The 72,089-nt window shown below is 46.6% G+C and overlaps 1 protein-coding gene across 1 annotated transcript; it reads right to left on the bottom strand.

Annotated features, from left to right (window-relative positions):
• Positions 1-33,808: 33,808 nt before the first annotated feature.
• Positions 33,809-60,841, bottom strand: LOC138674739 (uncharacterized). Its single transcript, XM_069762554.1, has 8 exons — positions 60,725-60,841; positions 55,148-55,269; positions 54,961-54,988; positions 39,577-39,734; positions 39,142-39,291; positions 38,789-38,929; positions 34,307-34,505; positions 33,809-33,849 (listed from the first exon to the last, which is right to left on the bottom strand). The coding sequence occupies exons 1-8, from the start codon at positions 60,741-60,743 to the stop codon at positions 33,809-33,811; spliced, it is 858 nt and encodes a 285-aa protein (XP_069618655.1). The 5' UTR covers positions 60,744-60,841.
• Positions 60,842-72,089: the final 11,248 nt, after the last annotated feature.

The raw sequence follows: 72,089 nt of genomic DNA, 5'->3' as shown, positions 1-72,089 counted from the left end.
GAGAAATGGAAGAAGAGGCAGTGTGCAGTGATGCCCAACAGCTTTGTCTCTCTGACTCTGAAGAGGCGGGTGGGCCAGTGCCTCCGGTGACCACAGCACAGTACGCATCTGATGATGAAACTCAGGTGCCGCTTTCTGGTACGTACTGTGCTACCGAGACTACCCAGGAGGAGCAGTTGGTGGCAGAGGGTAGTGGAGATGATGAGGTCTTTGACCCATTGTGGCGTGAGGAACAGGAATGTGGTGGGAGCAGCTCTGAGGAAGAGATTCCCCTAACGGGCCAAAGAGGGAGAGGGAGGGGGAAGACTGCGGAGCCTGTAGCCTCCACTTTGGCACCCGTTAGGAGCCTGTCTCTTCCAAAAGCCAAAAAGGGCGCTCCCAAGACTTGCAGTGCCTGGTCCTTTTTTGACACAGTTGCAGATGACATTTGTTTTGTCAAATGCAAGCTGTGTCATCAGAAAGTCAAAAGAGGTAAAAGTGTCAGCAACCTCAATACCACAAATATGTGGAAACATGTGCGGACCAGGCACGCGGTGGAGTTACAAAAACACACTGAAGACCTAGGCCAACCAACAGCGGCAGCTACCACCTCATCAGCTCGTGTTGCCTCTTCCTCCAGCTCTCACACAGCTGGTTCGGCTTCCTCCCAGGACCGCCATGGAAGAACCTCTGGCACTGTTGTCCAGAGACCTAGTGTAATTTCACCCACAGCACCACGTTCCCAGTCATCCTCACACTCCCAGCCTAGTCTACAGCCATCGGTAGTACAGGCATGGTAGAAAAGGCGGGCATTCTCGGCCAACCACCCCCGAGCACAGGCTCTGAATGTAGGCATTGCCAAACTTCTGTCACTGGAAATGCTCTCATTCAGGCTGGTGGAGACTGACAGCTTCCATGACTTGATGGTATTGGCAGTCCCACAGTACAAGGTGCCCAGCCGCTTTTACTTCAGCGGGCAAGCTGACCCTGCCCTGCACAAGCATGTGGAGGGACACATAAAACACGCGCTACTGAACGCCGTCAGTAGCAAGGTCCACCTCACCACCGATGCGTGGACCAGTCAACATGGACAGGGGCGATACCTTTCCCTCACTGCCCATTGGGTTAATGTTGTTGAGCCGGGTACAGATCGTGCGAGTGGCACAGGACGTGTCCTGCCCACTCCAAGGATTGCAGGAATCCAGTCTGTACGCATTGACTCCTCCTCATACACAAGTTCCTCAGAATCATCGCTGCAGGAGCCGTCACAGTCCACCTCCACATGGACCCGTGAACGTTTACCTGTTACGACCGACATGAGCACAGCCGTGGCCAAACGTCAACAGGCTGTCTTAAAACTAGTTTCTTTGGGGAATCGAAGCGACACAGCACAGGAGCTCTGGAATGCCATCAAGCAGGAGAGCGATGTGTGGTTTGTGCCAGCGAATCTCCAGCCAGGCATGGTAGTGTGTGACAATGGCCGAAATCTGGTGGCAGCTTTGGCCATTGGCAACCTCACTCACATCCCATGTCTGGCACATGTGCTCAATTTGGTTGTGCAGAGTTTTCTGAGGGACTATCCGGATCTTGATGCACTGCTGCACAAGGTCCGCCTAGAGTGTGCTCACTTGCGGCGTTCCAGCTTGGCAAAATCCCGCATTGCAGCTCTGCAGCGCCGATTCTGCCTTCCGGAACATCGCATCATATGTGACCTACCTACCAGGTGGAATTCCACATTACATATGTTGGAGCGGTTGTGTGAGCAGCAGCAAGCAGTAATGGAGTACCAGCTGCATCAGACGCAAAGAAGTCGCAGTCAGCGCCGATCAGACTTCACAACCACAGAGTGGGCCACTATGAAGGACGTCTGCCAGGTTTTGCGTCCTTTCGATTATTCCACGCGGATGGCATGTGCAGATGATGCACTAGTCAGCATGACTGTCCCCCTTATCTGCCTGCTTCAACAAACACTGCAAGCGTTAAGGGTTGATGTTGTGGAAGAGGTGGAGGATGAGGAGTCACCTTTTCCATCAGCTTCTGGAGAGTCAGCGCCACGTGGTTCCTCACAAAGGGGTAGGCAGGGGCCAGTTCTGAGGAGGATGAGGAGGAGTCAATGGAGGAGGAAGAGCTCCGTCCAGAGGAGGGAGTTACACAATTGTCCAGTGGTCAGTGTGTACAGCGAGGGTGGGGTGATGACGAGCGGGCAGAGATCATGTCTCAAGCAGGGGACAGCGTTTCTGGGCCAGTTGGCAGTCTGCAGCACATGGTTGATTTCATGCTGCAGTGCCTGAGAAACGACCGCCGCATCGACCACATTCTCAACATGCCTGATTATTGGGTGTTCACCCTCCTCGATCCTCACTACCGGAACAACGTCCAAAACCTCATCCCAGCGTTGACCCGGGAGCGTAAAATGCGGGAGTACCACGACACACTGGTGAATTCCATCATCTTCTCCAGTCCAACTGAGAGGAGTGCTGCTAGTGCTTTACAAAGCAGCTCAGTGCATCGAGGCAGTGGAGGAGGCTCTGCACAAAGAGGGAGCAGAAGCAGTGCCTCTGCCCAAGGCAAGACCAGTATGGCACAACTGTGGCAAACTTTTGTGTGCCCGCCCCAAATGTCTACACCATCACCGGCGGCTCCAGTCAGCAGGAGGCAACGGTTCCATCAGATGGTGACAGACTACATGTCTTGCCCTCTTACTGTACTCCCAGACGGCTCTTCCCCTTTCAAGTTTTGGGTCTCTAAGCTGGATACATGGCCAGAGCTAAGCCAGTATGCATTGGAGGTGCTGGCTTGCCCTGCGGCTAGTGTCTTATCGGAACGTGTCTTTAGTGCCGCAGGTGGTGTACTAACAGACCGTCGCATGCGACTGTCCTCCGATAACATTGACCGGCTTAATTTTCTGAAAATGAACCAGGCCTGGTTCTCACAGGAATTTGCCACTCCTCTGCCTGATTAAGTAATTGGGTGTCATCCAGGTCTTCTGATGTGTTCATCTTTCTACCACCTGAACTGCTATTCCTGGGCTCCAACACCGCGAGTTGCGGCTCAGAAGTGCAGGCTGCACAGTCAAAACATACGACCCAGTGTTATTGGGGTTCAGTAACGTCAGCTGATCCCCAGCTGTGTAGCCGGCAATGTGTCCTGCGACCGCCACGCTGGCACAACAACCTAAATGTAAGGGAACCTGTCCCCCCGGCGTTTGTTACTGAAAGAGCCACCTTGTGCAGCAGTAATGCTGCACAAGGAAAAGGTAGCTCTTTTAGTTTAGCTCCTTGCACACGCAGAACTTAACACTTATAAAATGTGTTCACTGATACCGTTATACCGTCCCGGAGCTGGTACTTTCCTTCGTAATGTGACGCAGCACAGCCGTCATTCCTACCCCCTTGGTGCCGTGCGCTGCCTCCTCAGCGTTGTTTTAAGCTGTCACGGACCCTGCGCTGTTCTGTTATCCCTTGGCCATGCCCAATTTGCGCTGCCTGTCTTCTGACATAATTTGGTGTCAGGCTGGCTGCGCCTGTGCGGCCGCGCTGCCCGAGATCCCGCCTCGCAGTGTCTTCTGATTGAATCACACTGCGGGCCTGGGATCCATGGGCATGCGCAGTGCATATCTTCCCCTCAGGCTCTCGCTCATCTCCCTCCGCCTTCTTCAGACTGTGCGCCATCAGCTGATCCCTAATAGCATGCCACGGCCGTGACGCCGCACAGTCTGAAGAAGAGGGAAGGAGGGGAGTGAGAGTCGAGGATATGCACTGTGCATGCCCATGGATCCAAGGCCCTCAGTGGGTTACATTAGACGACACTGCGAGGTGGGATCTCGGGCAGCGTGGACGCACAGGCACTGACAGCCTGACACCTAAATGATGTCAGAAGACGGGCACCGCTAAGTGTGCATGGCCAAGGGATAACATAATAGTGCAGGCTCAGTGACAGCTTAAAACAACGCTGATGAGGCAGCGCACGGCACCAAGGGGCTAGGAATGACAGCTGTGCTGCGTCCCATTACGAAGGAAATTCCCACCTCCGGGATGGTTTTACGGTATCAGGGGACACATTTTAAGTGTTTACTTCTGTATTTGCAAGGAGCATAATTAAAAGAGCAACCTTTTCCTTTTGCATCCTTAGTGCTGCACAAGATGGCTCTTTCAGGTACAAACGTCTTGGGGGGGGGGGTTAAAGGTTCCCTTTCAACTTGCTCCAATCAGGCTTCGGCCTACACTCTGTTCCTCTGCTACTCGTGCTGTCCCTGGGCTCTAACACCGCCAGTTGGTGCCTGGAAGTGCTGTCCACACAGTCAACAGTCGCTCCTCTGTTATAGGGGTTCAGTAACGTCAGCTGATCCCCAGCTGTGTGTGCGGCAATACCTCCAATCTGCTCCTCCTGCTGTCCCTGGGCTCTAACACCACCAGTTGGTGCCTGGAAGTGCTGTCTGTACAGTCAACAGTCGCTCCTCTGTTATTGGGGTTCAGTAACGTCAGCTGATCCCCAGCTGTGTGTGCGGCAATACCTCCAATCTGCTCCTCCTGCTGTCCCTGGGCTCTAACACCGCCAGTTGGTGCCTGGAAGTGCTGTCTGCACAGTCAACAGTCGCTCCTCTGTTATTGGGGTTCAGTAACGTCAGCTGATCCCCAGCTGTGTATCCGGCAACGTGTCATGCGACCGCCACGCTGGCACAACTAAAATGTAAGGGAACCTGTCGTCCCCCCCCCTAGGCGTCTGTTACTGAAAGAGCCACCTTGTGCAGCACTAATACTGCACAAGGAAAAGGTCGCTCTTTAAATTATGCTCCTTGGAAACGCTGAACTACACACTCATGTAATGTGTCCCCTCACACCGTCAAACCGTCCCGGAGGTGGGACTTTCCTTTGTAATGTGACGCAGCACAGCCATCATTCCTACCCTCTTGGCTCCGTGCGCTGCCTCCTTAGCGTTGTTTGATTCTGTCACGGACCCTGCGCTGTTATGTTATCCCTTGGCCATGCACAGTTTGCACTGCCCGTCCTCTGACATCATTTGTTGTCGGCCTGGCTGCGCCTGTGCGTCCACGCTGCCCGAAATCCCACCTCGCAGTGTCGTCTAATGTGATCCCACAGTGGGCCTGGTATCCATGGCCATGCGCAGTGCATATACTAGCCTCTCACTCCCCTTCTTCACGCTTCTTCAGACTAGGCGGCGTCAGCTGATCCCTAATAGCATGCCACGGCCGTGACGCCGCACAGTCTGAAGAAGCAGGAAGGAGGGGAGTGAGAGGCGATGATATGCACTGCGCATGCCCATGGATCCCAGGCCCGCAGTGGGATTACATTAGATGACACTGCGAGGTTGGATCTCGGGCAGCTTGGACACACAGGCACTGTCAGCCTGACACCTAAATTATGTCAGAAGACGAGCACCACTAAGTGTGCATGGCCAAGGGATAACAATACAGCGCGGGCTCCGTGACAGAATCAAACAACGTTGAGGAGGTGGCGCACGGCACCAAGGGGGTTGGAATGACGGCTGTGCTGTGTCACATTACAAAGGAAAGTCCCACCTCCGGGACGGTTTAACCGTGTGAGGGGACACATTATATGAGTGTGTACTTCAGCGTTTGCAAGGAGCATAATTTAAAGAGCCACCATTTTCCATGTGCAGTATTACTGCTGTACAAGATGGCTCTTTCAGCAACAAATGCTGAAAGGTTCCCTTTCAACTTGCTCCACTGCAGGCTTCGGCTTACACTCTGCTCCTACTGCAGACCCTGGGCTCTAACACCGCCAGTTGTTGCCCGGAAGTGCTAGCTGCACAGAGAAAAACACCCGCCAATGTGTCAGTGGGGTTCAGCAACGCCAGCTGTTCCTCTGCTGTGTAGCCGGCAACGTGTCCAGCACAAGTCACGCTGGCACAACAGACTTTTTCCTGCCTCCAGTGCAGGCTTCGGCCTACACTTTGCTCCTCTTTGATTCCCTGGGTTTCAACACTGTCAGTTGTCACCTGGAAGTGTTGTCTACACAGAAAAAACACTCGCTGATGTGTCAGTGGGGTTCCGCAACGCCAGCTGTTCCCCTGCTGTGTAGCCGGCAACGTGTCCTGCAAACGCCACGCAGACACAACAGACCTAAAGCTGCCACCAGTGCAGGTTTCGGCCTACACTCTGCTCCTCTCCTCCTCTTGCTGACCCTGGGCTCTAACACCGCCAGTTTTTGCCCGGAAGTGCTAGCTCTACACAGAAAAACACCCGCCAATGTGTCAGTGGGGTTCAGCAACGCCAGCTGTTCCCCTGCTGTGTAGCCGGCAACGTGTCCTGCAAACGCCATGCAGGCACCTGAACTGAAATTAAAGGGAACCTGCCCCCCCCCAGGTGTTTCTATGTATAACAGCCACCTTGCAAAATGTGTCTCATTACAGACCATTACATTGTCCCTGAGGTGTGACTTTCCTTTTTAATGACACGCAGCACCCCCCTTTGTAGCGCTGCCCGTCTTCTGACATCATTGGTTGGCTGGCTGTACCTGTGCGTCCGCCCTGCCCGACACAACGTCCCTCGTTGTCTGATATATTTTGACTGCGAGGGTGTGATTGATGGGCATGTGCAGTGCATATGTTCGCCTGACTTCACTCATCTCCTTCCGCCTTCTTCAGACTGTGCGGCCTCATGGCCGTGGCATGCGATAAGGGATCAGCGGAGGCCGCCCAGTCTGAAGCAGGTGTAAGGACATGAGTGAGCGGCAAACATATTTACTGCGCAAGGCCATGAATCCTAGCTCTGCAGTGTGACTTTATGAAAAGACACTGCGGGTCTGGGATTCATGGCCATCGCTAACCGCACTGGCCGACATGAAATGAGGTCATAAGACAGGCAGCGCTAACAGGGCATGGCCAAGGGATAACAAGATCGCAGACTCCTGTACAGTAGGGTTGAGCGAAACGGGTCGAACATTTTCAAAAGTCGCCGACTTTTGGCTAAGTCGGGGTTTCATGAAACCCGATCCGACCCCTGTGCGGGGTCGGCCATGCGGTACGCGACTTTCGCGCCAAAGTCGCGTTTCAATGACGCGAAAAGTGCCATTTCTCAGCCAATGAAGGTAAACGCAGAGTGTGGGCAGCGTGATGACATAGGTCCTGGTCCCCACCATCTTAGAGAAGGGCATTGCAGTGATTGGCTTGCTGTCTGCGACGTCACAGGGGCTATAAAGAGGCGTTCCCGCCGACCGCCATCTTACTGCTGCTGATCTGAGCTTAGGGAGAGGTTGCTGCCGCTTTGTCAGAAGCAGGGATAGCGTTAGGCAGGGTCCATTAACCACAAAACCGCTTGTGCTGCAGCGATTTGCACTGTCCAACACCACCCTCGGTGTGCAGGGACAGTGGAAGTTTTTTTTTTTTTTTTTTCCCCTCAGCGCTGTAGCTCATTGGGCTGCCCTAGAAGGCTCCCTGATAGCTGCATTGCTGTGTGTACGCCGCTGTGCAAACCAACTGCTTTTTTCAAAGCACAAATCCTCTTGTTCCTTCCTTTCTGCACAGCTATCTTTTTTGTTTGTCCACACTTTTTATTTCATTTGTGCATCAGTCCACTCCTTATTGCTGCCTGCCATACCTGGCTGAGATTACTGCAGGCAGGGAGATAGTAGCTGCCTGCCATACCTGGCTGAGATTACTGCAGGCAGGGAGATAGTAATTGTAGGACATTCCCTGTTTTTTTTTTTTTTTTTTTTTTGGTGGGAGATTAAGATTGGCAATTTGGCATTTCTGCTAGAGTGCCATCCCTGTGTGTGCCATCTCTCTCACATAGTGGGCCATAGAAAGCCTTTTCATTTTTCTGTATTTTTTTTTGTGGGGTGTATAAATTCTCCCTGATAAAAATACAGTGGGAGATTAATATTGGCCTTTGGGCTTGTGTGCCAGTCCTGAGTGTGCCATCTCTCTCACAAATAGTGGGCCATAGAAAGCCTATTTTATTTTTTTTTGGGTTTTATAAATTCTCCCTGAAAAAAAGGGAGATTAATATTGGCCTCTGGGCTTGTGTGCCAGTCCTGAGCGTGCCATCTGTGCCAGCCCTGAGCGTGCCATCTCTCTCACAAATAGTGGGCCATAGAAAGCCTATTTAATTTTTTTTTGGGTTTTATAAATTCTCCCTGAAAAAAAGGGAGATTAATATTGGCCTCTGGGCTTGTGTGCCAGTTGTGAGCGTGCCATCTGTGCCAGTCCTGAGCGTGCCATCTCTCTCACAAATAGTGGGCCATAGAAAGCCTATTTAATTTTTTTTTTTGGTTTTATAAATTTTCCCTGAAAAAAGGGAGATTAATATTGGCCTCTGGGCTTGTGTGCCAGTTGTGAGCGTGCCATCTGTGCCAGTCCTGAGCGTGCCATCTCTCTCACAAATAGTGGGCCATAGAAAGCCTATTTAATTTTTTTTTTGGTTTTATAAATTTTCCCTGAAAAAAGGGAGATTAATATTGGCCTCTGGGCTTGTGTGCCAGTTGTGAGCGTGCCATCTGTGCCAGTCCTGAGCGTGCCATCTCTCTCACAAATAGTGGGCCATAGAAAGCCTATTTAAATATTTTTTTGGTTTTATAAATTCTCCCAGAAAAAAAGGGAGATTAATATTGGCCTCTGGGCTTCTGTGCCAGTCCTGAGCGTGCCATCTGTGCCAGTCCTGAGCGTCCCATCTCTCTCACAAATAGTGGGCCATAGAAAGCCTATTTTTTTTTGGGGGGGGGTTTTAGAAATTCTCCCTGGAAAAAAAAAGGGAGATTAATATTGCCCTTTGGGCTTGTGTGCCAGTACTAAGCGTTCCATCTCTCTCTCTCTCTCAGTCAGTGGGCCATAGAACGCCTATTTTTGGTTTTATTTGTTTTCTAAATTCTCCCTGAAAAAATCATTTTATTTTATTTGGTTTCTAAATTCTTCCTGATAAAATCATATTTTTTTTATTATTTTTTTTTCTAAAGTCTCCCTGAAAAAAAAAAAAAAAAACAGTGGGAGATTAATATTGGCCTTTCTGCTTGTGTGCCAGTCTTGACTCCTGGGTGCGTCATCTCTCAGTCAGTGGGCCATAGAACGCCTATTTTTGGTTTTATTTGTTTTATAAATTCTCCCTGAAAAAATCATTTTATTTTATTTGGTTTCTAAATTCTTCCTGATAAAATCATATTTTTTTTATTATTTTTTTTTCTAAAGTCTCCCTGAAAAAAAAAAAAAAAAAAAAAAAAAACAGTGGGAGATTAATATTGGCCTTTCTGCTTGTGTGCCAGTCTTGACTCCTGGGTGCGTCATCTCTCAGTCAGTGGGCCATAGAACGCCTATTTTTGGTTTTATTTGTTTTATAAATTCTCCCTGAAAAAATCATTTTATTTTATTTGGTTTCTAAATTCTTCCTGATAAAATCATATTTTTTTTATTATTTTTTTTTCTAAAGTCTCCCTGAAAAAAAAAAAAAAAAAAACAGTGGGAGATTAATATTGGCCTTTCTGCTTGTGTGCCAGTCTTGACTCCTGGGTGTGCCATCTCTCTCTCTCTCTCTCTCTCTCTCTCTCTCTCCAATTGTGGTCCATAGAAAGCCTATATTTTTTTTCCTTGATTTGGGTTCCAAAATCTACCAGAGAAAATAACTCCATCAATCATTGGTAGAAAAATATTGGCCTCTGGGCTTGTGTGCCACTCCTGATTCCTGTGTGCGTCATCTCTCAGTCAGTGGGCCATAGAACGCCTATTTTTGTTTTTATTTGTTTTATAAATTCTCCCTGAAAAAATCATTTTATTTTATTTGGTTTCTAAATTCTTCCTGATAAAATCATATTTTTTTTATTATTTTTTTTTCTAAAGTCTCCCTGAAAAAAAAAAAAAAACAGTGGGAGATTAATATTGGCCTTTCTGCTTGTGTGCCAGTCTTGACTCCTGGGTGTGCCATCTCTCTCTCTCTCTCTCTCTCTCTCTCCAATTGTGGTCCATAGAAAGCCTATATTTTTTTTCCTTGATTTGGGTTCCAAAATCTACCAGAGAAAATAACTCCATCAATCATTGGTAGAAAAATATTGGCCTCTGGGCCTGTGTGCCACTCCTGATTCCTGTGTGCGTCATCTCTCACTCAGTGGCCCATAGAAAGCATATAGTTTGTTACATTTGTTTTCTAAATTCTCCCTGCAAAAATCAATTTTTTTTTTGGGGGGGGGTTTCTAAAGTGTTCCTGAAAAAAATAAAAATAAAAAAATAATAATAGTGTGACATTAATATTAACATTTGTGCTTCAGTGACAGTCCTGCGTGTGGGGCATCTCTCTAATTTGCAGCCACCAAAAAAAGAGTGTGTAACATTGGGCCTGATTTTCGCTGTGGTCTCACCAACCTGTAAAGGGGTAGCTAAATCATACTGAAGTTATAGCTCACCGTGTAAGTTGTGTGACTGCAACAAATAACGTTAGTTTGGTTACGTTTTTAAAACAATGAGGAAGTCTAGTGGAAGAGGTCGTGGCCGGGGGCGTTCATTGTCAGCTGGTAATGAGGGTAGTGGTAGTGGTGGAGCATCAGGTGGTCGTGGGGAAAAAAATATTGCACCTAAGTCTGGAGCTGTGGAGCCAGGTTCGTCGTCCGGCTACACAAGGCCTCGAACGCTCCCTTTTCTGGGATTAGGAAAACCGCTTTTAAAGCCGGAGCAGCAAGAGCAAGTTTTGGCTTATCTTGCTGACTCAGCCTCTAGCTCTTTTGCCTCCTCTCGTGAAACTGGTAAAAGTAAAAGCAGCGCGTCGTTAGTGGATGTTCACGGTCAGGGACAAGTCACTTTCTTGTCCTCTTCAGCAAAAACAACAACAGAGAAGAATGCAGCAGGCGACACAACGGGTTACTCCATGGAGCTCTTTACACATACCGTCCCTGGCTTAGAAAGTGAAGCAGTTAACAGTCCATGCCCATTACAAATTGAATCTGACATGGAGTGCACTGACGCACAGCCACAGCCAGACTACTATGCTGGTCCTTTGACTCAGACCACAACATTGCCCTCGCAGGGTGCTGATCAAGAATCAGACCCTGATGAGACTATGTTGCCCCATCACGAACGCTATACCACCGAACGACACGGTGACACAGACGAAGTTGCGCAGGAGGTACAAGAAGAGTTATTAGATGACCCAGTTCTTGACCCCGATTGGCAGCCATTGGGGGAACAGGGTGCAGGCGGCAGCAGTTCTGAAGCAGAGGAGGAGGAGGGGCCGCAGCAGGCATCAACATCGCCACAGGTTCCATCTGCCGGGCCCGTATCTTGCCCAAAACGCGTGGCAAAGCCAAAACCTGGTGGAGGACAGCGTGGCCATCCGGTTAAAGCTCAGTCTGCAATGCCTGAAAAGGTATCCGATGCTAGAAAGAGTGCAGTCTGGCATTTTTTTAAACAACATCCAATTGATCAGCGCAAAGTCATCTGTCAAAAATGTTCTACTTCCTTAAGCAGAGGTCAGAATCTGAAAAGTCTCAATACTAGTTGCATGCATAGACATTTAACCACCATGCATTTGAAAGCTTGGACTAACTACCAAACGTCCCTTAAGGTTGTTGCACCCTCGGCCAATGAAGCTAGTCATCAACGCAACATCCCTTCCGGCAGTGTAGGACCACCATTTAGCGCACCACCTGCTGTATCTGTGCAGGTATCTTTGCCAGGCCAAAGCAGTCAGGGTCAGGGAATCACCAGTTTCGTAGTAGGAAACACTGCATCTAGGGCACCGGCGGCAACAATACCATCTCCCACCGTCTCTCAGTCTGCCATGTCCACCGGCACCCCCGCTAGTTCCACGATCTCCATCTCTCCAGTCCAGCTCACCCTACATGAGACTATGGTTAGAAAAAGGAAATACTTAGCCTCGCATCCGCGTACACAGGGTTTGAACGCCCACATAGCTAGACTAATCTCGTTAGAGATGATGCCCTACCGGTTAGTTGAAAGCGAAGCTTTCAAAGACCTGATGGACTACGCTGTACCACGCTACGAGCTACCCAGTCGACACTTTTTTTCCAGAAAAGCCATCCCAGCCCTCCACCAGCATGTTAAAGAGCGCATCGTCCATGCACTCAGGCAATCTGTGAGCACAAAGGTGCACCTGACAACAGATGCATGGACCAGTAGGCATGGCCAGGGACGTTACGTGTCCATCACGGCACACTGGGTAAATGTGGTGGATTCAGGGTCCACAGGGGACAGCAAGTTTGGGACAGTTCTGCCTAGCCCACGGTCTAGTAAACAGTTGTCTGTAGCCGTTCGCACCCCCTCCTCCTCCTCCTCCTCGTCCTCCTGCAGAAGCAAGAGCTCGTCCACAGACCGCAGTCGCACAAACACTCCATCCGCACCTGCCACTGTTGCACACCAGGTCTCCCATTATGGGGCAGCTACTGGCATACGTCAGCAGGCTGTATTGGCTATGAAGTGTTTGGGCGACAATAGACACACCGCGGAAGTTCTGTCCGAGTTCTTGCAGCAAGAAACGCAGTCGTGGCTGGGCACTGTAGATCTTGAGGCAGGCAAGGTAGTGAGTGATAACGGAAGGAATTTCATGGCTGCCATCTCCCTTTCCCAACTGAAACACATTCCTTGCCTGGCTCACACCTTAAACCTGGTGGTGCAGTGCTTCCTGAAAAGTTATCCGGGGTTATCCGACCTGCTCCTCAAAGTGCGTGGACTTTGCGCACATATCCGCCGTTCGCCTGTACACTCCAGCCGTATGCAGACCTATCAGCGTTCTTTGAACCTTCCCCAGCATCGCCTAATCATAGACGTTGCAACAAGGTGGAACTCAACACTGCACATGCTTCAGAGACTGTGCGAACAGAGGCGGGCTGTTATGTTTTTGTGGGAGGATACACATACACGGGCAGGCAGTAGGATGGCAGACATGGAGTTGTCAGGTGTGCAGTGGTCGAAGATTCAAGACATGTGTCAAGTCCTTCAGTGTTTTGAGGAATGCACACGGCTGGTTAGTGCAGACAACGCCATAATAAGCATGAGCATCCCCCTAATGCGTCTGCTGATGCAAAGTTTGACGCACATAAAGGATCAGGCGTCTGCACCAGAGGAAGAGGAAAGCCTTGATGACAGTCAGCGATTGTCTGGTCAGGGCAGTGTACATGACGAGGTACCGGGCGAAGAGGAGGTGGAGGATGAGGAGGATGATGGGGATGAGTATATTTTTAATGAGGAAGCTTTCCCGGGGGCACGGGAAATTGGTGGCGTGGCAAGGCCGGGTTCTGGTTTTTTGAGGGACACAAGTGACGTAGATTTGCCTGCAACTGCCCCTCAACCAAGCACAACCGCAGATTTGACAACGGGAACTTTGGCCCACATGGCGGATTATGCCTTGCGTATCCTCAAAAGGGACACACGCATTACAAAAATGATGAACGATGACGATTACTGGTTGGCCTGCCTCCTTGATCCTCGCTATAAAGGCAAATTGCAAAATATTATGCCACATGAGAACTTGGAACTAATATTAGCAACAAAACAATCAACTCTTGTTGACCGTTTGCTTCTGGCATTCCCTGCACACAGCGCCCGTGATCGTTCTCACACGAGCTCCAGGGGCCAGCAGACCAGAGGTGTTAGAGGGGCAGAAATCAGAAGTGGCGTTGGCCAGAGGGGTTTTCTGACCAGGTTGTGGAGTGATTTTTCTATGACCGCAGACAGGACAGGTACTGCAGCATCAATTCAAAGTGACAGGAGACAACATTTGTCCAGTATGGTTACAAACTATTTTTCATCCCTTATCGACGTTCTCCCTCAACCGTCATTCCCATTTGATTACTGGGCATCCAAATTAGACACCTGGCCAGAATTGGCAGAATATGCATTGCAGGAGCTTGCTTGCCCGGCAGCTAGTGTCCTATCAGAAAGAGTATTCAGTGCTGCAGGTTCAATACTAACAGAAAAAAGGACTCGTCTGGCTACCCAAAATGTAGATGATCTAACCTTCATTAAAATGAACAACAACTGGATTTCAAAATCTTTTGCCCCACCCTGCCCGGCTGACACCTAGCTTTCCTATGAAAAGGTCTTGCCTGTGGACTATTCTGAATGACTTTTCCAATCTCGTAATTTTCTTCACCTGATTGTCCAGCATACGACATGTTTCCACCTCACGAAATGGCCAAACTCCCCACACGGGGCCGTGCTATCGCCACTTTGCGCTTGGACCCTTGAGAGTGCTGTTTGTCTGAAGAGGTGGGTGTGGCCGCTTTTGGTCGACGGCACTGCCACTGGGTCCCTCATAGTACAATAAAGTGTCTCTGGCGGTGGTGGTGCGCACCCAACGTCAGACACACCGTTGTAATATGAGGGGCCCTGTGCCTGTACCGCCGGCCACAAGACAGTTCCCCCCCCAGCTCAAACAGTGCTCTACCACTAGCAAAATTATCTCTCACAGCTTCACCAATGTGTAGTCTAGGCGCTGACATCCTTCAATGCCTGGCACTGACAATACCATTGTTTTGACATTTTTGTTATGTTAGGCCTTCGAAGCCTGTCTGCGGTCCCTTCTTTCTACAACTACTACACTGACCAGGCCACTGCTGGCCGTGTTACCCTGGAACCAATTTAAAAGTGCCTACAGTCAGCCCAATTTTGTTATGTTAGGCCTTCGAAGACTGTCTGCCGTCACTCCTTCCACTAGACTTCCACTGACCATACACTGCTGCCCATGTACCCCTGGAACCAATTTAAAGTGCCTACAGCCAGCCCAATTTTGTTATGTTAGGCCTTGGAAGCCTGTCTGCGGTCACTCCTTCCACTAGACTTCCACTGACCAGACCACTGCTGCCCGTGTACCCCTGGAACCAATTTAAAAGTGCCTACAGCCAGCCCAAGTTTGTTATGTTAGGCCTTGGAAGCCTGTCTGCGGTCACTCCTTCCACTAGACTTCCACTGACCAGACCACTGCTGCCCGTGTACCCCTGGAACCAATTTAAAAGTGCCTACAGCCAGCCCTATGTTATTATGTTAGGCCTTCGAAGCCTGTCTGCGGTCACTCCTTCCACTAGACTTCCACAGACCAGACCACTGCTGCCCGTGTACCCCTGGAACCAATTTAAAAGTGCCTACAGCCAGCCCAAGTTTGTTATGTTAGGCCTTGGAAGCCTGTCTGCGGTCACTCCTTCCACTAGACTTCCACTGACCAGACCACTGCTGCCCGTGTACCCCTGGAACCAATTTAAAAGTGCCTACAGCCAGCCCAAGTTTGTTATGTTAGGCCTTGGAAGCCTGTCTGCGGTCACTCCTTCCACAAGACTTCCACTGACCAGACCACTGCTGCCCGTGTACCCCTGGAACCAATTTAAAAGTGCCTACAGCCAGCCCAAGTTTGTTATGTTAGGCCTTCGAAGCCTGTCTGCGGTCACTCCTTCCACTAGACTTCCACTGACCAGACCACTGCTGCCCGTGTACCCCTGGAACCAATTTAAAAGTGCCTACAGCCAGCCCTATGTTATTATGTTAGGCCTTCGAAGCCTGTCTGCGGTCACTCCTTCCACTAGACTTCCACAGACCAGACCACTGCTGCCCGTGTACCCCTGGAACCAATTTAAAAGTGCCTACAGCCAGCCCAAGTTTGTTATGTTAGGCCTTGGAAGCCTGTCTGCGGTCACTCCTTCCACTAGACTTCCACTGACCAGACCACTGCTGCCCGTGTACCCCTGGAACCAATTTAAAAGTGCCTACAGCCAGCCCAAGTTTGTTATGTTAGGCCTTCGAAGCCTGTCTGCGGTCACTCCTTCCACTAGACTTCCACTGACCAGACCACTGCTGCCCGTGTACCCCTGGAACCAATTTAAAAGTGCCTACAGCCAGCCCTATGTTATTATGTTAGGCCTTCGAAGCCTGTCTGCGGTCACTCCTTCCACTAGACTTCCACAGACCAGACCACTGCTGCCCGTGTACCCCTGGAACCAATTTAAAATTGCCTACAGCCATGTGTGATTATTTTAGGCCTTCGATGCCTGTCTGCGGTCACTCCTTCCACTAGGCCTCCACTGACCACACCACTGCTGCCCGTGTAACCCTGGAACCAATTTAAAATTGCCTACAGCCATGTGTTATTATTTTAGGCCTTCGATGCCTGTCTGCGGTCACTCCTTCCACTAGGCCTCCACTGACCACACCACTGCTGCCCGTGTACCCCTGGAACCAATTTAAAATTGCCTACAGCCAGCCCAATTTTTTTATTTTAGGCCTTCGATGCCTGTCTGCGGTCCATTCTTTCAACTACTATTACACTGACCAGGGCACTGCTGCCCGTGTACCCCTGGAACCAATTTAAAATTGCCTACAGCCATGTGTTATTATTTTAGGCCTTCGATGCCTGTCTGTGGTCACTCCTTCCACTAGGCCTCCACTGACCACACCACTGCTGCCCGTGTACCCCTGGAACCAATTTAAAATTGCCTACAGCCATGTTTTATTATTTTAGGCCTTCGATGCCTGTCTGCGGTCACTCCTTCCACTAGGCCTCCACTGACCACACCACTGCTGCCCGTGTACCCCTGGAACCAATTTAAAATTGCCTACAGCCAGCCCAATTTTTTTATTTTAGGCCTTCGATGCCTGTCTGCGGTCCATTCTTTCAACTACTACTACACTGACCAGGGCACTGCTGCCCGTGTACCCCTGGAACCAATTTAAAATTGCCTACAGCCATGTGTTATTATTTTAGGCCTTCGATGCCTGTCTGCGGTCACTCCTTCCACTAGGCCTCCACTGACCACACCACTGCTGCCCGTGTACCCCTGGAACCAATTTAAAATTGCCTACAGCCATGTGTGATTATTTTAGGCCTTCGATGCCTGTCTGCGGTCACTCCTTCCACTAGGCCTCCACTGACCACACCACTGCTGCCCGTGTAACCCTGGAACCAATTTAAAATTGCCTACAGCCATGTGTTATTATTTTAGGCCTTCGATGCCTGTCTGCGGTCACTCCTTCCACTAGGCCTCCACTGACCACACCACTGCTGCCCGTGTACCCCTGGAACCAATTTAAAATTGCCTACAGCCAGCCCAATTTTTTTATTTTAGGCCTTCGATGCCTGTCTGCGGTCCATTCTTTCAACTACTACTACACTGACCAGGGCACTGCTGCCCAAGTACCCCTGGAACCAATTTAAAATTGACTACAGCCATGTGTTAATATTTTAGGCCTTCGATGCCTGTCTGTGGTCACTCCTTCCACTAGGCCTCCACTGACCACACCACTGCTGCCCGTGTACCCCTGGAACCAATTTAAAATTGCCTACAGCCATGTGTTATTATTTTAGGCCTTCGATGCCTGTCTGCGGTCACTCCTTCCACTAGGCCTCCACTGACCACACCACTGCTGCCCGTGTACCCCTGGAACCAATTTAAAATTGCATACAGCCAGCCCAATTTTTTTATTTTAGGCCTTCGATGCCTGTCTGCGGTCCATTCTTTCAACTACTACTACACTGACCAGGGCACTGCTGCCCGTGTACCCCTGGAACCAATTTAAAATTGCCTACAGCCATGTGTTATTATTTTAGGCCTTCGATGCCTGTCTGCGGTCACTCCTTCCACTAGGCCTCCACTGACCACACCACTGCTGCCCGTGTACCCCTGGAACCAATTTAAAATTGCCTACAGCCATGTTTTATTATTTTAGGCCTTCGATGCCTGTCTGCGGTCACTCCTTCCACTAGGCCTCCACTGACCACACCACTGCTGCCCGTGTACCCCTGGAACCAATTTAAAATTGCCTACAGCCAGCCCAATTTTTTTATTTTAGGCCTTCGATGCCTGTCTGCGGTCCATTCTTTCAACTACTATTACACTGACCAGGGCACTGCTGCCCGTGTACCCCTGGAACCAATTTAAAATTGCCTACAGCCATGTGTTATTATTTTAGGCCTTCGATGCCTGTCTGTGGTCACTCCTTCCACTAGGCCTCCACTGACCACACCACTGCTGCCCGTGTACCCCTGGAACCAATTTAAAATTGCCTACAGCCATGTTTTATTATTTTAGGCCTTCGATGCCTGTCTGCGGTCACTCCTTCCACTAGGCCTCCACTGACCACACCACTGCTGCCCGTGTACCCCTGGAACCAATTTAAAATTGCCTACAGCCAGCCCAATTTCTTTATTTTAGGCCTTCGATGCCTGTCTGCGGTCCATTCTTTCAACTACTACTACACTGACCAGGGCACTGCTGCCCAAGTACCCCTGGAACCAATTTAAAATTGACTACAGCCATGTGTTAATATTTTAGGCCTTCGATGCCTGTCTGTGGTCACTCCTTCCACTAGGCCTCCACTGACCACACCACTGCTGCCCGTGTACCCCTGGAACCAATTTAAAATTGCCTACAGCCATGTGTTATTATTTTAGGCCTTCGATGCCTGTCTGCGGTCACTCCTTCCACTAGGCCTCCACTGACCACACCACTGCTGCCCGTGTACCCCTGGAACCAATTTAAAATTGCATACAGCCAGCCCAATTTTTTTATTTTAGGCCTTCGATGCCTGTCTGCGGTCCATTCTTTCAACTACTACTACACTGACCAGGGCACTGCTGCCCGTGTACCCCTGGAACCAATTTAAAATTGCCTACAGCCATGTGTTATTATTTTAGGCCTTCGATGCCTGTCTGCGGTCACTCCTTCCACTAGGCCTCCACTGACCACACCACTGCTGCCCGTGTACCCCTGGAACCAATTTAAAATTGCCTACAGCCATGTTTTATTATTTTAGGCCTTCGATGCCTGTCTGCGGTCACTCCTTCCACTAGGCCTCCACTGACCACACCACTGCTGCCCGTGTACCCCTGGAACCAATTTAAAATTGCCTACAGCCAGCCCAATTTTTTTATTTTAGGCCTTCGATGCCTGTCTGCGGTCCATTCTTTCAACTACTACTACACTGACCAGGGCACTGCTGCCCAAGTACCCCTGGAACCAATTTAAAATTGACTACAGCCATGTGTTAATATTTTAGGCCTTCGATGCCTGTCTGTGGTCACTCCTTCCACTAGGCCTCCACTGACCACACCACTGCTGCCCGTGTACCCCTGGAACCAATTTAAAATTGCCTACAGCCATGTGTTATTATTTTAGGCCTTCGATGCCTGTCTGCGGTCACTCCTTCCACTAGGCCTCCACTGACCACACCACTGCTGCCCGTGTACCCCTGGAACCAATTTAAAATTGCATACAGCCAGCCCAATTTTTTTATTTTAGGCCTTTGATGCCTGTCTGCGGTCCATTCTTTCAACTACTACTACACTGACCAGGGCACTGCTGCCCGTGTACCCCTGGAACCAATTTAAAATTGCCTACAGCCATATGTTATTATTTTAGGCCTTCGATGCCTGTCTGCGGTCACTCCTTCCACTAGGCCTCCACTGACCACACCACTGCTGCCCGTGTACCCCTGTAACCAATTTAGAATTGCCTACAGCCATGTGTTATTATTTTAGGCCTTCGATGCCTGTCTGCGGTCCATTCTTTCAACTACTACTACACTGACCAGGGCACTGCTGCCCGTGTACCCCTGGAACCAATTTAAAATTGCCTACAGCCATGTGTTATTATTTTAGGCCTTCGATGCCTGTCTGCGGTCACTCCTTCCACTAGGCCTCCACTGACCACACCACTGCTGCCCGTGTACCCCTGGAACCAATTTAAAATTGCCTACAGCCAGCCCAATTTTTTTATTTTAGGCCTTCGATGCCTGTCTGCGGTCCATTCTTTCAACTACTACTACACTGACCAGGGCACTGCTGCCCGTGTACCCCTGGAACCAATTTAAAATTGCCTACAGCCATGTGTTATTATTTTAGGCCTTCGATGCCTGTCTGTGGTCCCTCCTTCCACTAGGCCTCCACTGACCTGTCTACTGCGGCCCGTGTACCCCTTGAACCAACCTAATAAAATATTTAAAAAATTAATTTGATTATAAAAAATAAGATCGTGTTGAGATCTCAAATGCAGACATTTTAACAATCAAAACAAACACACAACAAATATCTGGAACTGTACTACAAAGGTCCAACAGCTACAATTTCTTTCTCCTGCAAGAAGTTAACTGAAAGTTTTTTGGAGTTGTTAACACAGATATGGCATCCACCGAGTGTTGTCCTGTCGCGTCTCCTTTAAATTATTTCCAATAAGATGTTAAACTATTAATTTAATAAAATCAATAATTAAAAAAATAATTGAGTAAGTCAAAAGCACATTGCAAATAAACATTAATTACAAATCAAGAAGCATGGCGCGTCCGAGGGTGAGTAGATACCGAATAAGAATATAATCACCCTCGGACGCGCAATGCTTATTTACAACAGCCTTCCTTCCTAAGAATCAGCCCTTCCGTGGTGTAGAGAGAGGTTGTTGTTACACTCCAAGGTGTTCCCCAGGTTGCCTTTCCTGAGCTTCGATCTTCCGGCTCTCGTTTAGTAGCTGTTGGAAACTACGCTGCATTAGGCCTACTAATTGTGTATGGGTGAAACAGTGGCGCATCTGCGGTCCCTCCTTCCACTAGGCCTCCACTGACCTGTCTACTGCGGCCCGTGTACCCCTTGAACCAACCTAATAAAATATTTAAAAAATTAATTTGATTATAAAAAATAAGATCGTGTTGAGATCTCAAATGCAGACATTTTAACAATCAAAACAAACACACAACAAATATCTGGAACTGTACTACAAAGGTCCAACAGCTACAATTTCTTTCTCCTGCAAGAAGTTAACTGAAAGTTTTTTGGAGTTGTTAACACAGATATGGCATCCACCGAGTGTTGTCCTGTCGCGTCTCCTTTAAATTATTTCCAATAAGATGTTAAACTATTAATTTAATAAAATCAATAATTAAAAAAATTATTGAGTAAGTCAAAAGCACATTGCAAATAAACATTAATTACAAATCAAGAAGCATGGCGCGTCCGAGGGTGAGTAGATACCGAATAAGAATATAATCACCCTCGGACGCGCAATGCTTATTTACAACAGCCTTCCTTCCTAAGAATCAGCCCTTCCGTGGTGTAGAGAGAGGTTGTTGTTACACTCCAAGGTGTTCCCCAGGTTGCCTTTCCTGAGCTTCGATCTTCCGGCTCTCGTTTAGTAGCTGTTGGAAACTACGCTGCATTAGGCCTACTAATTGTGTATGGGTGAAACAGTGGCGCATCTGCGGTCCCTCCTTCCACTAGGCCTCCACTGACCTGTCTACTGCGGCCCGTGTACCCCTTGAACCAACCTAATAAAATATTTAAAAAATGAATTTGATTATAAAAAATAAGATCGTGTTGAGATCTCAAATGCAGACATTTTAACAATCAAAACAAACACACAACAAATATCTGGAACTGTACTACAAAGGTCCAACAGCTACAATTTCTTTCTCCTGCAAGAAGTTAACTGAAAGTTTTTTGGAGTTGTTAACACAGATATGGCATCCACCGAGTGTTGTCCTGTCGCGTCTCCTTTAAATTATTTCCAATAAGATGTTAAACTATTAATTTAATAAAATCAATAATTAAAAAAATAATTGAGTAAGTCAAAAGCACATTGCAAATAAACATTAATTACAAATCAAGAAGCATGGCGCGTCCGAGGGTGAGTAGATACCGAATAAGAATATAATCACCCTCGGACGCACAATGCTTATTTACAACAGCCTTCCTTCCTAAGAATCAGCCCTTCCGTGGTGTAGAGAGAGGTTGTTGTTACACTCCAAGGTGTTCCCCAGGTTGCCTTTCCTGAGCTTCGATCTTCCGGCTCTCGTTTAGTAGCTGTTGGAAACTACGCTGCATTAGGCCTACTAATTGTGTATGGGTGAAACAGTGGCGCATCTGCGGTCCCTCCTTCCACTAGGCCTCCACTGACCTGTCTACTGCGGCCCGTGTACCCCTTGAACCAACCTAATAAAATATTTAAAAAATTAATTTGATTATAAAAAATAAGATCGTGTTGAGATCTCAAATGCAGACATTTTAACAATCAAAACAAACACACAACAAATATCTGGAACTGTACTACAAAGGTCCAACAGCTACAATTTCTTTCTCCTGCAAGAAGTTAACTGAAAGTTTTTTTGAGTTGTTAACACAGATATGGCATCCACCGAGTGTTGTCCTGTCGCGTCTCCTTTAAATTATTTCCAATAAGATGTTAAACTATTAATTTAATAAAATCAATAATTAAAAAAATTATTGAGTAAGTCAAAAGCACATTGCAAATAAACATTAATTACAAATCAAGAAGCATGGCGCGTCCGAGGGTGAGTAGATACCGAATAAGAATATAATCACCCTCGGACGCGCAATGCTTATTTACAACAGCCTTCCTTCCTAAGAATCAGCCCTTCCGTGGTGTAGAGAGAGGTTGTTGTTACACTCCAAGGTGTTCCCCAGGTTGCCTTTCTTGAGCTTCGATCTTCCGGCTCTCGTTTAGTAGCTGTTGGAAACTACGCTGCATTAGGCCTACTAATTGTGTATGGGTGAAACAGTGGCGCATCTGCGGTCCCTCCTTCCACTAGGCCTCCACTGACCTGTCTACTGCGGCCCGTGTACCCCTTGAACCAACCTAATAAAATATTTAAAAAATTAATTTGATTATAAAAAATAAGATCGTGTTGAGATCTCAAATGCAGACATTTTAACAATCAAAACAAACACACAACAAATATCTGGAACTGTACTACAAAGGTCCAACAGCTACAATTTCTTTCTCCTGCAAGAAGTTAACTGAAAGTTTTTTGGAGTTGTTAACACAGATATGGCATCCACCGAGTGTTGTCCTGTCGCGTCTCCTTTAAATTATTTCCAATAAGATGTTAAACTATTAATTTAATAAAATCAATAATTAAAAAAATTATTGAGTAAGTCAAAAGCACATTGCAAATAAACATTAATTACAAATCAAGAAGCATGGCGCGTCCGAGGGTGAGTAGATACCGAATAAGAATATAATCACCCTCGGACGCGCAATGCTTATTTACAACAGCCTTCCTTCCTAAGAATCAGCCCTTCCGTGGTGTAGAGAGAGGTTGTGTTACACTCCAAGGTGTTCCCCAGGTTGCCTTTCCTGAGCTTCGATCTTCCGGCTCTCGTTTAGTAGCTGTTGGAAACTACGCTGCATTAGGCCTACTAATTGTGTATGGGGTGTAGAGACAGGTTGTGTTACACTCCAAGGTTTTCACCAGGTTGCCTTTCCTGAGCTTCGATCTTCATGCTCTCGTTTAGTAGGTGTCGGAAAGTAGGCTGCATTAGGCCTACAAATTGGGTATGGGGTGGAGAGAGATGGTGTGTTACACTCCAAGGTGTTCCCCAGGTTTCCTTGCCATTGCTTCGGTCTTCCGACTCTCGTTTAGTAGTTGTAGAAAAGTACACAGCATTAGGCCTACAAAATGGGTATGGGGTGGAGAGAGATGGTGTGTTACACTCCAAGGTGTTCCCCAGGTTGCCTTTCCTGAGCTTCGATCTTCATGCTCTCGTTTAGTAGGTGTCGGAAAGTAGGCTGCATTAGGCCTAAAAAATGGGGAATGGGGTGGAGAGAGATGGTGTGTTACACTCCAAGGTGTTCCCCAGGTTTCCTTGCCATTGCTTCGGTCTTCCGACTCTCGTTTAGTAGTTGTAGAAAAGTACACTGCATTAGGCCTAAAAAATGGGTATGGGGTGGAGAGAGATGGTGTGTTACACTCCAAGGTGTTCCCCAGGTTGCCTTTCCTGAGCTTCGATCTTCATGCTCTCGTTTAGTAGGTGTCGGAAAGTAGGCTGCATTAGGCCTACAAATTGGGTATGGGGTGGAGAGAGATGGTGTGTTACACTCCAAGGTGTTCCCCAGGTTTCCTTGCCATTGCTTCGGTCTTCCGACTCTCGTTTAGTAGTTGTAGAAAAGTACACAGCATTAGGCCTACAAAATGGGTATGGGGTGGAGAGAGATGGTGTGTTACACTCCAAGGTGTTCCCCAGGTTGCCTTTCCTGAGCTTCTATCTTCAGGCTCTCATTAAATTGTGGTTAAATGGAACAACTGCATTTGGCGTACTAGTTGGTTTGGGGCCTACTATCGGTGTCTGCCACTCCTTGCTGTTCTCCTGGTTTCCTGTCCTGAAATACCATTTTCAGCCTCTCGTTAAGTAGTTGTTAATGTTAGACTGCATTTGGCCTACTAGTTGGGTTGGGGCCTACTATCGGTGTCTGCCACTCCTTGCTGTTCTCCTCCACTGAACAAAGCTGTGCCGCCTGTTTACTACGGTTGCCAATTTTGAACTGCATTTCGACTACTTACTGATTTGGCCCTACTCTCTGTGTCAGCCTCTCATTCCAGTTGTCCTCCACTGCAATGCCCCCTGGTTATTCCTGTGTTACCAATTTTGAACTGCATTTAGCCAACTTTATTCTTTGGGTCTATATCTGTGTTTCCTCCTCATCCTGCCCATTGCCCAGCCAGTGATAGATGAGTCTGCTGGTACATTGACCCATAACGCAACATTCCCCGTGCACGCTACACAACAACATTGTGACCCTGCTGAAAGTCAGGTTGCTCTTCCCGCATACCATACCACCTTACACGGGGACAAAGAGGAAGGTGCAGATGAAAGTGCAGGTTCCTTCATCAGGTGGGGGGAGGAATACTAGTTGGCGACGTCACTGGCACAGGGCCTCTCATAGTACGCAAAAGTGTTGCTGCCGGTGGGAGGCGCCCCCGCCGTGCAAACACACCGCTGTACTTTGAGGGGCCCTGTGCCAGTGCCAATGCCAACGAGTGGGCCCCCCCTGCTTGCTCAGGTTCACAGCACTTGCAAAGTTGAAATACTTACCTCTCCCTGCTCCACTGCCGTGACGTGGTCCAGATTTCCTGGGCCCACTAATTACTTGAACCAGCCCTACCCCCCACAACTTTAGCCAAATGACCCCCAATTTCAAATGCCTTCCAATTATTATAAGGTAAATTACGCTTGACAAGCTTCATTAAGAAGAATGGATGGTTTTGACATTAAAATGGGCACTCTAGGTGTTTTCCTGGCCCCCACTCACTGCCGACTATGCTGCCCCATTGACTTGCATTGGGTTTCGTGTTTCGGTCGATCCCGACTTTACGTCATAATCGGCCGATTTCACTCGACCCGACTTTGGACATAGTCGGGTTTCGCAAAACCCGGCTCGACTCTAAAAAGGTCAAGGTCGCTCAACTCTACTGTACAGCAAATAACAACGTTCAGGAGGCTGCGCCCAGCACCAAGGTGTTATTTTGGACACCTGTGCTGCGTCTCCTTAAAAAGACAAGTCACGCCTCCAATACAGTTTTACTGTATAATGGGCAAAATTGTGTACGTCTTTCATTCAGCGTGTGCAATGAGCAAAATTTAAAGAGCAACCTTTCACTTGTGGAGCATTACTGCTGCACAAGGTGTGGCTCTTCTACATTGTAACACCTGAGGGTGGGTTAAAGGTTACCTTTGAAATTGGTTCAATTAGGCTTCGGCCTACACTCTGCTCCTCTCCTCCTCCTGCTGACCCTGGGCTCTAACACCGCCAGTTTTGCCTGGAAGTGCTAGCTGCACAGAGAAAAACACCAGCCAATGTGTCAGTGGGGTTCAGCAATGCCAGGGTGTTCCCCTGCTGTGTAGTCGGCAACGTGTCCAGCACAAGCCACGCTGGCACAACAGAACAAAAGCTGCCACCAGTGCAGGCTTTGGCCTACACTCTGCTCCTCTCCTCCTCCTGCTGACCCTGGGCTCTAACACCGCCAGTTTTTGCCCGGAAGTGCTAGCTGCACAGAGAAAAACACCAGACAATGTGTTAGTGGGGTTCAGCACCGCCAGCTGTTCCCCTGCTGTGTAGCCGGCAACGTGTCCTGCAAACGCCACGCAGGCACCTGAACTGAAATTAAAGGGACCCTGCCCCCCCAGGTGTTTCTATGTATAACAGCCACCTTGTACAGCAGTAATGCTGCATTTGTACAAGGTGGCTGACTTTCTCCTTGCCCACGTCAAACTCAACAAACACGTACAAAATGTGTCTCATTAGAGACCATTACAGTGTCCCTGAGGTGTGACTTTACTTTTTAATGACACGCAGCACCCCCATTGGTAACGCTGGCCGTCTTCTGACATCGTTGGTTGGCTGCCTGTGCGTCCGCCTTGCCCGACACAACTCTCCTCATTGTCTTACTTATTTTGACTGCGAGGGTGTGATTGATGGGCATGAGCAGTGCATATCTTCGCCTGTCTTCACTCCCCTCCTTCCGCCTTCTTCAGACTGTGCGGCCTCATGGCCGTGGCATGCGATAAGGGATCAGCTGAGGCCGCCCAGTCTGAAGCAGGTGTAAGAACATGAGTGAGCGGCAAACATATTTACTGCGCAAGGCCATGAATCCCAGCTCTGCAGTGTGACTTTATGAAAAGACACTGCGGGTCTGGGATTCATGGCCATCGCTAACTGCACTGGCCGACATGAAATGAGGTGAGAAGACAGGCAGCGCTCACAGCGCATGGCCAAGGGATAACAAGAGCGCAGACTCCTGTACAGCAAATAACAACGCTCAGGAGGCTGCCCCCAGCACCAAGGCGTTATTTTTGGACACCTGTGCTGAGTCTCCTTAAAAAGAGAAGTCACGCCTCCAATACAGTTTTACTGTACAATGGACAAAATTGTGTACGTCTTTCATTCAGCGTGTGCAATGAGCAAAATTTAAAGAGCAACCTTTCACTTGTGGAGCATTACTGCTGCACAAGGTGTGGCTCTTCTACATTTTAACACCTGAGGGAGGGTTAAAGGTTACCTTTGAAATTGGTTCTACTAGGCTTCAGCCTACACTCTGCTCCTCCTGCAGACCTTGGGCTCTAACACCGCCAGTTGGTGCCTGGAAGTGCAGGCTGCACAGAGGAAAACACCCGCCATTGTGTCAGTGGGGTTCAGCAACGCCAGCTGTTCCCCCGCTGTGTAGCCGGCAACGTGTCCTGCAAACGCAACGCAGACACAAAGCTGCCTCCAGTGCAGGCTTCGGCCTACACTCTGCTCCCCCTGCTTACCCTTTGCTCCAACACCGCTAGTTGGGGTTCTAGGAAGACAATCTTGAATAGGCAACGCTTCCGGGTTCCAGCACCGTCAGCTGGTTCCGGGCAGAGCCTTTGGCTTAGGTGCCTCCTTCTGGGTATCCGAGTTCCGCCAACGCCAGGCGGTCCTTGGTAGTGCTTTTTAGCACGGGTACCTCCTGCTTAGTAACCGGGTTCCAGTAACGTCAGCTGGTCCTCGGTAGTTCCATTGGCTCTTTGACCTTCGGGTAGCCATCCGAGTTCCAGTTCCATCAGCTGGTTCTCGTTATTTTCTCAGCCTTCTTGTACCTTCTGCTACATTTCCAAGTTCAAGACGCTAAAGACGACGACCCGGAAGACCACCCCTAAGATGACGACGACACCAGAGACGACAACCACTGAGATGACGACGACCCTGGAGATGATGACCCTGAAGACCACCCCGACGACGACGACGACAGCGGAGACGACGACGGCGGAGACGACGACCCTGGAGACGACGACCCTGGAGACGACGACCTGGAAGACCGAGAAGCAGAAGAACAAGAGGCTGCAGAACAAAGAGCAAAAGAACATTAAGCATAACACTTAATATCAGAGCAAAAGATATTATCTAAATTATATGCAGAAGAAGACTAAGCAGTGTATGGGGGTGAGTCCGTTCCTCCTCGTGGTGCCCCTGGATAAAGCCTGATGCTGCAGGTCAAACTGAACGCGGACAAATGTAACTTTTGTGACAGGCAGAACGGAAGGTGTAATCTTCAAACTTTTATAGATAACAACTACGGGAATGCCTGTCACAAATCAGAATATGATGAAGAAGTAGAATATGAAGAATAATAATAGTTGAAGAAAATGAATATGAATAATGTAATAAAAAAAATGTAGAAGATGAAGAAGAAGATGAATAAGGTGAAAGAGAAGTTGATGTCATAGATGCTGATGATGATGAAGATGAAAGTGTGGGAAAAGTTAAAAAAAAGAAGGGGAAGGGCGTGGAATAGTGAAACATCAATATCTGACAAAATAAAAAAAACATTTACATAGTCAATATCTTTGTAACTCCGAACGTCTTTAAAAAAAAAAAATCCTGCTATTCTATTTGATTGGGCTAAACCTCTATGCCTTTAATGTCTCTGCCACCTCCCCAAATACATCCTGCATTATTCTTAGTTGTTTTCCTTCATGTAGAATGAACCTACAAGGAAAGAAAGGGTTTATTTTAATTCCGATATTTTGGTCCCATTGACTTGTATTGGGATCGGGTATCGGCGATATCCGATATTTTTTGAATATCGGCCGATCCTATCCGATACCGATACTTTCCGATATCGGAAGGTATCGCTCAACACTAACTACGGCCCTTTTTTCACAAATTTTGCTTAACATGGTGGAAGGCCACTTGGATACATGAAGACTTTGCCTTGTAAAAACATGACTAAGGCTGCGTGTCCACCTTCAGGATGGCCGGCGGTATCGTCGGAGCGGCAAACCCGCTCTGCGGTAAGCCCCGCCCCCTTTCTGGGACGCGATGATGCAAGATGTGTTCATAGCACACATCCGGGATCATCGCTCCCCACCATAGGGCCCTGTGCTATATCTTGCGGTGACGCAGCGTCGCCGCAAGATATACGGACATGCTGCGATCTGAAAAGACGCGCAGCATGTCCGGAGTCGCAGGGCCGCCACGTGCGTGTTACCACGCATAGTGGAGATGGGATTTCATTAAATCCCCTCCACTATGCTGTAACATCTGGACTCTGCGTGTTTGACGCTGCGTCCCTATGCAGCGTCAAACACGCAGCGTTTACTGCACGTGGACACATACCCTAAGACAACAAGAAGCAGCAGTGGCTATCAAAACTGTAGTATAAAAAGACTATCTAAAGGCAAAGGCAAATATAGAAGTGAGAAAGCCCTAAAGAAAGGATCAAACCAGGCCTCTCATTATGTCAGCAAGGAATGGCCATATATATTTGTGTCCTTGTCTAGAAAAATATTTAGACATGATAGTCCTCAGTGGTTGATACCTTTTAATGGCTAAGTGAAAAGATGGTAACAAATTGCAAGCTTTCGAGACTACACAGGTCTCTTCATCAGGCAAAGACTAAAACAAATTCTGAAGAATTACATATTTATACACAACATAGCACAGAAAAATGCCATAGATAAAACAGGTGATGTGAAGCAGAACTTCCATTATATGAGTGATAAACAGTAGTGATGAGCGAATATACTCGTTACTCGAGATTTCTCGAGCACGCTCGGGGGTCCTCTGAGTATTTTTTAGTGCTTGGAGTTTTAGTTTTTATTGCCGCAGCTGAATGATTTACATCTGTTAGCCAGCATAAGTACATGTGGGGGTTCCCTAGCAACCCGGCAACCCCCACATGTACTTATGCTGGCTAACAGATGTAAATCATTCAGCTGCAGCAATAAAAACTAAATCTCCAAGCACTGAAAAATACTTGGAGGACCCTCGAGCGTGCTCGAGAAATCTCGAGTAACGAGTATATTCGCTCATCACTAATAAACAGATCTGTCCATAAATATTGGAACAGTTCATAGATAAGGAGTGTGAATGTTTTACTGTCCTCTGATTGGGGTCTGGTTCTGTGTTATGGTGACCCCACATGGTCTGAGGAGCAAATTTGTAACAAGAGTGATAACAAACACTCTGTATATGAGAGTATGAGCAGGGGCAAAACATGCCTGATGTAGAAAAATTGAACAACAGTAATCACAAAAGGGGTATATACCATATGTGCAACATATACAGTAATTATGTCCCAAGTGTTCAACAAAAGTCATTGGCATAAAGCCCATACTTAACAGAGTCACATACCTTACCTAATTGGCAATAGCAGTCCAGGCACCCACCACACCCGACGCACGTTTCGCATGAAATGCCCCACCTATTGTTTTTTGTTTGTGGTATTTATACATGTTTTTAATATTATTAAAATAAATCATTTATTTTACTTTGTGACTTTATTATTATTTTGGGGGGTTATATATATTGGATTCTTAACATTATTGGTATTACAGGAAAAGTATGATAGTTATGGCAGGAGCACTATGGCTGGAGCAGTATGACAGGACCGGTATGACAGGAGCAGTATGGCAGAAGAAGTATGGCAGGAGTATTATGGCTACAGTGGTGTGACTGAAGCAGTATTGCAGGAGTAATATAGCTGGAGCGGTATGACAAGAGTACTATGGATGGAATGGTATGACAGGTGTACTATGACAAGAGTTAGGACAGGAACGTTATGGCAGGAGCAATATTACAGGAGCGGTATGGTAGCAGAGGTATGACAGGAGAACAATGGCAAGAGCGGTATATCAGGGGTGGTATGACAATAGCTGTATGGCAGGAGCAGTATGACAGGAGTACAATGGCAAGAGCAGTATGACTAAAGCAGTTTGCAGGAGCGGTATGGCAGGAGTACTATGGCAAGAGCTGCATGACTGGAGCAGTTTGGCAGGAGTGGTATGGCAAGAGCTATATGGCAGAAGCAGTATAGAAGGAGCGGTATGACAGGAGTACTATGGCTGGAGCAGTATGACAGGAGCAGTATGGCAGGAGTAAAATGGCAAGAGCAGTATGACTGGAGCAGTTTGGCAGGAGCGGTATGGCAGGAGCGGTATGGCAGGAGCGGTATGGCAGGAGCGGTATGGCAGGAGTGGTATGGCAGGAGCAGTAAGACAGGAGCAGTATAGCAGGAGTACTATGGCAAGAGCGGTATGGCAGGAGCAAAAGGACTAGAGCAGTATGACAGGAGGAGTAGCAGTATGGCAGGAGTGCTAATGCAGGAGCTGTATGGCAGGAGCAGTATGGCTGGAGCAGTATGGCAGGAGTACTATGGCAAGAGCGGTATGGCAGGAGCTAAAGGACTGGAGCAGTATGACAGGAGCGGTATGGCAGGAGCAATATGGCAGGAGGGGTATGGCAAGAGCGGTTTGGCAACAGCGGCATGGCAGGAGCAGTAAGCCAGGAGCAATATGACAGGAGCAGTATGGTAGGAGTGGTGTGGCAGCAGTATGGCAGGTGCAGTATGGCAGGGGCAGTATGGCAGGAGGGGTATGGCAGGAGGGGTATGGCACGAGTAGAATGGCAGGAGAACTATGGCAGGAATAGTATGATAGGAGTGGTATGGCAGGAGCGATATGACTGGAGCAGTATGACAGGAGTGGTATGGTAGCAGGGGTATGGCAGGAGTACAATGGCAGGAGCGGTATGGCAGGAGCGGTATGGCAGGAGCAGTATGGCAGGAGCGGTATGGCAGGAGTACAATGGCAGGAGCTGTACTTTCTGCCTTTATGACAAAAAGTCCATAAACAATGGTCCTGGCTCAGCAGATTCTATGTGTTCTGAGTCCTGTGCTCACAACTTGACTGTGATTTTGCTCATTTTACAACTCGTGGGATTTGACGCAATATAACTTTATTTAATACTTCTTAAAACTTAATTCCAAGGTTAAACAGCTGGAAACAGAGCCGTTCATTTACACAAGTGCTAAACATGTAGACATCTCTAATTTTAATTATGACAGAAGCGATGTGGCAGAAATGGTATGGCAGGAGTGGTATGGTAGGAGCGGTGTGGCAGGAGCAGTACGGCAGGAGCAATATCAAAGGAGCAGTATGGCAAGAGTGGTATGGTAGGAGCGGTATGGCAGGAGCGGTATGGCAGGTGCAGTATGGCAGGAGCAGTATGGCAGGAGTACAATGGCAGGAGCACTATGGCAGGAGTGGTATGACAGGAGCAATATGGTAGGAGCGGTATGGCAGGAGCGGTATGGCAAGAGCAATATGGTAGAAGCACTATGGCAGGAGCAGAAGGACTGGTGCAGTATGACAGGAGCAGTATGGCAGAAGAAGTATGGCAGGAGTATTATGGCTACAGCGGTATGACTGAAGCAGTATTGCAGGAGTAATATAGCTGGAGCGGTATGACAGGAGTACTATGGCTGGAGCGGTATGACAGGAGTACTATGACAAGAGTTAGGACAGGAACGGTATGGTAGAAGCGGTATGGCAGGAGCAGTATGGCAGGAGCTGTATGACAGGTGCAATATGGCAGGAGCGGTATGGCAGGAGCTGTATGACAGGTGCAGTATGGCAGGAGCGGTATGGCAGGAGCACTATGGCAGGAGCGGTAAGACAGGAGCGGTATGGCAGGAGCGGTATGGCAGGAGCGGTATGACAGATGCAGTATGGCAGGAGCTGTATGACAGGTGCAGTACGGCAGGAGCGATATGGCATGAGCACTATGGCAGGAGTGGTATGACAGGAGCGGTATGGCAGGAGCAGTATGGCAGGAATAGTATGGCAGGAGCGGTAAGACAGGAGCGGTATGGCAGGAGCGGTATGGCAGGAGCGGTATGGCAGGTGCAGTATGGCAGGAGCTGTATGACAGGTGCAGTATGGCAGGAGCGATATGGCATGAGCACTATGGCAGGAGTGGTATGACAGGAGCAGTATGGCAGGAATAGTATGGCAGGAGCGGTATGACAGGAGCGGTATGGCAGGTGTAGTATGACAGAAGCGGTATGGCAGGAGTGGTATGGCAGTAGCGGTATGGCAGGAGTATGACAGAAGCGGTGTGGCAGGAATGGTATGGCAGAAGCGGTATGGCAGGAGCAGTACAGAAGGAGCAACATGAAAGGAGCAGTATAGCAGGAGAAGTATGGCAGGAGTACAATGGCAGGAGCAGTATGGCAGGAGCTGTATGGCAGGAGCGGTATGGCAGGAGCGGTATGGCAGGAGCACTATGGTAGGAGCGGCATGACAGGAGTACAATGGCAGGAGCAGTATGGCAGGAGTGGTATGGCAGTAGCGGTATGGCAGGAGTATGACAGAAGCGGTGTGGCAGGAATGGTATGGCAGAAGCGGTATGGCAGGAGCAGTACAGAAGGAGCAACATGAAAGGAGCAGTATAGCAGGAGAAGTATGGCAGGAGTACAATGGCAGGAGCAGTATGGCAGGAGCTGTATGGCAGGAGCGGTATGGCAGGAGCGGTATGGCAGGAGCACTATGGTAGGAGCGGCATGACAGGAGTACAATGGCAGGAGCAGTATGGCAGGAGTGGTATGACAGGAGCGGTATGGCAGGAGCTGTATTGCAGGAGCTGTATGGCAGGAGCGGTATGGCAGGAGCACTATGGTAGGAGCGGTATGACAGGAGTAGTATGACAGAAACGGTATGACAGGAGTGGTATGGCAGGAGTAGCATGACAGAAGCGGCGTGGCAGGAGTGGTATGGCAGGAGCGGTATGGCAGGAGTGGTCTGACAGGAGCGGTATGGCAGGAGTAGCGTGACAGAAGCGGTGTGACAGGAGTGGTATGGCAAGAGCAGTATGACAGGAGTGGTATGGCAGGAGCGGTATGACAGGAGTGGTATGGCAAGAGCAGTATGACAGGAGCAGTATGGCAGGAGCGGTATGACAGGAGCGGTATGGCAGAAGCGGTATGGCAGGATTACAATGTCATGAGCTGTACTTTCTGCCTTTATGACAGAAAGTCCATAAACTATCATCCTGGCTCACAAGAGTCTATGTATTCAGAGTCTTGCTTGATTTTGCTCGTTTTACAACTCGCAGGATTTGATGCAATATAACTTTACTGAATACTTTTAAAAACTTAATTTAAAGGTTAAATGGCTGGAAACAGAGCCGTTCATTTACACAAGCTGTAAACATGTAGACATCTCTAATTCCCTGCAGCTAAACCTTGGAATAAACCAACTCAACAGCCATATAGTAAAAAAAAAATTACAAAACTCAAAAAAGGTTTCTTTCTCTTCATCCTTTGAGCTGGACAAAGCTTTTTTTTAGGCCAGACTTGATTTAGTTAAGATCATAACTCCTAATACTGAAATTTAAGAACATTATATTATCATATTCAAGAGTCACCGAAAATGTTCTGAAAGCCTTGGTGTAAGACGCGCACTTTGGTGAAGTGAAATTAGGACTGGTCGAAAATCATGAGAAAAACAGCTTCAAGAAACTGTGATCATGAAGATCAAAAAAGAGCTACAACTAGTCACAGCCTCCACCGCAATCCCCTCCTCCTCCACCGCAATCCCCTCCTCCTCCACCACAATCCCCTCCTCCTCCACCGCAATCCCCTCCTCCTCCACCACAATCCCCTCCTCCTCCACCACAATCCCCTCCTCCTCCACCACAATCCCCACCTCCTCCACCGCAATCCCCTCCTCCTCCACCGCAATCCCCTCCTCCTCCACCACAATCCCCTCCTCCTCCACCACAATCCCCACCTCCTCCACCATAATCCCCACCTCCTCCACCGCAATCCCCTCCTCCTCCACCGCAATCCCCTCCTCCTCCACCCCCACAATCTCCTCCACCACTTCCCCAGTCTCCTCCTCCTCCACAATCTCCATCGAAGCCTCCATGATCTGAAAATCCACCATGGTCATCGCTAAACAAGAGAACTCCACCTGCATCACTCCACCCACTGTCATAATCTGAGGAGCTGCTGTCAGACGCCTTATCCAGTTGGCATCTCTGTTTAGGAAAAAAACAACATAAAAAGATATGATTAAAACAAGAACATAAAGTATCCGGTGTCAGTGGCATTATCCCGTACCCCAAGTGTCAGTGTCATTATCCTGTACCCCGAGTGTCAGTGTCATTATCCTGTACCCCGTGTGTCAGTGTCATTATCCTGTACCCCGTGTGTCAGTGTCATTATCCTGTACCCCGAGTGTCAGTGTCATGATTCTGTAACCTAAGTGACATGATCCTGTACCCCGCGTGCCATCTTGACAATATCATATACTGCTGTTGTTGGTAGAAGCAGTGACAGTTAATATCGAAGAGTATCTCCCAGTTTAAAAGAACAATACTTCCAAACGTCAGTTCTATTCTATTCTATTGCCTCTCGTACATTGTCTCTCGCACATTGTGTCTCTTGCACAGTCTCTCGCACATTGTCTCTTGCACAGTCTCTCATACAGTGTCTCTCGCACATTGTGTCTATCGCACAGTCTCTCGTACTTTGTCTCTCGCACATTGTGTCTCTGGCACAGTCTCTCGCACAGCCTCTCGCACAATGCGTCTCGCACAGCCTCTCGCACAATGCGTCTCGCACAGTCTCTCGTACATTGTGTGTATCGCACAGTCTCTCGTACATCGTCCCTCACATTGTCTCTCGTACATTGTCTCTTGCATTGTCTCTCGCATATTATCTCTCATACATTGTCTCTCGCACATTGTGTCTCTTGCACAGTCTCTCGCACATTGTCTCTCGCACAAGTCTCTTGCACATTGTCTCTCGCACATTGTGTCTCTTGCACAGTCTCTCGCACATTGTCTCTCGCACAAGTCTCTTGCACATTGTCTCTCGCACATTGTGTCTCTCGCACAGTCTCTTGCACATTGTTTCTCGCACATTGTGTCTCTTGCACAGTCTCTCGCACATTGTCTCTCGAACAGTCTCTTGTACATTGTCTCTCGCACATTGTGTCTCTCGCACAGTCTCTTGCACATTGTTTCTCGCACATTGTGTCTCTTGCACAGTCTCTCGCACATTGTCTCTCCCAGTCTCTCGCACATTGTCGCACATTGCCTCTCGCACAGTCTCTCGTACATTGTCTCTTTCACATTGTGTCTATCGCACAGTCTCTCGTACATTGTCTCTCACACATTGTGTCTCTCGCACAGTCTCTTGCACATTGTTTCTCACACATTGCCTCTCGCACAGTCTCTTGTACATTGTCTCTCGCACATTGTGTCTATCGCACAGTCTCTCGTACATTGTCTCTTGCACATTGTTTCTCGCACATTGTGTCTCTTGCACAGTCTCTCGCACATTGTGTCTCTGGCACAGTCTCTCGCACATTGTGTCTCTTGCATAGTCTCACGCATTGTCTCTCGCATTGTCTCTCGTACATCGTCCCTCACATTGTTTCTCTTGCACAGTCTCTCGCACATTGTCTCTCGCACAAGTCTCTCGTACATTGTGTCTATCGCACAGTCTCTCGTACATTGTCTCTCGCACGTTGTCTCTCGCACATTGTGTCTCTCGCACAGTCTCTGGCACAGTCTCTCGCACATTGTGTCTCTTGCACAGTCTCTCACACATTGTGTCTCTTGCACAGTCTCTCGCACATTGTGTCTCTGGCACAGTCTCTCGCACATTGTGTCTCTCGCACATTGTGTCTCTTGCACAGTCTCTCGTACATTGTCTCTTGCACATTGTCTCTTGCACATTGTCTCTTGCACATTGTGTCTCTTGCACAGTCTCTCGCACATTGTCTCTCGCATAGTCTCTCGCACATTGCCTCTCGCACAGTCTCTCGTACATTATCTCTCGCACATTTTCTCTCACATATTGTCTCTCGTACATTGTCTCTCGCACATTTTCTCTCACATATTGTCTCTCGTACATTGTCTCTCGCACATTTTCTCTCACATATTGTCTCTCGTACATTGTCTCTCGCACATTTTCTCTCACATATTGTCTCTCGTACATTGTCTCTCGCACATTTTCTCTCACATATTGTCTCTCGTACATTATCTCTCGCACATAGTCTCTCGTACATTGTCTCTCTCACTTTATCTCTCGCATATCTCTCGTACATTTTCCCTCACATATTGTCTCTCGCACATTGTCTCTCGTACATTGTCTCTCGCACATTGTCTCTCGCACATTGTCTCTCGTACATTGTCTCTCGCACATTGTCTCTCGCACATTGTCTCTCGCACATTGTCTCTCGCACATTGTCTCTAGCACATTGTCTCTCGTACATTGTCTCTCGTACATTGTCTCTCGCACATTGTCTCTTGCACATTGTCTCTTGTACATTGTCTCTTGTACATTGTCTCTCACACATTGTCTCTCACACATTGTCTCTCACACATTGTCTCTCGTACATTGTCTCTTGCACAGTCTCTCACACATTGTCTCTCGTACATTGTCTCTCACACATTGTCTCTCACACATTGTCTCTCGTACATTGTCTCTCACACATTGTCTCTCACACATTGTCTCTCACACATTGTCTCTTGTACATTGTCTCTTGCACAGTCTCTCGCACATTGTCTCTCACACATTCTCTCACACATTGTCTCTCGTACATTGTCTCTTGCACAGTCTCTCACACATTGTCTCTCACACATTGTCTCTCACACATTGTCTCTCACACATTGTCTCTCACACATTGTCTCTCGTACATTGTCTCTCACACATTGTCTCTCGCACAGTCTCTCACACATTGTCTCTTGTACATTGTCTCTTGTACAGTCTCTCGCACATTGTCTCTCACACATTGTCTCTTGTACATTGTCTCTTGCACATTGTCTCTTGCACATTGTCTCTCGCACATTGTCTCTCGCACATTGTCTCTCGCACATTGTATCTCGTACATTGTCTCTCACACATTGTCTCTCACACATTGTCTCTCGCACATTGTCTCTCGCACATTGTCTCTCGCACATTGTCTCTCGCACATTGTCTCTCGCACATTGTCTCTCACACATTGTCTCTTGTACATTGTCTCTTGCACAGTCTCTCGCACATTGTCTCTCACACATTCTCTCACACATTGTCTCTCACACATTGTCTCTTGTACATTGTCTCTTGCACAGTCTCTCGCACATTGTCTCTCACACATTCTCTCACACATTGTCTCTCACACATTGTCTCTCACACATTGTCTCTTGCACAGTCTCTCGCACATTGTCTCTCACACATTCTCTCACACATTGTCTCTCGTACATTGTCTCTTGCACAGTCTCTCACACATTGTCTCTCACACATTGTCTCTCACACATTGTCTCTCACACATTGTCTCTCGCACATTGTCTCTCACACATTCTCTCACACATTGTCTCTCACACATTGTCTCTCGCACAGTCTCTCACACATTGTCTCTTGTACATTGTCTCTTGTACAGTCTCTCGCACATTGTCTCTCACACATTGTCTCTTGTACATTGTCTCTTGCACAGTCTCTCGCACATTGTCTCTCGCACATTGTCTCTCGCACATTGTATCTCGTACATTGTCTCTCACACATTGTCTCTCACACATTGTCTCTCGCACATTGTCTCTCGCACATTGTCTCTTGCACATTGTCTCTCGCACATTGTCTCTCACACATTGTCTCTCACACATTGTCTCTCGCACATTGTCTCTCGCACATTGTCTCTTGCACATTGTCTCTCGCACATTGTCTCTCACACATTGTCTCTCACACATTGTCTCTCACACATTGTCTCTTGTACATTGTCTCTTGCACAGTCTCTCGCACATTGTCTCTCACACATTCTCTCACACATTGTCTCTCACACATTGTCTCTCACACATTGTCTCTTGCACAGTCTCTCGCACATTGTCTCTCACACATTCTCTCACACATTGTCTCTCGTACATTGTCTCTTGCACAGTCTCTCACACATTGTCTCTCGTACATTGTCTCTCACACATTGTCTCTCACACATTGTCTCTCACACATTGTCTCTCACACATTGTCTCTTGTACATTGTCTCTCACACATTGTCTCTCGCACATTGTATCTCGTACATTGTCTCTCACACATTGTCTCTCACACATTGTCTCTCGCACATTGTCTCTCGCACATTGTCTCTCGCACATTGTCTCTCACACATTGTCTCTCACACATTGTCTCTCACACATTGTCTCTCACACATTGTCTCTCGCACATTGTCTCTTGCACATTGTCTCTCACACATTGTCTCTTGCACATTGTCTCTTGCACCCATCTTTTTTTCCGTTAGGCAGGGAGTTTTGCGTAACCTGGATGCAAATGTTTATCTAGGACTCACCATGTAGAGGAATGCAGACAAAATGAGAGTTTTCAGTGTAGCCTCCATGTCCATTGGGAACTTGAAGATGACTTCGGACGATTTGCTTTTTCCTTTCTTGATTATTTTAGCCACCGGGCAAGACCCATTTACACTGAGTATCTGGGGAAAGCGATATGGACTCAATTGATGAACCAGGATATTCAGGAGAAGTTAACCACATACCCGTACAATAGCCCATGTCTCGGCCTTGATGGACCTCAACATGAATTATACAGCATGATGGATGATGCAACTAAAAGCGAGAGAATCAGCACTACTGACTGAAGAAATCGATTCTATGCTACATGTGTCCTTCAGGTTTTATGTCTCACCTCAATGGTGTTTTCTGAGCCGGATAAGGGCAACTCGGCAGTGAACGCCGGCTCTCCAAACTGCATCTGGATTGAGACACTCATTTTCCGAAAAGAACTTAATATTTGGACAAAACCAATCATGTGCGAAGGGAGAACCATGATATTTAGCTAAAGAATGAGAAGAAATTCTGTTCAAACATTTACATCTTGAGAGAGATTTTGTCTACAGATATTTTTTGCAAATTTTCCCTTGTGATCAGCTGAAATCTGAGGTCCTGGCTCCTAGAACATCCTGAGAAATCGAGCTTTATATGGCAACTATTCACTAGATTTGAGATTATTATTTTAGAAATTAAACACCTTTCTCAAGCTAGAGCATTTGTGTATAGTATTACCCAGATCACCTCCAGGAGTAGGCTTAATGTGGTCTAGGTTGATGTACTTGGAGCTTACGTGAGTGTCTCCTCCGCAGCATCCTTCCCCGGAGTTAGTACGTAATGAAACCACATCTCTCTTTTTAGGATCTTGCAAGATCAGATGGAAGGCTGGTCCACAACACTCTGACTCCCAACGAATCGTGAAGAGAGTTTGCTTCGATCTGGTGAAGAAAGCTGAACGATATTCTCAGTAAGTCTTGGAAATGTGAAGAGCAATTTCTCAAGTGGTTGGCACAATAATGGATGAACATTTGATGGGTTCGGTAGTATGGGAGAAGAAAAAGAGATCTAGTTTTCTCAAGGATCTCCCATCCCGGCCAAAACTAAAGCCCACCTCTTGTTTCTCAACCAACTTTTAAAAAAACCTTTTATCAATATCTTCTTCTACTGCTTCATATTGTCTCAGATTTACAGGTTAGAGAGTAACTGCCATTACTGATAAGATATATTACAAAGTTTGATTCAATTAGTGAAAGTGAACTGTACACTGATAAGGGTCCGCGCCCCTAACAAATGGATATAGATTGTGGCTGGTTTAGCTAATAATCCAAGACATGTTGCAAGACTTGTTAAGAGTCGGAGATTGACTTATTGTGTAGTTACCTCCTATAAGTGACACTAGAGAGATACTTACATTTTATTTCAGGGAAGAGATAATTTGAGTAGTTTTTCCAGTGACGCATTGCCATAAGGCTCCATGCTATAGATTTATTGGTAAAATGGGACCAATCTATAAAGCCATCTCTTCAGAGGGGACGTGTCACCTTCAGTCTGTACCAAAGGGTGGGAGGCGTGACTGTTTTATCCTGGATAAAAAAGGCTTCCCATGTTCTAGTCACGGCAGTCTCACACGTCCAGATAATTCCGGTACCGGAAAAATCGGTACCGGAATTATCCGTGTCCGTGTGCCGGTGCGTTTCTGTGGCACATCAGTGTGGCACACGTGTGCCGCCCGTGTGCCCACTGGGTACCACATGCACCGTGCAGGAGACAGCGCTAAAGTTTAGCGCTGTCCCCTGCATCTGGTGCTGAAGCTGCCATTCATACCTTCTCTGCAGCAGCGTTTGCTGTAGAGAAGATATGAATAATCGTGTTTAAAATAAAGCTCCATGTCCCCACCCCCTGTGCGCCCTCCCCCCCCCCCCCCCCGCTGTTATTAAAATACTCACCCGGCTCCCTCGCTGGCTGGCGCTGCTTCCTGTCCTGGCCGCATCTTCTACTGTATGAGCGGTCACGTGAGGCCGCTCATTTACAGTAATGAATATGCGGCTCCACCCCTATGGGTAATGAGTAGGGCACATGCAAATATGGCCAAATAATTACCCCAAATAGGAAAAAGGAGCACGGCTGTCACCCGTCCTGAGCATAAGAGGGGAACATGCTGCGGCAGCTAGAAGGTGATCCAGACAGAAGGCTCACAAAATATAGAGACAATATAGCAAGAACTGGGCAGCCAGCAAGTGAAGGGCAACAGAGGGTGACAGCCGTGCTCCTTTTTCCTATTTGGGGTAATTATTTGGCCATATTTGCATGTGCCCTACTCATTACATACCAGGAGGACTAAGCTGAAGCCTGACAGGGTTTTGCTATTGACAGATATATCTTTTGTTGATCGGGACAGGGCGGCTTTGCCAGTAATTATTTGTGTATACTATTTCATTATCTGCCATATTTGATGCATGTTTTCCACTACTATATGGAAGTATTGTGTGTTGGGCACACGTATATGGAGGGAGTTTTGTGTGTATGGTTTTAATTGTTTTTATATGTTACCAATAAAGCTTGTGTGACTTATTATAACTTTTGGTGGTGTGCATACATTATAGTGGCTTTTCTTTTCTTGTTTATTATTTTCTCTACAGCAAACGCTGCTGCAGGGAAGATATGAATCGCGGCTTCAGCACCAGTGGGGGGGGACAGCGCTTACAGTAGCGCTGTCTCCTGCACGGCACACGGACGTGTTTTACACGGACCCATTGACTTTAATGGGTCCGTGTAATCCGTGCGCTCCCACGAACACTGACATGTCTCAGTGTTTGGCTTATGGAGACACGGTCCGCAAAAAATCAATGACATCTGCACAGATGCATTGATTTCACTGTGTCTATGTGTGTCAGTGGCTCCGGTACGCAAGGAAACTGTCACCTCACATAGCGGAGCCACTGACGTGTGAAACCGGCCTTATGAATATTGTGTGTTTTTGTGACAGGCCTAAATGCTATAGTAATGGGAGACATATTTTCAAAGTAGTGACAAAAAGATGAACATAACGCATTTACTTACATTACTGTGCGGTCTGTGCATCATCCCCAAATTAATACTGGGCAGGTGGACAAAGTTGTATATGTCATGTCTTCTATCTATAGAAAGCTAAAATCATGATGTGAAATATGGCATTAAGGCTGGTTTCACATTTGCGGATGGAGGTGCTGTGTACATCCTCCGTGAAGCTCTGCCTACGTCGACATGCGGCGTGCATACCCTATCTTTACCATTAGGTACACAGGCCATGCCGATGTATGCGGATGCCTCCACATGTGTTGTTTTGATGGTACAGAGATTGCACCAAAATGCAACTCGTTGCATTTGGCGAAGGTTGCCGCACTGTCAAAACGACACATGCGGAGGCATCCACATACATCGGCATGGCCTGTGTACCTAATGGTAAAGATAGGGTACACACGCCGCATGCCGATGTAGGCGGATCTGACCGGAGGAGGAGCGGCATGGGGCGAAGCTTCACGGAGGACTACGCAGCCCTCCGCAGCACCTCCATCAGCAAATATGAAACCAGCATAATATCTCCAGCCTAGAATCTCTGAGGGGCAGATATCCTTAAGATTGGGGATCCTATAATTTGGGGTTGCCTGAGCCGCATCCCATTGACCAGCCCCATCTAAGGTCACTAAGGAGAGGTATGTGGACGTGACTCTTATCTGATCAAAACAGATTTTGAATTATTGTCATTGTTCAGTGCTGGGACATACAACTCGCTGTAGTTTTCTACCATTTCCAAAATGAAGAGCTCCCATTTGCAAAGTTTGGCACTATTTCCATGTGAAATAAGGTCTAGTATATTTCTGTTGTTATCCCTTTTTATTTTATGTGATTGTATATACTGTAATGTTTTGTCACTTTTGTATATTTATCAACACTGCCTACTTTTCAGATTAAATATATAAAACTTAATAGCTTTGTTCCTCTTGCTCTATAAACCACACCCCTGAAGCCTCGTCAGGCCGTTTGTTACCAGAAATGGGTGTCCAATGGGGCTGTAAAAACGATTGGTTGTGGCAGACAATTTTGCAGAGCTTGACGGTGACCGTACAGAAGTATGTACAATATATACACTGCTCAAAAAAATAAAGGGAACACTAAAATACCACATCCTAGATATCTCTGAATGAAATATTCCAGTTGCAAATTTTTATTCATTGTATAGTGGAATGTGTTCAGAACAATAAAACATAACAATTATAAATGTAAATCAAAATGAATATCCCATGGAGTTCTGTATTTGGAATGATACTCAAAATCAAAGTGGAAAATCAAATTACAGGCTGATCCAACTTCAGTGGAAATGCCTCAAGACAAGGAAAAGATGCTCAGTATTGTGTGTGGCCTCCATGTGCCTGTATGACCATCCTACTGTACAACGCCGGGGCATGCTCCTGATGAGGCGGCGGATCTCCTGAGGGATCTCCTCCCAGACCTGGACTAAAGCATCCGCCAACTCCTGGACAGTCTGTGGTGCAACATGATGTTATTGGATGGAGTGAGACATGATGTCCCAGATGTGCTCAATCGGATTTAGGTCTGGGAACGGGCGGGCCAGTCCATAGCTTCAATGCCTTCATCTTGCAGGAACTGCTGACACAATCCAGCCACATGAGGTCCTGTATTAGGAGGAACAAGGGCCAACCACACCAGCATATGGTCTCACAAGGGGCCTGGGGATCTCATCTCAGTACCTAATGGCAGTCAGGCTACCTCTGGCGAGCACATGGAGGGCTGTGCGGCCCTCCAAAGAAATGCCACCCCAGAACATTACAGACCCACTGCCAAACCGCTCATGCTGAAGGATGTTGCAGGCATCAGATCGCTCTCCATGGCGTCTCCAGACTCTGTCACGCCTGTCACATGTGCTCAGTGTGAACCTGCTTTCATCTGTGAAGAGCACAGGGTGCCAGTGGCAAATTTGCCAATCCTGGTGTTCTGTGGCAAGTGCCAAGCATCCTGCACGGTGTTGGGCTGTGAGCACAACCCCCATCTGTGGATGTCAGGCACTCAGACCATCCTCATGGAGTCAGTTTCTAACTGTTTGTGCAGACACATGCACATTTATGGCCTGCTGGAGGTCATTTTGCAGGGCTCTGGCAGTGCTCCTCCTGTTCCTCCTTGCACAAGGGTGGAGGTAGCGGTCCTGCTGCTGAGTTGTTGCCCTCCTAAGGCCCCCTCCACGTCTCCTGGTGTACTGGCCTGTTGTCATGGGGGTATTGGGTAGACTAAAGCTGATTACCCAGGCCCCTGCGATATCCCTCAGACTAGGGAAAACCCTGTCTGTCCCTCTCCCAGAATTTACACTGATGGTGTGCTTGTCTGGGCTGCCAGGCCTGACCCTGACTCCTGTTTCAGCCCTATGCTGAAACCTCCACCCGCCACCCAGTGATAAGACCACACACCAACCTACACAGAAAGTACAGACAGGGAAGACTAAACACGCACCTCGCCGCAGACACACAGGAAAACACTATAATGTGCACAGGGCAAAAATAAACACAAATATAGGAAGGAGAAATATGACAACGGATAATACACCACCAGATACGATACTTCAACTCCTAGACCACCACTCCAGACCGAGATCATCAGGCACAGGACACAAGCTATAATCGGCGACGCCCAAAGTCCAGAATTACTATTTAAAGGCCACGGGCGTGACCCAGCCTCCAACCAGATTACCAGCCAGATTAACCCTGGATAACCTGGATAAAATCTAGCCGGCGCCACTGAGCGTATAGTGGACAAATGCGGAATTACCGCTGTCTGTCGGACGCCCTAGTGTGAACAGCGTCCGACATGACACCTGTCTCCTGGTAGCGCCTCCAGCCTCTGGACACTATGCTGACAGACATAGCAAACCTTCTTGCCACAGCTCTCACTGATGTGCCATCATGGATGAGCTGCACTACCTGAGCAACTTGTGTGGGTTGTAGAGTCCGTCTCATGCTACGAGTGTGAAATCACAACCAACATTCAAAAGTGACCAAAACATCAGCCAGAAAGCATTGGTACTGAGATGTGGTCTGTTGTCCCCACCTGCAGAACCACTCCTTTGTTGAGAGTGTCTTGATAATTGCCAATAATTTCCATCTGTTTATTCCATTTGCACAACAGCATGTGAAATTGATTGTCAATCAGTGTTGCTTCCAAAGTGGACAGTTTGCTTTCACAGAAGTTTGATTTACTTGGAGTTATATTCTGTTGTTTAAGTGTTCCCTTTATTTTTTGAGCAGTGTATACATTGACTGGAAAGTCATCAATAACCAACCTGGTAGAGAAAGCAGTTGTGACCTCGTCCATCAATCATCAGTCAATTGTGTGATTGTCATGATGATTGGGGACAGTGGAGTACTTGTTCGTGAAAAATTGGTGGCAGCGGTGGGATATGTGCGTGATCTTTTGGCTGTTCCCTGACACTCCATCAGAGACAACAATCCCCAGAAAGTGGAGTTCTGGGCATCGGATTTATGAGACAAAACTCTACTCCACTCTAATGAAGAGTAAACTCCCTGAAACAGGCATCTGCCATGGCTAACGAATTCTAGGCCAACTACTTTATCGTTTTTTTTTTTCATTCTGGGATAGAGATAATTTGCGGTTTAAATGTGTCCACCCCAGTAGAGATGAGCAAATTAATGCTAAACAAATCAAAAGAATTTCCCAAAATTTGTGTATTAAGGCAAATCCAAGTATTGACTAATCCTCTTTACAAAAATTGTAATCACTTTTCCCATCCTGTCACGTTTCCTCTATAAGCTCCGGTCACCAGGCATCTTTTATCACCACATCCTGACATCCTCTGCCTGTACAAGGCACCAAAAAGTCATGTCATCCCCCAGCAGTGTCATGAGGTGCGTCATCGTGACGTCACAACGTTTGTGTGGAGGGGCTGAAGATGTCGGGACGTAGTGAGAGCAAAGACTGGAGAGGCGTGTGGGCTGAGCAGCTGCACAGGTTAGAGACAGGGGAGTATAATTCTTTTTCTTCTTACTTTTTTATGCTCTTGGTTCTGGTGAGACCCCTGAGATTAATGAGATTTTTTTGATTTGCAGTGAATAAATTTAAAGTGCATCGAATTTTCTTCCCAAATTGGAGCAGATCTAAAAAATCGAATTTCATCAAATTCGCTCATTGCTGCCTGCTAGACCCATCCTGGTTTATGACCGACTACCTTCCCGACCCTGGCAAAGTGTGACTGACAATAGCAGTGATGTCACATCAACAACACTGCAGACAATCGCTTGTTTAGAGCTGTTGCGCTCAATGATTAGCTGCAACTCTGATGATTTGACATAAACGTCAGAGTTACATAATAGTCAGCTCATGGGCTCGCTCACACAAGCATACTCCTAAAGTGTCAAATACTACTCGGACCAAATGTCACAGGTTTACCGCAACCAACAGGAGGCAGAAGACCGCAGCATTCGATTTATCCTACTCCTGCGCTGATTAGCACTTCACCTTCATATTAAATAGTTCAGGATTATTTTAGCAGTGCAGGGGTTAATCTGCTCAGTTGAGCGCTCCTGGAAGCTTTCCTGCATTAAGGCTCTCAGCTGTTCACTGTTAGCCATTCCCATCTCCTATATAATCTGGGCCCTAGCTTTCACTCATTGTCAGAGCTAGCTTTATGCTGCATGGTTGGAGTTTGTAGGTGGTTATTATTGGAGAAGGCGTTTGGTGGATTTTCTGTGACAGTTGCTAGGTTTTGGGTGTGTGCTAGTTCCCCTCCTTCTCCTGCTATGGTTTAAGCCTATCTTCCACACCCTGTTGCATTTCTCTCTCATATGTGCTTGTGTATTTGTATGTTTGGTATATTACCTTGTTAGTCTGGTTGGTGTACGATGGTAGACTACTACTCCCCGCTTCCGTGGATGGGGGAAGGGTACAAACTGAGGGTGAATTCAGGACCAAAGGCAAGATACGTGGCCCCGGTGTCTTCACCATCAGCTGTAATCCAGGAAACAGGGCGAGCTAGGGTGCCCCTAGCATTAGGGACAGGGAAGGAGCCCCTGGTGTCGGGACACCCCACAAAGGGTTGTGACGCCAAAGTTAATCAATAGGGCAATGCTGACACCCGATTGTTTTGCCACACCAATCCAATGGCACACACCCATTCAAATCAATAGGTGCATGGAAATCAACAGACTGCATTCGGATGAAATCCATTCGCCATCTTCTCCTCACCTGTTCTAAGATTCTTCCATCCAAGAGAATCAGATCACACTAAGATGACAGATCAAAGTTGAATCAAGCCTAAAGAAGAATGTTTTCTGAAATGGGATAACAACTTTATTTTCAATGCAAAATGTTTTTTAAAAAATGCACTTAATACTTTTTTTAAGTACTTTTTTAACATATTATTATACATTTTTATAGCGCCATTTATTCCATGGCACTTTACATGTGAAAAGGGGGCAAATATAGACAAATACAATTAAACATGAGCAGAAAAACAAGGCATACAGGTACATAAGGAGGGAGGAGCCCACCCGCGAGGGCTCACATTATTATAAAAGATAATAATAATAATTAAAATTATTATTATTATTATTATTATTATTAATGGTCACATTCGTTTTATCAAACTTTGCATAAATCTGTAATCCAGATAAATATAAAAAACTTTGCAATATATATTATCAGAGCCACTTATGAGCCAATTGTTCTCTTTCCCGGAGGCGTGAATTTACTCTAAAAAAGTGCTAAATCTGGACTGTTACCACCCTGAGGAATCAGATTACAGCTGCCTATTGAAGTCTATTGAGAGTGAGAACGGCAGAGTCAGACAGCGAGGCAAAGGCACAGGACTGCTGCTTTCTAGTGTTTTATTTCACCTCACTGATCAGTACGGACAAGCTTTATTCCTCATGTACACATACATGACAATTTATATTGAAAGATTACCTGAAATGAAAGGTATACTCTAACCCCTTTCCAACGGTGAGCATAATAGTACGCCCATGTCAGACTCCCTCTGTTTGGAGCGGGCTCCGGCACTGAGCCCGCACCTTTCCAGGCACATAACTGCTGATCTATACAGCGGACATGTGCCCACAACAGCTGTGGGTGGAATCGCAATCAACCCGTGGCTGTTAACTAGTTATATGCCGCTGTCAATCTCTGGCAGCAGCATTAACCCCTTTATGACATCAGACGTACTCTCCTGTCGAGGTGGGGTGGGCCCGCATGACCACCGACAGGATAGTACGTCATAAGCGATTATCACAGCTGACATCCGGCACTATGTGCCAGGAGCAGTCACGGACCGCTCCCGACACATTAACCCCCGGAACACTGCGATCAAACATGATAGCAGCGTTCCCGCGGCATAGGAATGCATCGCACAGGGAGGGGGTTTCCCTGAGACCCTCGGAACAACACGATGTGATTGCGTTGTTCAGAGCGTCTCCTCTGTCCTCCTCCCTGTAGGCCCCGGATCCAAGATGGCCTCGGGGGGCCTTCCGGGTCCTGCAGGAAGGTAGCTTGCAAGCGCCTGCTGAGAGCAGGCGCCGGCAAGCCTCCTGCAGTGCCTGTCAGATCGCTGATCTGACAGTGCTGTGCAAAGTGTCAGATCAGCGATCTAACACTGTACAGTGATGTCCCACCCTGGGACAAAGTAAAAAAGTAAAAAAAAAAAAAATTAACATGTGTAAAAAAAAGTAAAAAAATAAAAATTCCTAAATAAAAAAAATATATATATTATTCCAATAAATATATTTATTTATGTATATATATAAAAAAACAATAAAAGTACACATACTTAAAATTGCCGCATCTGTAACGACCCGACCTATAAAACTGCAATCTAGTTAACCCCTTCAGTAAACACCATAAAAAAATTTAAAAAATGAGGCAAAAAACAATGCTTTACCATCATACCGCTGAACAAAAAGCGGAATGACACACGATCAAAAAGACATATATAAATAAACATGGTACCGCTGAAAATGTCATCTTGTCCCTCAAAAAACAAGCCACCATACAGCATCATCAGCAAAAAAATAAAAAAGTTATAGCCCTCAGAATAAAGCGATGCAAAAATAATAATTTTTTCTATAAAATAGATGTTATTGTTTACTAGATGGTGGCTCGATTCTAACGCATTGGGTATTCTAGAATGCACAGCCACGTAGTGTATAACACAGCCCATGTAGCATATAGCACAGCCACGTAGTATATAACACAGCCCACATAGTATATAGCACAGCCCACATAGTATATAGCACAGCCCACATAGTATATAGCCCTGCCCACGTAGTATATAACACAGCCCACGTAGTATATAGCATAGCCACGTAGTATATAGCATAGCAACGCTGTATATTGCACAGCCATGTAGTATATAACACAGCCCACATACTAGATAACACAGCCCACATAGTATATAGCACAGTCACGTCGTATATAACAGCCCACGTAGTATATAGCATAGCCACGTAGTATATAACACAGCCCACACAGTATATAACACAGGCAACACAGTATATAACACAGGTCATGTAGTATATAACACAGCCCACGTAATATATAACACAGCCCACGTAGTATATAACACAGCCACATAGTATATAATACAGCCCACATAGTATATAACACAGCCACGTAGTATATAACACAGCCCACATAGTATATAGCATAGCCACGTAGTATATTGCACAGCCACGTAGTATATTGCACAGACACATAGTATATTGCACAGCCACGTAGTATATAACACAGCCCACGCAGTATATACCACAGGCCACGTAGTATATAACACAGGCCACGTACACGTAATATGTAACATAGCCCACGGATCCAGCCACGGCCTTTACCGATGCTCCTCGTGACGCTCCATTCCCAGAAAATGCCTAGCGGCAATAACCCGTGATCATGTAGCGGTCTCGCGAGACCACCACGTGATCTCGGGGCATTGCCGCAATGCATTCTTGGGACCGGAGCGCGAGGAGCGGGAAAGGCTGCGGCGGACTTCGGAAGGTGAGAATATAATGTTTTGTTTTTTTATTATTATTGTTAACATTATTTCTTTTTTTATATTGATGCTGCATAGGCAGCATCAATAGTAACAAGTTGGTCCGGGATGGTCGCTGATTGGTCGCAGCCGGCCGGGCGCGACCAATCAGTGAAGCGGTGTTTAAATCCCGCGCCATAACCCGTGATTACGCACTGGTCTCGCGAGACCGCTAAGTCATCTGGGTAATTTCGCAATGCATCTTTGGGAACAGAAGCTGCTGAGAGCATCGTGAGGCGACGGAAGGTGAGAATAGCACTTTTTTTTTTTATTATTATTATTATTTTTAACATTATATCTTTTTACTATTGATACTGCATAGCCAGCATCAATAGTAAAAAGTTGGTCCGGGATGGGGCACTGACTAGAGGAGAGTAGGGAGGGGCCAATTTGTGGCCAGACTAAGACTGTCGCTGATTGGTCGCGGCCTGCTGGCCGCGACCAATCAGCAATGCGGGATTTCCGTTACAGACATACAGACAGACGGAAGTACCCGTTAGACAATTATATATATAGAAAAGCGCCAAAAAATATAAAAAATTATATAAATGAGGTATCACTGTAATCGTACTGACCCAAAGAATAAAACTGCTTTATCAATTTTACCAAACGTGGAACGGTATAAATGCCCCCCCCCCCAAAAAAAAAAAAAAAAATAGAAAGAAATGTATGAATTGTTGTTTTTTGTTCATTCTGCCTAACAAAAATCGGAATAAAAGCGATCAAAAAATGTCATGTGCCCGAAAATGGTACCAGTAAAAACATCAACTCGTACTGCAAAAAACAAGGCCTCACATGTGGACCAAAATATGGAAAAAATTTAGCTTTCAAAATGTGGTAATGCAAAAAATATTTTTTGCAATAAAAAGCGTCTTTTAGTGTGTGATAGCTGCCAAACATAAAAACCCGCTATAAATAGTAAATAAAAAAAAAACCTTTATCACCGCCTTAGTTAGGGAAAAATAATAAAATAAAAGCATGTATTTATTTCCATTTTCCCATTAGGGTTAGGGTTGGGGCTAAAGTTAGGGTTAAGGTTAGGGTTAGGGCTAAAGTTAGGGTTGGGGCTAGAGTTGGAGTTAGGGTTTGGATTACATTTATGGTTGGGTTAGGGGTGTAGTTAGGGTTATGGTTGGGGTTGAGATTAGGGTTAGGGGAGTATTGGGGTTAGGGGTGGGTTGGGATTGGGGTTAGGGGTGTGCTCGGGTTAGGGTTGTGGTTAAGGTTGGGATTAGGGGTGTGTTGTGGTTAGGGGTGTGTTGGGGTTAGGGGTGTGTTGCGGTTAGGGTTGGAGATAGAATTGGGGGGTTTCCACTGTTTAGGCACATCAGGGGCTCTGAAAACGCAACATGACGTCTGATCTCAATTCCATCCAATTCTGCATTGAAAAAGTCAAACAGTGCTCCTTCCCTTCCGAGCTCTGCTGTACGCCCAAACAGTGGTTTACCCCCACATATGGGGTATCAGCATACTCAGGACAAATTGGACAACAACGTTTGTGGTCCAATTTCTCCTGTTACCCTTGGGAAAATAAAAATTTGGGGGCTAAAAAATCATTTTTGTGGGAAAAATTATTTTTTATTTTCACGGCTCTGCGTTATAAACTTTTGTGAAACACTTGGAGGTTCAAAGTTCTCACAACACATCTAGATAAGTTCCTTGGGGGGGTCTAGTTTCCAATATGGGGTCACTTGTGGGGGGTTTCTACTGTTTAGGTACATTAGGGGCTCTGCAAACACAATGTGAAGCCCGCAGACCATTCCATTAAAGTCTGCATTCCAAAACGCCACTTCTTCCCTTCAGAGCTTTGCCATGTGCCCAAACAGTAGTTTTCTCCCACATATGGGGTATCAGCGCACTCAGAACAAATTGCACAACAACTTTTGGGGTCCAATTTCTCCAGATACCCTTGGGAAAATACAAAATTGAGGGCTAAAAGATCATTTTTGTGGAAAAAAAATATTTTTTAATTTTCACGGCTCTACATTATATACTTTAGTGAAACAAATGGGGGTTCAAAGTGCAGACCACACATCTAGATAAGTTCCTTAGGTGGTCTACTTTCCAAAATGGTGTCACTTGTGGAGGGTTTCCACTGTTTAGGCACATCAGGGGCTCTCCAAACGTGACATGGTGTCCTATCTCAATTCCAGCCAATTTTGCATTGAAAAGTCAAATGGTGCTCCTTCCCTTCCGAGCTGTGCCATGCGACCAAACAGTGGTTTACCCCCACATATGGGGTATCAGCGTACTCAGGACAAATTGTGGAATAACTTTTGGGGTCCAATTTCTCCTGCTACCGTTGGTAAAATAAAACAAATTGGATCTGAAGTAATTTTTTTGTGAAAAAAAGTTGAAGGCTCATTTTTTTTAAACATTCCAAAAATTCTTGTGAAGCTCCCGAAGGGTTAATAAACTTCTTAAATGTGGTTTTGAGCACCTTGAGGGGTGCAGTTTTTAGAATGGTGTCACTTTTTGCTATTAGACCCCTCAAAGTGACTTCAAATGTGATGTGGTAAAAAAATGGTGTTGTAAAAATGAGAAATCGCTGGTCAAATTTTAACCCTTATAACTCCATAACAAAAAAAAAATTGGTACCAAAATTGTGCTGATGTAAAGTAGACATGTGGGAAATGTTACTTATTAAGTATTTTGTGTGACTTATCTCTGTGATTTAAGGGCTTGAAAATTTAAATTTGGAAAATTGCGCAATTTTCAAAATTTTCGCAAAATTTCCTTTTTTTTCACAAATATATGCAAGTAATATCAAATAAATTTTACCACTGTCATGAAGTACAATATCTCTCGAGAAAACAATGTCAGAATCATCGGGATCCGTTGAAGCGTTCCAGAGTTATAACCTCATAAAGGGACAGTGGTCAGAATTGTCAAAATCGTAACATGCAAACCACTCTTGGGGGTAAAGGGGTTAAACTCCCGCTTACCAGAAGCGCGTTGTAAATCCCGCCCATCGGTGACCCCGTCACAAGATCGTGCGTCACCTATGGGTCAGCAAGACAACCAGAGGTCTCCAGCAGACCTCTATGGTTGTCATTGCCAGACTGCTAAAAGCGCCACCCGTGGCATTTCTGCTACACGGAGGTGATCTGACAGCTGCAGCTTCTAGCCTCCTATGGACACTATTGAAGCATGCAAAAAGTGAAAAAAAGTTTATAAAAATATTTAAAAAAAATTAAAAAACTGTTGAAATCACCCACCTTTCGCCCCATTCAAAATAAACCAATAAAAAAATAAAGTATACACATATTTGGTATCACAGTGTTCAGAATTGTCCGATCAATAAAAATAAATTTAACCCAATCACTAAATGGCGTAACGAGAAAAAAAGTCAAAGTGCCCAAATTAAGTTTTTTTGGTCGCTGCTACATTGCAATAAAATGGAACAACGGGCGCTCTAAGGCTATGTTCACACATAGCGTCGGGTCCCTGCGGGTTTTCCTGCAGCGGATTTGATAAATCTGCAGGGCAAACCCGCTGCGGTTATCCCTGCAGATTTATCACGTTTTGTCCTGCGGGTTCCACTGCGGGATTTTACTCCTACTATTGATGCTGCATATGCAGCATCAATAGTAATGTTAAAAATAATAAAATCATGATATACTCACCCTCTGAAGTCCCGATCTCCTCGGCGCTGCAGGCGGCGGTCCGGTTCCAAAGATGCTGTGCGACCAGGACCTTCGTGATGTCACGGTCATGTGACCGCGATGTCACCACAGGTCCTGGTCGCATAGCAAACCTGAGACCGGACGGCCGCGTACAGCGCTGAGAGGTGAGTATAGCTTATTTTTTATTTTAATTCTCTTTTTTTTTACCCACAAATATGGTTCCCGGGGCCTGGAGGAGAGTCTCCTCTCCTCCACCCCGGGTACCACCCGCACATTATTCGCTTACTTCCCGCATGGTGTCACAGCCCCATGCGGGAAGTAAGCAGATCAATGTATTCCTATGGGTGCCGAATTGCTGCGATCCTGCACAAAGAAGTGACATGCTGCGGGTTGTAAACCGCTGCGTTCCCGCACGGTTTTTCCCGCAGCATGTGCACAGCGGTTTGCGGTTTCCATAGGGTTTACAGGTTACTGTAAACGCTATGGAAACTGCTGCGGACCCGCAACTGCAAAATCGCCGCAGTTCCGCGGTAAAAACCGCAAAGTGTGAACATGGCCTAAAGATCGTATCTGCACCAAAATTGTATCAATAAAAACATCAGTTCAGTGCTCAAAAACAAAGCCCTCACTCAGCTCCAGATCACAAAAAATTGAGACGCTACAGGTTTTTTCTTTTTTTTTTTTTAAACAAATTTTTGATTTTTTTTTTCACCACTTAAAAAAGAACCGATACATGTTTGATGTCTGTGAACTCGTAATGACCTGGAGAATCATAATGGCAGGTCATATTTAGCATATTTAGGAATTTTTTTCCCATTTTCCAGATCACGATATGTTAAAACGAATGGTGTTCTTCAAAAGTACAACTCGTCCCACAAGAAACAAGCCGTCGCATGGCCATATTGACCAAAAAATAAAAAAGTTATAGCTCTGGGAATAAGGGGAGCAAAAAACAAAAAGGAAAACACCTCTGGTCGTGAAGGGCTTGACGCTGTGTCTAGGTAGAGGATGTGTAATAATTCACTTTAAGGAGCTTTTCCGGGACTTTGGGGATCTTTTTGCTACAGGGCTCAGAACTTACCAGCAGGTCCCTGCCCGTTCTATCCTGCGATGATCTTTTCTGGCTCAGGCGGCGATTTCCCCAGCTTCCTTTGACCTCATGCTGTTCTCTTACGTTCTGTTGAGAGGACATCACTGCCAACGTCATGCTATTTGACAGCTAGCTCCCAGCAGTTAGGCAGTGATGCCCTATCAACAGAGCAGACGAGAAAAGAAGGAGCTGCTCTGTCAACATTGACGTCATCAGAAACGGGAGAATTACTGCCTGAGCTGGAAAAAGATGGGCATCGGGCAGGACAGGCAGGAAGTTACCAACTACCTTCCAGTAATTTCTGTGGCCAATAGCAAAAAAAGAAAAAAATACCTTGATAACCCCTTCAAGGGGCAGTGATAATGGCCTTATGATTGCACCTCTCACCTTTTTTATGCAGGGTGACCTCTTCTACCTAGAGGTAAAGAAACAGATGAATTATTGGCCAAGCCATTAATGAAGAAAAGTAATCCACACCCCAACATGACAATGTATATTCTTGGCCATATTCCACCATTATATTGTATATGAGGCCATTAACCTACAGCCTTCAATGATTTGGATGATCTCCTACCTCTACAAGACACTTGAGTCCCGGGGGCACCACCGCCCGAGGGTTGTACAGCTGGAGGGAGCATGCGTCCTGCCATTCAGGTTGGGTCTGGACAGGAGTAGAGTGATTGTTCCGAGGTTGTCCTGCATGAAGCATCACATACAGAAAGGTACATCGGGTCATAAACACAAGATATGAAGCTCTGGACACAATCTAGAGAGGCCCGAGAGCGAAAGCTTTAATGCTGGAGCTGATAGAGTTGAAGGAAGAGCCAAGGCATGATGTCTCGACCCCCAGCCATCTCTTGGACTGTTGGCATCACCACCAAGGTCACCATCAGGGCATCATTACCCTTACTGGTGTATGGGGACCTGAAATTCCTAGTGGCAGCCCTGATCACCACACTTAATGTCATTTTGGAAAAGGTGGTTGGTAATTGGGGAATGTGTCGGTAGGGGCTGGGTCGGGCCGACAACAAAAGACAATGCATTGTATTTACTTGTCCGATTGTCAGCTTCTCTACAGTTTTAAAATGGCAGATGCCAAGGAGCAGTACAACTAATCAGCCTCTCCCCAGCCTACACTGGCTGATAACAGATAACAATAGATAGAATGTATCTGTCCTTAAGTTAACCCTCGTCTGTCCAGCCTAAAACTGCTGATGCCAAGGAGCAAAAGACTGTCTTCTCCAAGCCTACAGTGTGCTCCTCCAGCCCTGAACATGCTCAAAGCAGAGAACAATGCATTGTCCTATAGTCAGATTCTCAAACAATAGAGAAGCAACTGTATTATATGATTATTACCAAATTCTACAACCTTAACGATTACAACACTTGTCTATGCTTAACCCCGGAAATGCTGTGGTATGCCAGTTAATTATGAAACCTCATTTGTGTTGTGTGAAATGTCACGTGTGTGAGAATGGAAAGAGGCACAAGAGTCACATGTGAGCAGTAATTTGGTAATAAGGAAACTGTACGGCTGTCCTTTATACAGAAAACCTAAAGAGATTAAGTGTATTATCAGTTGGTGTGCATGCAATGTGTAGGCGCACGTTCACACTGGCCACTAAACCCAAAATAAAAACATAATAAGCAAACACCCTGCAGTAAATAAATAAGCAATAGAGCATGAAAATAACATACGGTATTTAGTTAACATAATTTTGATAAAAAAAATGTAAAAGCAATCCCACCACGTCAAGGTGACCAAACTCAGGATGGTCCTAACCTCTAGTATTAAAACCTTACCATTTGTCAGGTGACATACATGTGGATAAGGACTGAACCTGGCTCATGGACAACCAGCCATGGGGAACAACATGAATGTAATGTCCAGCTCAAAGAAAAGGCAGGTCACACCTTTGTTTGCATAGACTGCAAAGAAACTGAAATTTAAAAAAAGCCTAACTAAATAAACAGGAATGGGCGTCCATTAGTCCTTCTCAGCCCTTATCCACATATATTGTCACTTGACAAATGGTAAGATTTTAATACTAGAGTTTAGGACCATCTCAAATTTGGTCACCTTGACGTGGTGGGATGGCTTTTACATTTTTTTAAATCAAAATCATGTTAACTAAGCACTCCATATTATTTTCATGCACTACTGCAGTTTATTTATTTACTCCAAGGTATTTGCTTATTATGATTTTATCTTGGGTTTTGTCCGTCTTTTATACAGATCTGCCATTGTGGTGTAATAATACAGGGGCAAGTCACCGGCAAGAAAGCCCATAACCATAAAATATGACAATAATCCTTGAAAATATGCCCTCCACCCAAGAGAGGAGACATGAGGATGAACCCCCACCCCTACAGATCAGACAGCAATGGTATAGCCCATAAAAACGTCATCGATGTACCTGATAAGACAATCCACTGAAAACAAAGTCCACATCTCGGACAAATTATTCTGTTAAGGGGAATGTCCACATCCAGGAAGAATTAATCTATTAAGGGCAATGTCCACCTCCCACACAAAATATTCTGTAAAGGAGAACGTCCACATTCCGGACAAATTATTCTATTAAGGACAATATTCACCTACTGAACAATTGAAATAATAGATGGAGATGCCTCCTCTGTTGGCAAAAGTTCTATCTTAGCTCAAGTTGCTGTTTGTAGATAAGTTGTCACTGATCAGAGGTGTGCACAGGGGTAAAACCATGTAAACACAGGAGATCTGAGCTGCGGTCTTAATTTACACTGGATAGCATTATATAAGATGTAATTTAAGATGAATTCCTAGGCAGTATGGCGAAACGGGCGAGGGGGGTGAGAAGAGACGATGATAACTAACAGAACGGAAGAAAGAAGGCTGGCACACACACTCTAAGAACTAGAAGTCCCAAATCACTCACATGTTTCTTGACCTGCTGCCATCTTAATGGTAATGCTTGGTGGTAAAGTCCACACACTATACCAAAGATCAAAATGTCACGGCACCGTCGCTGCTAAGATGTTGCATTACACAAAGCAGCCAATCAGCCATACGCTTATGCAAAATGTTCTTGTGCCGTTTATGAAATCAAAGACATTTCCTACATGTCTTGGTGAGTGCCAGGGCTTTCTGAACATTGGTAAAGACTAACAAATGATGTCACAGCCTTCCCTTCATTGTACTTGCTGCTGCTGGTAGTGAGAAACACATATCAGCTCTGTACAGGCAGCGGTTTCTCCTTCTCTAGACTTTTATATGCTGCTGTGTCCTATTCCTGTAGATTCACTATTTACATGCAGCTGTCCCCTACTCTTGCTGCTTAACTCTTTAAAATGGAGCTATGCTCTAAACTTACAAATTCATCTTTTTATGCAGCCATGTTCTATTCCTGTAGATTCACCCTTTATATGCAGCTATGTCCTATTCTTATACTGTAGATTCACCCTTTATATGCAGCTATGCTCTATTCTTATAGAGTCACCCTTTATATACAGATATGCCCTACTCTTGCAGATTCACCCTTTATATGCAGCTATGCCCTATTCTTATAGATTCACCCTTTATATGCAGATATGCCCTACTCTTGCAGATTCACCCTTTATATGCAGCTATGTTCTATTCCTGTAGATTCACCTTTATATGCAGCTATGCCCTATTCTTATAGATTCACCTTTTTATGCAGCTATGCCCTATTCTTATAGATTCACCCTTTTATGCTGCTATGCCCTATTCTTGCAGATTCACCCTTTATATGCAGCTATGTCATATTCCTGTAGATTCACCCTTTACATGCAGCTATGCCCTATTCTTATAGATTCACCCTTTATATGCAGCTATGCCATATTCTTATAGATTCACCCTTTTTATGCAGCTATGTCCTATTCTTTCAGATTCACCCTTCTATGCAGAACGTAGAGACATTTTATTACATAAATTATATATGTCTATTTTCTGTATGATGTAAGGTTCAGGCACCTGGGGATGAGGGAATGTCACCTGGTTTGTGTTGCACTGATTTGCTGCCCACTGGGATGCATACAGTAGATGAACTAATTCACTATTTTTTTACTTTTTTGGCTGTATTCATGAGAAAGATGTGTCAGTTGATTCTCCGAAATATTCTATGGACCAGAGACTTAACAAAATGGCAAATTAATGTCTCCAACTAAGTCCTGATGATCTGGGCTCAAGGCTCCATTTACCATTCAGATTATGTGAATCCTCTCCTCCCTCACAGCTGGCATTTGCCAGAGATGAGCATCTCACAAGATTTTGGGCTCCATTTGGTAAAGTGGCAATAAAATGTACATCCTTGTAAGACTGAGGGAAATCATCAGATTTACTAACGACATATGAAGTATTTGAAAAACATTTATAACTTTACTATTCATATTTTTTTGTGTTTTTTTTAGCAGAACTCTCTTTAAAGAGGACCCGTCGCCCGTCGTTCTATTTTTGTTTTCTTTAATTAAAAGTACACTGGAATAAAAAAAAAAAAGTAATATATTTTATTAGAGAAATCTGTCCTCCTCTTTGACTCCTCTTTGATCATTCATTCTCAAATTCTTCAGGTAAAACATATCTTCAGTGAATACAGATTTCCCTATTCCTGAGATAGGAGATGGCAGTTGGTGCTCATAAAGTTCTATGGAGAAGTGTAACTGCTGTTTCATGAGAACTCACAGTGGAATATCTGTGCCTTTAGCTTCTCCGCCATAGAATTTTAAAAGCACCAACTGTCCTATCTCATTAGATACAGTCCAATTTTGCTCCAGAAAAAGTGGGATGAGAGTCATGTGTTTTTCATGCGCGTACAATCCGATTTTTAACCCCCTACACCCGACTGACATCGATTTACATGCAAATGCGATCCGATTGCAATGCGATTTTAACATGATCTTTTACATAGTTATTCTCAGTAATTTATACATAAGATCCCCAGAAATTTTCTTAACCAGCAGAGGGAAAGCGGACAGCTTGGGGCAGATGTCTGGGAAGGGGGTAATACCCCGGAGCTTCCCAGGTTATTAGGATCAGCTCACAGATGTATACTTAGCCTTTCCTGGTTAAAATTGACGTAGGGTCCCCCTATAATTAATAACCAGCAAAGGTTAGGCAGGCAGCAGCGGGTTTATGATAATCGGCTATGAAGGGGCCATTGATATTGGCCCCCTTCCAGACTGAAAACATCAGCTCTCAGCCGCTCCAGAAATGGCGCATCCATTAGATGCGCCAAATCTGTCACTTAGCCTCACTCTTCCCACTTGCCCTGTAGAGGTGGTAAGAGGGGTGATGGTTGGAGCATTGATGTCACCTTTGTATTGTCAGCTGACATCAAGTCTATAAGACACCCCCATTACTATTACCACCTTCCCAGGCTATACACGTCTGCCCCAGCTGTCGGCTTTCCCTCTGCTGCTTAATAAAATGTTGGGGGAATCACACGCCATTTTTTTTTTCACAGATTTATTAATTAAATCCATGTACAGTAAGCTGCGCACACACTGCACTAATTATATGTGTCACTGACATCTTCATATCTATCTATTATATGTGTATACATCTATCCTGTCGGGGGAATCGCTGTGATTCTACTGTACGCGGCAGATGAAATGACGGTTTTTCAAGGACATCGCTGATGGCACTCGCTTGGTCCGATTGTTGTGAGATTTTTTTCTCGCCCCCATTGACTTCCATTGCTGATTTCGATACGATTGTCACATACAATCGCAGCGTGCTAGGAGTTTTTTCCAGTCTAATCATGATTCGATTAGAACGCACAATGATAGAATAACATTGGTCCGAATGCAATTTTAATCGCAAGTGGGAATGAGCCCTAATGATGAAAATCTGTCTGCAATGACTGCACATTTTATATAGAGTGTAAATGACCAGTCCAGGGAGAGAAAGAAGATTATTCTGATAAATTATATTACAAAGTTAAAATCACGTCTACTCCCTAAGGGATACAAGGCAGATCCCGTGTGATGGAGTAGACGGGGTTAATATCATTAGTAACAAGGCGTGGTACATATTCTTTCCAGATTCTCCAGCCATCATTGTCATGCTGCTAATTTTAGCTGGACCATTGCTGGAAATGATGCTCATTGGGTAAGTAGCAAGTGACCCGGTATGTGAAGGGAAATAGCTACTTACCTGCTGAATGTGGATCCATATGAAGATGCTGCTCACGGACCTGTTTACGGTTGAGAAGTTGTAGAGCTCGGAGCTAATGCTGCATTACAGGTTGCTCTTACCCCTCCCTGAGGAGAGTTTTCACTCTATGATTATTTCCTGCTCATGGAGGATGTCTGATTGTGTAACCAGGATGTGTCCCCTGCCAGCACTGCTAACAATGGCCCAGGACCTAGAACCCTTGGGTTAGGAGGCTTCAACAATGAACTGGCCACACATGCTCCCTGCCTGTCTGTCCCCTCCAGACTCCTTTGTACTTCTGCAGACTCTTCTGTCTGCTCCAGGCTCCTCTGTCCTGTCCAGACTCCTTTCTCCTATCCAAACTTCTCTCTCCCTTGTAGGCTATTCTGTCCCCTCCAAACTCTTTTGTCCTGTACATACTGCTCTGTCCCCTCAAGACTTCTTCTGTCACCTCCAAACTTCTTTGCCCTCCACCAGACTCTTGTGTCCTTCTGCAGACTCCTCTCCCCTTCAGACTTCCTTGTTACCTCTAGACTATTCTGTCTCCCCCAGACTCCTCAATCCCCTCCAAACACTTCTGTCCTCTCCAGACTCCTCTATCCCCTCTAGTTTATTTTGTCTTCCCCAGACTTCTCTGTCCTTCTGCAGACTTATCTGTACTATCAAGACACCTCTTTTCTCCCCCGGAAGGCCCATGTTCTCTCCAGACTTCTTCAAATCCCTCCAGATGCTCTGTTCCCTCCATACTTTCATGGTCTTCTAAAGACTTCTTCTGTCCCCTCCAGATTCCTTTGTCATTCTGTAGACTTTAATCACCTCCAGACTCCTCTATCCCTTCCAGACTTCTTTGCCCCCTTTCGAACTCTTCTGTCCTCTTCAAACTCCTCAGTCCTTCTCCACATTCCCTTGTCCTTCTGCAGACTCCTTTATCCCTTTCAAACTCTCCTGTCTCCTCCAAACCCCTTTCTTCAGAATCCTTTGTCCCCTCCTGACTCTCCTGTCTTCTCTAGGCTAATATGTTTCCTCCAGACTTTCCTGTCTTCTCTAGGCTCATATTTCTTGTCACGATAATGTAAAATGTCATATTGTGAGAATAGTTCTAGAGAGTACCATGTCAGACACACACTGCAGCTTCGACCCCCTTCTCTCTCCCCCTCTGCACTCGCAAATACCACAAACAAAGCCCTATGGCAGATACACTGTGCAACTTGATATTAATGTGTGAGCAGGTTGTGGCTTTTAAAATGCAGACAACCAATCCCCTCTAGCCACTCGTTCCCCCTCCCTTCTCACTCAGGAATGCCTTTGTTAGATGGACTCAAAAACGTAAATTCTAAGGGTGCATATCATTACTCAGCCCACTTAGTGATGTCACGACGAGAGGGCATATCTTTAGGCCTGCTGAGTTGTGAGTTAGTCTAGGTCCAGGAAGCGAGCCAACACCAGCTCGGTAAAGCTGTGCTATAGGCTGAACTGGATGGACAAATGTCTTTTTTCGGCCTTACTAACTATGTTACTATGTATGTTGTATCTCCTAAGCACACGGCCGCCATGCTGATATGAAATGATCCGAACAACCCGTAAGTGTCCACTAATCGATGTTAGTCCTATTTTATTTTTTAATCTGTAATGTACATTCCAATTGTCTCCTTTATAATGTCTTTTATACCTTGTAAACACTGCCTAACTTTTTATGGAGTAAAATATATAATTTACTAGCTGTCTTTTCCTGCTCTATGAGCGAATTGTTGCTTCCTCTGAAGTGAATCATGCTACTGATTTGGGTTGGCTCCGCACCCGTTAATCCTTATGAAAATCGGAACTGATGGCAGCAACTTTGTCCTGTGCGATTGGGCTTCTTTGCAGCGACCGGCGGCATTGATAATTATTGTTCCCGCCTGAGTGGGAGTAGTTATATCGCCCTCACTGTAGCGTACCCAATAGCCAGTACTAGAGTTGAGCGACCTTGACCTTTTTAGAGTCGAGCCGGGTTTCGCGAAACCCGACTATCTCAAAAGTCGGGTCGAGTGAAATCGGCCGATTATAACGTAAAGTCGGGATCGACCGAAACACGAAACCCAATGCAAGTCAATGGGGCAGCATAGTCGGCAGTGAGTGGGGGCCAGGAAAACACCTAGAGTGCCCATTTTAATGTCAAAACCATCCATTCTTCTTAATGAAGCTTGTCAAGCGTAATTTACCTTATAATAATTGGAAGGCATTTGAAATTGGGGGTCATTTGGCTAAAGTTGTGGTGGGTAGGGCTGGTTCAAGTAATTAGTGGGCCCAGGAAATCTGGACCACGTCACGGCAGTGGAGCAGGGAGAGGTAAGTATTTCAACTTTGCAAGTGCTGTGATCCTGAGCAAGCAGGGGGGGCCCACTCGTTGGCATTGGCACTGGCACAGGGCCCCTCAAAGTACAGCGGTGTGTTTGCACAGCGGGGGCGCCTCCCACCAGCAGCAACACTTTTGCGTACTATGAGAGGCCCTGTGCCAGTGACGTCGCCAACTAGTATTCCTCCCCCCACCTGATGAAGGAACCTGCACTTTCATCTGCACCTTCCTCTTTGTCCCCGTGTAAGGTGGTATGGTATGCGGGAAGAGCAACCTGACTTTCAGCAGGGTCACAATGTTGTTGTGTAGCGTGCACGGGGAATGTTGCGTTATGGGTCAATGTACCAGCAGACTCATCTATCACTGGCTGGGCAATGGGCAGGATGAGGAGGAAACACAGATATAGGCCCAAAGAATAAAGTGGGCTAAATGCAGTTCAAAATTGGTAACACAGGAATAACCAGGGGGCATTGCAGTGGAGGACAACTGGAATGAGAGGCTGACACAGAGAGTAGGCCCAAATCAGTAAGTAGTCGAAATGCAGTTCAAAATTGGCAACAGTAGTAAACAGGCGGCACAGCTTTGTTCAGTGGAGGAGAACAGCAAGGAGTGGCAGACACCGATAGTAGGCCCCAACCCAACTAGTAGGCCAAATGCAGTCTAACATTAACAACTACTTAACGAGCGCCTGAAAACGGAATTTCAGGACAGGAAACCAGGAGAACAGCAAGGAGCGGCAGACACCGATAGTAGGCCCCAAACAAACTAGTACGCCAAATGCAGTTGTTCCGTTTAACCACAATTTAATGAGAGCCTGAAGATAGAAGTTCAGGAAAGGCAACCTGGAGAACACCTTGGAGTGGAACACACCATCTCTCTACACCCCATACCCAATTTGTAGGTCTAATGCAGCGTAGTTTCCAACAACTACTAAACGAGAGCATGATGATCGAAGCATTGGCGAGGAAACCTGGGGAACACCTTGGAGTGGAACACACCATCTCTCTACACCCCATACCCAATTTGTAGGCCTAATGCAGCGTAGTTTCCAACAACTACTAAACGAGAGCATGATGATCGAAGCATTGGCGAGGAAACCTGGGGAACACCTTGGAGTGGAACACACCATCTCTCTACAGTGGAACACACCATCTCTCTACATCCCATACCCAATTTGTAGGCCTAATGCAGCGTAGTTTCCAACAACTACTAAACGAGAGCCGGAAGATCGAAGCTCAGGAAAGGCAACCTGGAGAACACCTTGGAGTGGAACACACCATCTCTCTACACCCCATACCCAATTTGTAGGCCTAATGCAGCGTAATTTCCAACAACTACTAAACGAGAGCCGGAAGATCGAAGCTCAGGAAAGGCAACCTGGAGAACACCTTGGAGTGGAACACACCATCTCTCTACACCCCATACCCAATTTGTAGGCCCAATGCAGCGTAGTTTCCAACAACTACTAAACGAGAGCCGGAAGATCGAAGCTCAGGAAAGGCAACCTGGAGAACACCTTGGAGTGGAACACACCATCTCTCTACACCCCATACCCAATTTGTAGGCCCAATGCAGCGGAGTTTCCAACAACTACTAAACGAGAGAATGATGATCGAAGCATTGGCGAGGAAACCTGGGGAACACCTTGGAGTGGAACACACCATCTCTCTACAGTGGAACACACCATCTCTCTACATCCCATACCCAATTTGTAGGCCTAATGCAGCGTAGTTTCCAACAACTACTAAACGAGAGCCGGAAGATCGAAGCTCAGGAAAGGCAACCTGGAGAACACCTTGGAGTCGAACACACCATCTCTCTACACCCCATACCCAATTTGTAGGCCCAATGCAGCGTAGTTTCCAACAACTACTAAACGAGAGCATGATGATCGAAGCATTGGCGAGGAAACCTGGGGAACACCTTGGAGTGGAACACACCATCTCTCTACACCCCATACCCAATTTGTAGGCCTAATGCAGCGTAGTTTCCAACAACTACTAAACGAGAGCATGATGATCGAAGCATTGGCGAGGAAACCTGGGGAACACCTTGGAGTGGAACACACCATCTCTCTACAGTGGAACACACCATCTCTCTACATCCCATACCCAATTTGTAGGCCTAATGCAGCGTAGTTTCCAACAACTACTAAACGAGAGCCGGAAGATCGAAGCTCAGGAAAGGCAACCTGGAGAACACCTTGGAGTGGAACACACCATCTCTCTACACCCCATACCCAATTTGTAGGCCCAATGCAGCGTAGTTTCCAACAACTACTAAACGAGAGCATGATGATCGAAGCATTGGCGAGGAAACCTGGGGAACACCTTGGAGTGGAACACACCATCTCTCTACACCCCATACCCAATTTGTAGGCCTAATGCAGCGTAGTTTCCAACAACTACTAAACGAGAGCCGGAAGATCGAAGCTCAGGAAAGGCAACCTGGAGAACACCTTGGAGTGGAACACACCATCTCTCTACACCCCATACCCAATTTGTAGGCCCAATGCAGCGGAGTTTCCAACAACTACTAAACGAGAGAATGATGATCGAAGCATTGGCGAGGAAACCTGGGGAACACCTTGGAGTGGAACACACCATCTCTCTACAGTGGAACACACCATCTCTCTACACCCCATACCCAATTTGTAGGCCTAATGCAGCGTAGTTTCCAACAACTACTAAACGAGAGCCGGAAGATCGAAGCTCAGGAAAGGCAACCTGGAGAACACCTTGGAGTGGAACACACCATCTCTCTACACCCCATACCCAATTTGTAGGCCTAATGCAGCGTAATTTCCAACAACTACTAAACAAGAGCCGGAAGATCGAAGCTCAGGAAAGGCAACCTGGAGAACACCTTGGAGTGGAACACACCATCTCTCTACACCCCATACCCAATTTGTAGGCCCAATGCAGCGTAGTTTCCAACAACTACTAAACGAGAGCATGATGATCGAAGCATTGGCGAGGAAACCTGGGGAACACCTTGGAGTGGAACACACCATCTCTCTACACCCCATACCCAATTTGTAGGCCTAATGCAGCGTAGTTTCCAACAACTACTAAACGAGAGCCGGGAGATCGAAGCTCAGGAAAGGCAACCTGGAGAACACCTTGGAGTGGAACACACCATCTCTCTACACCCCATACCCAATTTGTAGGCCTAATGCAGCGTAGTTTCCAACAACTACTAAACGAGAGCCGGAAGATCGAAGCTCAGGAAAGGCAACCTGGAGAACACCTTGGAGTGGAACACACCATCTCTCTACACCACGGAAGGGCTGATTCTTAGGAAGGAAGGCTGTCGGAAAGAAGCAGGGCGCGTCCGAGGGTGATTATATTCTTATTAGGTATATACTCACCCTCGGACGCGCCCTGCTTCTTTATTTGTAATGAATGTTTATTTGCAATGTGGTTTTGACTTACTCTATTTTTTTGGTAAATAATGATTTTATTATTTTCATTGTTTTGCATCTTCTTGGCAATAATATAAAGAAGACGCGACAGGACAACACTCGGATGCCATATCTGTGTTTAAAATTGAAAAAACCTTTCAGTTAACTACTTGCAGGAGAAAGTTATTGTAGCTGGTGGCCATTTTTAGTACTGTACCAGATTTTAGTTGTGTGTTTGTTTTTAATGTTAAAATGTCTGCATTTGATATCTCTCCAGTATTTTCTTTTTTATAAGCAAAATACTTATTTTTATATTTTCTGATGTTGGTTCCAGGGGTACACGGGCAGCAGTGGTGTGGTCAGTGGAGGCCTAGTGGAAGGAGTGACCGCAGACAGGCATCGAAGGCCTAAAATAATAACACATGGCTGTAGGCAATTTTAAATTGGTTCCAGGGGTACACGGGCAGCAGTGGTGTGGTCAGTGGAGGCCTAGTGGAAGGAGTGACCGCAGACAGGCATCGAAGGCCTAAAATAATAACACATGGCTGTAGGCAATTTTAAATTGGTTCCAGGGGTACACGGGCAGCAGTGGTGTGGTCAGTGGAGGCCTAGTGGAAGGAGTGACCGCAGACAGGCATCGAAGGCCTAAAATAATAACACATGGCTGTAGGCAATTTTAAATTGGTTCCAGGGGTACACGGGCAGCAGTGGTGTGGTCAGTGGAGGCCTAGTGGAAGGAGTGACCGCAGACAGGCATCGAAGGCCTAAAATAATAACACATGGCTGTAGGCAATTTTAAATTGGTTCCAGGGGTACACGGGCAGCAGTGGTGTGGTCAGTGGAGGCCTAGTGGAAGGAGTGACCGCAGACAGGCATCGAAGGCCTAAAATAATAACACATGGCTGTAGGCAATTTTAAATTGGTTCCAGGGGTACACGGGCAGCAGTGGTGTGGTCAGTGGAGGCCTAGTGGAAGGAGTGACCGCAGACAGGCATCGAAGGCCTAAAATAATAACACATGGCTGTAGGCAATTTTAAATTGGTTCCAGGGGTACACGGGCAGCAGTGGTGTGGTCAGTGGAGGCCTAGTGGAAGGAGTGACCGCAGACAGGCATCGAAGGCCTAACATAACAAAAATGTCAATACAATGGTATTGTCAGTGGCAGGCATTGAAGGATGTCAGCGCATAGACTAAACATTGGTGGAGCTGTGAGATAATTTTGCAAGTGGTAGAGCACTGTTTGAGCTGAGGGGGGGGGAACTGTCTTGTGGCCGGTGGTACAGGCCCAGGGCCCCTCATATTACAACGGTGTGTCTGACGTTGGGTGCGCACCACCACCACAAGAGACACTTTATTGTACTAGGAGGGACCCAGTGGCAGTGCTGTCGACCAAAAGCGGGCTCACCCACCTCTTCAGACAAAGTGCACTCTCACGGGTGCTGTCGCCAAGTGTCGATACCATGGCCCCGTGTGGGGAGTTTGGCCATTAAGTGAGGTGTAAACATGTCGTATGCTGGACAATCAGGTGCAGAAAATTACGAGATTGGAAAAGGCATTCAGAATAGTCCACAGGCAAGACCTTTTCATAGGAAAGCTAGGTGTCAGCCGGGCAAGGTGGGGCAAAAGATTTCGAAATCCAGTTTTGTGGTTCATTTTAATGAAGGTTAGATCATCTACATTTTGGGTAGCCAGACGAGTCCTTTTTTCTGTTAGTATTGAACCTGCAGCACTGAATACTCTTTCTGATAGGACACTAGCTGCCGGGCAAGCAAGCTCCTGCAATGCATATTCTGCCAATTCTGGCCAGGTGTCTAATTTTGATGCCCAGTAATCAAATGGGAATGACGGTTGAGGGAGAACATCGATAAGGGATGAAAAATAGTTTGTAACCATACTGGACAAATGTTGTCTCCTGTCACTTTGAATTGATGCTGCAGTACCTGTCCTGTCTGCGGTCATAGCAAAATCACTCCACAACCTGGTCAGAAAACCCCTCTGGCCAACGCCACTTCTGATTTCTGCCCCTCTAACTTCTCTGGTCTGCTGGCCCCTGCAGCTCGTGTGAGAACGATCACGGGCGCTGTGTGCAGGGAATGCCAGAAGCAAACGGTCAACAAGAGTTGATTGTTTGGTTGCTAATATTAGTTCCAAGTCCTCATGTGGCATTATATTTTGCAATTTGCCTTTATAGCGAGGATCAAGGAGGCAGGCCAACCAGTAATCGTCATCATTCATCATTTTAGTTATGCGTGTGTCCCTTTTGAGGATACGTAAGGCATAATCCGCCATGTGGGCCAAAGTTCCAGTTCTCAAATCTGCGGTTCTGCTTGGTTGAGGGGCAGTTTCAGGCAAATCCACGTCACTTGTGTCCCTCAAAAAACCAGAACCCGGCCTTGCCGCGCCACCAATTTCCAGTGGCCCCGGAAAAGCTTCCTCATTAAAAATATAATCATCCCCATCATCCTCCTCGTCCTCCTCCTCCTCTTCGCCCGCTACCTCGTCCTGTACACTGCCCTGGCCAGACAATGGCTGACTGTCATCAAGGCTTTCCTTTTCCTCAGCTGCAGACGCCTGATCCTTTATGTGCGTCAAACTTTGCATCAGCAGACGCATTAGGGGGATGCTCATGCTTATTATGGCGTTGTCTGCACTAACCAGCCGTGTACATTCCTCAAAACACTGAAGGACTTGACACATGTCTTGAATCTTCGACCACTGCACACCTGACAACTCCATGTCTGCCATCCTACTGCCTGCCCGTGTATGTGTATCCTCCCACAAAAACATAACAGCCCGCCTCTGTTCACACAGTCTCTGAAGCATGTGCAGTGTTGAGTTCCACCTTGTTGCAACGTCTATGATTAGGCGATGCTGGGGAAGGTTCAAAGAACGCTGATAGGTCTGCATACGGCTGGAGTGTACGGGCGAACGGCGGATATGTGAGCAAAGTCCACGCACTTTGAGGAGCAGGTCGGATAACCCCGGATAACTTTTCAGGAAGCACTGCACCACCAGGTTTAAGGTGTGAGCCAGGCAAGGAATGTGTTTCAGTTGGGAAAGGGAGATGGCAGCCATGAAATTCCTTCCGTTATCACTCACTACCTTGCCTGCCTCAAGATCTACAGTGCCCAGCCACGACTGCGTTTCTTTCTGCAAGAACTCGGACAGAACTTCAGCGGTGTGTCTGTTGTCGCCCAAACACTTCATAGCCAATACAGCCTGCTGACGTTTGCCAGTAGCTGCCCCATAATGGGAGACCTGGTGTGCAACAGTGGCAGCTGCGGATGGAGTGGTTGTGCGACTGCGTCTGTGGACGAGGTCTCGCTTCTGCAGGAGGACAAGGAGGAGGAGGAGGGGGTGCGAACGGCTACAGCCAACTGTTTCCTAGACCGTGGGCTAGGCAGAACTGTCCCAAACTTGCTGTCCCCTGTGGACCCTGCATCCACCACATTTACCCAGTGTGCCGTGATGGACACGTAACGTCCCTGGCCATGCCTACTGGTCCATGCATCTGTTGTCAGGTGCACCTTTGTGCTCACAGATTGCCTGAGTGCATGGACGATGCGCTCTTTAACATGCTGGTGGAGGGCTGGGATGGCTTTTCTGGAAAAAAAGTGTCGACTGGGTAGCTCGTAGCGTGGTACAGCGTAGTCCATCAGGGCTTTGAAAGCTTCGCTTTCAACTAACCGGCAGGGCATCATCTCTAACGAGATTAGTCTAGCTATGTGGGCGTTCAAACCCTGTGTACGCGGATGCGAGGCCAAGTACTTCCTTTTTCTAACCATAGTCTCATGTAGGGTGAGCTGGACTGGAGAGCTGGAGATCGTGGAACTAGCGGGGGTGCCGGTGGACATGGCAGACTGAGAGACGGTGGGAGATGGTATTGTTGCCGCCGGTGCCCTAGATGCAGTGTTTCCTACTACGAAACTGGTGATTCCCTGACCCCGACTGCTTTGGCCTGGCAAAGAAACCTGCACAGATACTGCAGGTGGTGCAGAAAATGTTGGCCCTACACTGCCGGAAGGGATGTTGCGTTGATGACTAGCTTCATTGGCCGAGAGTGCTACAACCTTAAGGGACGTTTGGTAGTTAGTCCAAGCTTGCAAATGCATGGTGGTTAAATGTCTATGCATGCAACTTGTATTGAGACTTTTCAGATTCTGCCCTCTGCTTAAGGTAGTTGAACATTTTTGACAGATGACTTTGCGCTGATCAAATGGATGTTGTTTAAAAAAATGCCAGACTGCACTCTTTCTAGCATCGGATACCTTTTCAGGCATTGCAGACTGAGCTTTAACCGGATGGCCACGCTGTCCTCCAACAGGTTTTGACTTTGCTACGCGTTTTGGGCAAGATACGGGCCCGGCAGATGGAACCTGTTGCGATGTTGATGCCTGCTGCGACCCCTCCTCCTCCGCTTCAGAACTGCTGCCGCCTGCACCCTGTTCCCCCAATGGCTGCCAATCGGGGTCAAGAACTGGGTCATCTATTACCTCTTCTTGTATCTCGTGTGCAACTTCGTCTGTGTCACCGTGTCGGTCGGTGGTATAGCGTTCGTGATGGGGCAACATAGTCTCATCAGGGTCTGATTCTTGATCAGCACCCTGCGAGGGCAATGTTGTGGTCTGAGTCAAAGGACCAGCATAGTAGTCTGGCTGTGGCTGTGCATCAGTGCACTCCATGTCAGATTCAACTTGTAATGGGCATGGACTGTTAACTGCTTCACTTTCTAAGCCAGGGACGGTATGTGTAAAGAGCTCCATGGAGTAACCCGTTGTGTCGCCTGCTGCATTCTTCTCTGTTGTCGTTTTTGCTGAAGAGGACAAGGAAGCGACTTGTCCCTGACCGTGAACATCCAGTAACGACGCGCTGCTTTTACTTTTACCAGTTTCACGAGAGGAGGCAAAAGAGCTAGAGGCTGAGTCAGCAAGATAAGCCAAAACTTGCTCTTGCTGCTCCGGCTTTAAAAGCGGTTTTCCTACTCCCAGAAAAGGGAGCGTTCGAGGCCTTGTGTAGCCAGACGACGAACCTGGCTCCACAGCTCCAGACTTAAGTGCAATATTTTTTTTCCCACGACCACCTGATGCTCCACCACTACCACTACCCTCATTACCAGCTGACAATGAACGCCCCCGGCCACGACCTCTTCCACCAGACTTCCTCATTGTTTTAAAAACGTTACCAAACTAACGGTAGTTGTTGCTGTCACACAACTTACACGGTGAGCTATAACTTCAGTATGATTTAGCTACCCCTTTACAGGTGGGTGAGACCACAACGAAAATCAGGCACAATGTTACACACTCTGTTGTTGGTGGCAACAAATGAGAGAGATGCCACACACGCAGGACTGTCACTGAAGCGCAAATGTTAATATTAATCTCCCACTGATTTTTTTTTTTTTTAAAAAGGAGACTTTAGAAAAAAAAAATGATTTTTTTCAGGAATAATTTTGAAACCAAATAAAACAAAAAATAGGCTTTCTAGGGCACACTGAGTGAGAGAGGACGCACACAGGAGTCAGGAGTGGCACACAAGCCCAGAGGCCAATATTTATCTCCCACTGATTGATTAAGTGATTTTTTCAGGTAGATTTTGGAACCCAAATCAAGCAAAAAAATTAATAG

Source organism: Ranitomeya imitator, chromosome 4, assembly GCF_032444005.1.
Source record: "Ranitomeya imitator isolate aRanImi1 chromosome 4, aRanImi1.pri, whole genome shotgun sequence".
NCBI lineage: Eukaryota > Metazoa > Chordata > Amphibia > Anura > Dendrobatidae > Ranitomeya > Ranitomeya imitator.
This window is presented reverse-complemented; position numbering and strand designations above follow the sequence as displayed.

Coding starts and splice junctions, on each gene's coding strand:
- LOC138674739 (XM_069762554.1), bottom strand. Junction 39,735..54,960: donor GGTCACCCTGCATAAAAAAG/GTGAGAGGTGCA, acceptor AATATCGTTCAG/CTTTCTTCACCAGATCGAAG. Junction 33,850..34,306: donor TGGAGGAGGAGGGGATTGCG/GTGGAGGAGGAG, acceptor CTTAAATTTCAG/TATTAGGAGTTATGATCTTA.